Here is a 60,948-nt window from a genome sequence, read left to right as displayed (position 1 = left end):
GGGGTCTTGCACCACCCAAAAGCCACCAAATGATTCTAACATGAAAAAGGAGGAGGATAGATGTTAAAAAATGACTATAACATATGAAAATCGGTTAGAACCCACAAAATGAGCCTTTGGAACTCAAGCCCTCCCAAAATCTCATGAAAGCTCAAGAACACCATTTATGGAGATGGTGAGTTTCTTAAGAAACTCAAGAACTCTAAATTAAGAATCTTACCTCTAGATTTTTGGATTATAGAAGGAGATGAAGAAAGGTTGAAGCTTTTCTCTTGTTCTTGCTTAGGTGGAGATAAAGAGAATAAGAAATAAAGAGAATGAAGAAGAGAATATGAATAATGAAAGAAGAACATTTTTTTTCTCTTCCAAAAGCCCCACATCTATAAGAATAAATAATCCCCATAAATCAGCCATGCTTTTCCTAAATGGGTAAATCACACTCTAGATCCTCATGTATTCTTTCTAAGCTTAAAAATCTCCCTTTGATCTCTAATAAAACCAATTTCTTGCTTGATTAAACCCAATTTTAAACTGATGGACCTCTTTGCTATAATAAATCTATTAAATAAACTTTGAGTTGGCACAAAACTACTACACTAATATTTGGGGCGTTACACCGAGTCTCATCCAATGTATCAATGTTAGTAGACCGGAGGAATGTGAGTTACAAAGACTATGTGATGTCGGGTAACATCATGACGTCTACTTGTATGTTGTGGATTGATTGCATTGATGATATTACTTCTCTAGCTATACTTGCTGACATGTTTATTTGACGAATACATGTAGTATGATAGAGTTATTTATGTGATGTTGAACTAGTCAATTCAACGTTCGAAATGTGTTTTTATTCACTTTTTCTTAGGTAGAAATCGAGGAGCATATCGTCGAGACGGAGATTCCAGTCACTTTTTGATTATAGCACGTCTTGATTCATTCGTAGAGGATGTGTATCCTCATTAAATTCATGTTTATTTTAATCATAAATTTACTTTTGTAAAACTTATTATTAATACTCAGTTTATAATATTTTAATTTTCAAACTTAACTACTACATATTTATGTTGATTAGGATGATTGGATGGATGGCCCTTGTTCCCATATGTAATGGGGTAAGGGGGAGGTAAGATAGTAGGCTGCCCCCAACACTAGGTTGAGAGCAGCTTCCGTGAGAAACCTCCAAATTATGAAATGCCCTCCATAGGACTCGATCCCACGACCTCAAGGTTGATTAGGATGATTATAACTTATTATTTGAATAAATAATTTAAAAAATAATTAATCATTTTGATAATTTCGTGTGACAGTAAAATTTTTAATTCTGAATCAGTTTGAATTAGGATGTTATAATTTCATAAACGCATCTTCTAAAAAGAAATAAATTTTAAATTAATTGTGCTGTTGAAAAACTATGCGTAGGCGTAGCATATTTGGGATAACATGTCATCCCTAAAGAACTAATCCGAAAGCAGAGTTTTGACATGCCTTTCCACGTATGGCAAAGGCATTGCGAACAAGGAGCGCTCGAAGGCGTAACTAGTTAGATGTACTTTCATCCTCTACAATCGGAAATCAATGTTATTTGGCTGTCATTTAAGTTTAAAATATATATATATATATATATATCTCAACGGCTGAACCTTTAAAAGAATTATACGATGTAGTCATGTCAAAAATGAAGTCATGGTGCAATGGCTCGTGTGCTCGCTACTAATCAGAATGTAAGAAATGTCAATTCCTGGCAGCATTTTGGGATAAGAATAGTTCCTTATGGCACAATACAACCCTTTCTTATTTCCAGAACTACCTTTAAAATGGGGCAACTTTAAGTTTAGTCCTTCAACAAACACAGATTTGGCTCCCAACTTTATAAATTACAATTTAATCCTTAAAACTTTGAATTTCTTTCAACTGAACCTATATTTTCAAAATAAAACACTTCTAATATCATGTTAATTTATACGAGATTTCTAAGCCGAACTTCAAGGTTTTACAGCATCTAAGGCAAGTGCGTGGCCAAACTAGGTCAAAAAAGTTTAAGGACTAAATAAGTACCCAAGGATAAGTTCAAGAATGGAATGGGTTAAGAAAATAATAGATTGGTGATTAAATAATTATATATGAACTTCATAATTTTAGACATAGGCAATTGCTCCTCTTGCCCATGCTCAAATTACGAGCGTGACGTTACACAACGAAGCGTTGTGCATGTGATATTTTAGAAACCTGAAAAGATACTTATGTTTTGTATCTCTATATTTTTCTGCTTTGCTTGTAAAGATAAAATTCTTACCTTAATCGATTCAAGGATCTAATGATAATGGATGTTCAAATTTATTGATACAAACATAGCTTAGCTGAGCAAAATCAAATATAAATACACATTCCCCAGTCATTACACATCTTCGTTTGCGGTAAATATCGTAAGCAAAGCATCAACTTGATTATAAAGGCAACTTCCATGCTTCGGATTATTTCCAAGACATTATTTCACTGAAAAAAGAAAAGGAATTTTACGTCAATTTCACCAATTCTCTAGGAAGCCAACAAAAAACTGACAAAGCAACAAACAATACTCACCGAAGCAATTGAGTTAAGCTAAGAGCAAGAGCAGAATTGCCTTCTTCTCGTGCCTTCATGATCCTGAACATGAGCAGCAACCGGGTTTGAATGTCAGCAGACACTTGGGTTTTTTGCTTATCTTCTCTGCTTAGCTGCTGTTCTTCTTCCACTTCTTCAAATCTTTCTCGAACTTGCCTGTAACATTCCTTGATAACTTCGTGTTCTTTACTAATCTCTTCCATCTCAGTTCTCAACTTTTTAGACCTATTCCTCCTAGGTTTTTTTGCAATCCCTCTCTGTGAATATTTAGTAGTTAGAAACAAGGAAAGCACTAAGCAGCTCCTGAAAGAATGATTAATATACATACATACGTACATACCTTAAACTTGAGGAAACCACGTACGGTTTTTAGCACTGACCTCCGACGCAGTTGCAGTTTCCTACCTCGATTTGGGGTATTCGAACCAGCTGAACTCCTCTGAGAGGGTTGGAGCTCACAATCTCGATTTGGGGCATTCGAACCCACTGAATTCTTCTGAGAGGATTGGAGTTCACGACCTTGATTTGGGGCATTCGAACCCACTGAACTCCTCTGAGAGGGTTGGAGTTGGGCATTCGAACCCACTGAACTCATTTGATGATGCCTGCAAATGGAAACACAGGGGATAAATATGTGGAGTTATCATCACTCCAGGTGAGGGAAAAAATGATAGAATTGCCCTAGATTGTTACTTCACCGAGTTTTTCTCCCTCCCTCCTATTTCTTTCTCATTATCAAACCTATAAATTCGCATATTTACAAAGTACTTGGCAGTTTGGAGCCAGATCAACAGTCTGCTCATTATTAAGCTAAGATTCGTCGTACAAGTTTATGATTATAGAAATTCACGTTCAAATATATTTTTCTTTTTCCTAATACTATAAAAAAATTCAAATTCAAGCCGCTTTAGATCCTTTTTATTCATAATTAATTCAGAATATAAAGAAAAATATTAGATCAGACAGTATTTGAAGGCGTGAAGGTTAAATTGCATAATAGGTGGTTTGTCTTTTATTTTTAAGAAAAAATATAGACTGTCGGTACATCAAAATCTTGTTCCAAACTTGGAAGAAAAAAAACTTAAAAGAAGAAGCAGAAGAAGTACCTTAGATTTACCAGCGATGAGCTTGCTTCTGAGGTTTCGATCTTAAATTGCGAGAGGCGACATTGAGAAGAAAACCTAGGATTAATATATCATTACTTATTAAATTAAGAGTAAAGTATAGTAATGGTCATTGAAGTTTTCTAAAGCTTTCATTTAAATCCTTCAACTTTTAAAACTTGCAATACAGTCCCCTAACATTTAGTCTGTTTGCAATATGGTTCCCCAACATTTAGTCTGTTTGCAATATGGTCTCCGACCGTTTGACGCTGTTACACTGTCGTTAGTACGTTTGCAATATGGTCATTGAACTTTTCAGGCGCTTGCATTTAGATCCCTCAACTTTTAAAACTTGCAACATAATTTTAAATTTCATTCTAAACCCCAAATTCCTTTTCAATCTCGAGTTTCCTTTTTCGCTTCTCTCTTCTTATTTCTAGCGTAACTTTTTCAGTCGGGGATGCATGAGAAATTCTAATATAACTTTGAATTATATAGAGGTGTTGACTTGAATAAGGGTCCATTGAGAGAAGATTCGACCAAGGGACTATCGGGACCATCAACAATTCAAGGTGTAATGTTAGATACAGGTCATCTCAGGTGAAACATAGATGTTCGATGAAATGTTTGTGAAAAAAAATTGGGTTAGAAATGCAGAGTTGACAAATACTACTAAGATGAACTAAGTATCATTATTGAAAGTCACCAACAAAGCTTGAATTATTTTGTATAAATGGCATATAATAATTTATTCGTTTAATCCTTGTGCTTAAAGATTTTCCAACAGATGGTCAAATATAATGAAATCTCGAATAGCGCATTCACCTCTCGTTTGATTTTTGTTCTTCAATTTTCCGCCATGTGAAATTGTAAACCCAAGCAGTGCTCTGTCTTTCAGCTTTTTATTTACAAAGAAAAAATGAAGGAAGAATTGCTAGAACGCAACATCGATTGTGTTTATTTCTTAGTCTCTCCCCTCACTTGCAAGAAGGTATTTATTTTTTCTTTTGGGCTATCCGGAAGTAAGCTTTTCTTCTTTTGTACTTTCCCATTTTCAGCTCGCATTGTGTGTTTTTTGTTGAATTTTTTATGTTTTTGGAACTGCATGTCAATGATCTGGCTATTCAGTGTTAGTTTTGAACCAAAACCATATAATTTTCTTTCTTTATTCTTAATCAAAACTTTTAGTACTCCTTATGAAAGATATCCAGTCCATCAGAATAGAAGTTAAATAGGGTCCTAGGCTAATTTTTTTATCTTCTTGTTTGGTTTTTCTTTAAATCAGGGAATTGGTTATGGGTATCAACATAGTGAAATCACCATGCTCAATCCGAGAGACTACTGGTACTAGTTTACTAGGAATTGTATTGATCTGACATGTGGTTTTCGGCGTCCTGTGAGCTCGTATTCTTTTTAATAAGTTCATGTTGATTATGGGACTGATATAAATTATTTTTTTTACATGTTTTGGAAATTTTACAATTGAATTATATTGAATTATAGCTTTAGAAGACAATTATGCATGCACACAACTTGAAAGGTATCATGACATGGTAGTATATTTGGAGCAACTACTTGACCCTGTCATGATGCCTTTCGAGTTATGAAAGAGACTGAGAGGTGAATGCGCTGTTTGGGATTTCATTATATTTGATAATCTGTTGGAAAATCTTTAAGCACAATGATTAAACGAAGAAATTATTATATCTCATTTATACAAAATAATTCCAACTTTGTTAGTGACTTTCAACAATGATACTTAGTTCATCTTAGTAGTATTTTTCAACTTTGCATTTCTAACACCATTTGTTTCTCACAAGCATTTCATCGAACATCTATGCTTCACCTGAGATAACCTGTATCTAACATTACACCTTGAATCATTGATGGTTCTGATAGTCCATTTGTTGGGCCTTCTCTCAATGTGCCCTTATTCAAGTCAACACCTCCACATAATTCAAAGTTAGATTAGAATTTCTCATGCATCCCTGACTGAAACGTTATGCTGGAAATGAGAAGAAAGAAGCGAAAAAAGAAATTCGAGATCTAAAAAAATTTGGGGTTTATAATGAAATTTAGGATTGTGTTGCAAGTTTTAAAAGTTGGTGACCTAAATGGAAGCGCTTAAAAAGTTCAGTGATCATATTGCAAACGTACTAACGATAGTGTAACGGTGTCAAACGGTCGGGGACCATATTGCAAACAGACTAAATGTTGGGGGATCATATTACAAACGAACTAAATGTTGGGGGATTGTATTGCAAGTTTTAAAAGTTGAGGGACCTAAATGAAAGCTTTAGAAAAGTTCAATGACCATTATTATACTTTACCCTTAAATTAATGGGTAAATGACTAATATATCATTACTTATTGGGTAACGACTTATTTAGTCATTTATCTATTACTTTTTTTCTATTTACTCAGTAATCTTATGACATTTTATAATATAATTTCTTAAATAAATCTAATGTTTTTTTGGATAATACAATGGTGACACGTGTCATCATCATCCTATTTGGCATAATCGACCTTTTGGAGGAAGTCGACTCGACTAGTTACGACGATGAGTTTTTTGAAAAGATTTAGTGAAATGATGAGAGTCGTCACCAATCATTTTTAAGGTGAGATTGAAACACTTAAAAATAGGTAATTTAGAAAAACATTTTATTTTACTAAAAATACCAGTGTTTTAGTTTGTGAAATCAGAAAACGGATTTGTGAGTCAATTACGCGAGGGGATTATCACCCCACAACACCCAAAAATTGGTACATAGTTGATTACTTTATGTTTTAAAATTGAAAATTAAAAATTTTAAGTTTTAAGTTTTATTTAATTTAAAACTCATTATGTATGCATATTTTAAAAAGAGTATCTATTTATTAGGACCGATAATGAATACCTCGAGCATAAGCGAAAGTTTTGTCATTAATCCCAATAAATAAACATTGTCCTAATAATTTTAAAATCATGATAACATATTTTGAAAAGAACGCCGATTTACTTCGAGAATTACTAGTGATCACCTTGGGGCATAATGTTAAATATACATGATTAATTCCCTAATAAATGAATATTGTATTATTTTAAAATCAAAATATGCAATCAAACAACCAATTATTGAACCTAATTACACTAGGTGAATTAATTAAGACTTCTCTCTAATTAAAGTGTCAAATTATGAATTTCAAAGAAACTTAAGGGTTAAACCTAAAAATGAAGGTTCTAATATTAATCCTAATCAATTTTAGCAAATTTTTAAATCAAATAATCAAAACTAAACCTCGGGCAAAAGTGAGGACAAAATTGAAAATTCTCCTCAATTACAGTACTAACATGAAAATTAAACCTAAATGGAGGCTCTAATGTTAAAACCTAATCAATATTAGTCAATTATTAAATCAAATAACCAAAATATAACCTCGGGCAAAAGCGATGACCAAATCAAAAACTCTTACAAATTAAAGGACTAAAGTGAAATTAATGTAAAATGGAGGCTCTAATATTACAAATTAATCGAATTTTAGCTAATTATTGAATCGAATAACCAAAAATGGAACCTCGGGTAAAATCAAGGACTAAATCGAATATACACCAAAGTTAAAAAGTTTAGGAACCAATTTTAAGAAAAACCTAAATTTAAGGCCTAAACCTAAAACAACTAAGCAATTAAACCATAACTTAATCTAAAATTACTAAAATATAGATTAATGAAAGGAATGTATTGAAGTAAGTTAAAGCACACAACTGAAATTAAATATATCAAGTAAAAGGACTAAAATAAAAAGAAAATAGAAAGTATGGTAGAAATTAAATATTAGAAATTTAAAGGGCTGAAATGAAAAACCATGGAAATTAAATAGCATAAATTAAAAATATAGAAAATTAAAGGACAAAAATGTAATTAATAGAAGTTAAAATCGAACAAAATTAAAGGTTAGAGGGTTTTTTTTATATATTTTACCCAGACCGTAATAACGCGAGTCATACCTTGGGACGAGCCATCGTGAGATCGTAAAATTAGTTCAAAAATTTAAAAGGTCAGTGTACTAGCAACTAAATATTAAAATTTTACCTAGACCATATAACGCGGCACATACCCCAAGATGGGTCCTCGCGAAGTTGTATGACTAATTTGATACAAGAATTTAAAAGTTAGTAATTAGCAAACTAATAATTAACAATTAAAATTAAAATTTTGTCCATAGTATAATAATGCAGGTCACACTCTAGTACGGGTCACCGTAAGGTCAAATTGAATATTTAAGCAGCAATTAAACAAACAATGATAAAAATATAAAATTGCGTAATCAACACCTCCAATTCAAAATCAAATAAATAAATATATAGTGACCAAAAGGTAATATGCGCTTAAACTAAGGGGGCTTAAAGACAATTTCCTCTTTTTTAACTCTAGTAATTTTTTAAAAAGATGAAAATTAACTAGATTTGGACATGGAAGTTGAAATAAATAAAAAACATATGATAAGTAACTGGAATGTAAAAATATGGCTAAAGTTTAGGGATCTAAATGCTATTTTTCCTTTTTTCAATCCTATAAAACTTATTTTTTTACCAAAAATGGTCATTCTAGCAACAAAAAAAATAATTCCTTTTTTTTTATTTCTGTCAAATTCTCCCTTTCTTATTTTCAATTGAGAACCCACAACCTTACAATCATCACCGACCACCATACATTGGTGGCCACATCTTACTTGTAATGCCCTGAATCCCTATTTAGTAGTTTTGGGTTAATCCGAGTGTGCCTTAAAATAAAGACATTAGTCTTGTAAGGAATCTTAACCCAAATAAGTGTTGGATTGGGCTTGTTTGAGGCTAAACATGAGTAACAAGGGGTATTTTTAATCTAGAGTTAAAAGAAGAAAGACTAGGAAAGCAATCACTCCCATAAACTTTTGAAAGGCTAAATTTTCTTTAATTTTTGGTGAGGTCACGCTTGATGCCTCTTTTTCCTCTCCATCTTTTTGTCATTTTTTCTCTCAAACACCCCATCTTCTCTCTTCATTCTTCCTTCAAGTTGGGATTACAAAAGGTGGGGATAGTGAACTAGCAAGCTTAGTTTGAGATTCTAAAGTAAGAATCATAATTTTCTCGTCCTAAGCTTCAATTCAAGCTTTCAATGTTAAGGTTTGGCCATATATACCCAATACGTGTTTAATGAGGGATTTTAGGAAACCCAAGATATCTCAACTCATTTTTTAGAGATTCAAGCCTAAAAAAAATATTCTAAACTCTTTTCTAATCTTTCCAACAACATTAGTAACCCTTATATTGATTTCTTGTTTATTGAGAGAAGTTGGAAAAAACTTCAAGATCAAATGAAATGAGAATTTGACTCTTTGGTGAGTTTTGGGTGCTCTAACAGTTAAGGAAATCAATGTAATTCACTTCTAACTTAACCACACAGTAGTGTATATCACTAGGTGAGTTTGTTAGCTTGTATAAGTCATGAAGCATATTCATGGTAGATTTTAGTGTTTGGTGTCTCTCAACATGTTTATAGACTTATTACGAACCCTATTATCAGACATAATACTTTAACAACTTTTGGGAACCTCAGTAGGATTCATGAGAGTGTTGCAAAGGCATTTTTGTTCCCAAAATATAATGTTTATGGGCTCAAGTATTGGTACTAGAAGAATAATATCGATACTATTCTTCAACTAGCTAAAGCAAAGGATTTTGGCATAAAAGTATCGATACACATGCAATTGGTATTGATACACATAGGGTGGTATCAATACCCATTTCACTTAGTAGATTCCAGTAGTCATTTTTGGTATCAGTACTCTTGGGAGTATCGACACCGAGGGTAAAGTATCGATACTCCCTAATAGAGGTATTGATACTTAGGTAATTTTCAAAATATCAAAGCCAAATTTGATATCAATACTCAGGAAAGCATCGATACCACAAACCAAAAGTATCGATACTCAAACTAAAGTATCGATACCAGCCCTTTTCTATCAGTCTTTAATAAGTCAGTAGTATCGATGCCCAGAGGTCAGTACCGATATTGAGGGGCTTAGTATCGATATTCACAAACATTTTTGGGTAAGAAAACCAAGTGTTTTAAGAGATAGAATTGAGGGATCCAATAATACCATAATGCCATGAAATAAATCTACAAGTGCGAACAATAATAAACTCATAATAGTTAGAAACAATATAAGCTAGGATGACATAAAATATCCTTGTTGATGCTCAGGACACCCGAGTTACTTTAGCAGATAACGATCGTACAGTTTGGATATATCCTAGTCAGTGCCAAGGCACTTTAGTTGCCAACTGAGCGCAGATGCCCCAATACTCGATGGGGTAAGTTTGGTCGAGTGTACATTTTCGATGTAGTTATCGATCTCACCCTAGATACTCAATAGTATATAGGAAGGCTAAAGGGGTGTGTAAGCTCCGAAATGCAGAACCCTCAGCCACACCATGATGCGTACCTAAACATATCATATCAACATCCTATTTCTTTATACATATGCCACTAGCATATTCATTTAGTGAATGTATATAGTATAGTACAATTAGTAATGTAACATTGAACTCGTAATATTAGTGTTCAGAATGTGTTTCCGTGCACAGGTTCTTAGAAGATTGTCTATGGAACGTTATTATCATCAATTATTCTAGCTCAGCAGAGACTTTAGAGTACGCCTTGATTTATATTAAAGGGCATGTACTATTGTGGACCCTTTTATATTCAGTCGTAACTCTATTTGATTTAAACTTAATGTATTTATTTTGGGATGATTTGGAAGCTCCCTCGTATTTGTAAAACATATTTATTATGTTTTATTTGCATTGCTATGGATGACATTTTATATAATTGTTACAATGGTTTTAAAAAGAAAAAAATTTGGGTTAGCCAACTCGATGATCCCTTATGATGTCGTAATTCATTGATCTTTGGGTCAAACTGGATTAGGGTGTTACACTACTTCCGAAAATTATCGATGATGGTCAAAAAGACCAAATAAAGTAAAACTCTTCGTTTTCACCTCTTTATAAAAAAATATATATCCTAGAACCCTAAAAATTAACTCCTAAGCATCTAAAATCATTCACGACCCTTCACCTTTCGACTCTGGTGAGGAAAAATCACCTATTTGTACAACCTCGATTCCTTAAGCACCACTGAAGGCCCTCTAACTCATTAAAACCAAACTGCAAAATGCTTGAAGAAACCCCCTATGCACCTTAACAACAATCGTTTTGATTTTTTGACCCTCATACTCACAGATAACCCCTTTACTCCGATAAAAAACAATACCCCTAAGGTAAGTGAGTAAACATGTAACATCTATATCTCAAATATTCAAGTATCACATGAAATCACCAAAGTGACTAATCATTTTTTAAATAATACTTATTTTTAAAATTTTATACAAAGTATGCAATTATAACCATTTACAAAAGTGGGGCCCCAATTTTAAATTTTCTAAAAAAATAAACATTTAAATACTACAAGTTGACTCATTTTAAATCATGACCTCTATATGCCCACTAAGTCATTGTCATTGTATTATGTTACTCTGCTGAGACTCCTCTGATGACATCGTTGTCCCATCGTATTCCATGAAACTTGTTAACTACAAAAGGAAACATATTCGGAACACCGAGCTCACAAGCCTTGTGTTATACAATACCTCTACTATACATGCATTCATAAAATAAGAATGATAACAAGTACAGTCAAAGAAGCAATACTACTATGCCACCAATACTAACAAACCATCTATCCAAAGTAAATACACTATCATAATGGTATGTGTCTCATGTTTCCCTTAGTTTATATCTAAAGGTCTCACCATAAGTATACTTATAATGGTCTTTAACCAAAATATCATGGAACTACACATCATCCTATGTAACACACCATCACACAAACATAATAAGAGTACATAATCATCAAGTACTAATCATACAACAACAAAATGCATAAAACATAGAGTCATATCAAAAGCATTATAGTATAGTTTGTGGTACATAATATCATAGTAACACCATCAAATAATTGAAGAGCCTTAGCACTGGTATACTAAAGTGCATCAACATTGATACGAAAGTGCATTAACACTAATATACTAAAGTTCCTTAGCACTGCTAAGGATACAAACAACGACCAAAGTCTTGTGGAATCCTACCTTATAATTGTAACATCCTCAACACCGAGTTAGTGACTAAAGTGTAAAACTTCAGAATTTATTTGCTAAAATAGATAAATTGAATAGTTCAGAGATTTATATTGAAAAATTTTGTGTAGGACTAAATAGCAAAAAATGATGAATGGAAGGGAAAAATAGTTATTTGACTTAGAGATAAATTAAAAATATATTGTGGTAAGGATATATACACGTGAAATTAAAGAAGTAAAGGAAAAAGAAAGTTTCTAGAGAACTCTTATTCACTCTTCTTCTTCAGCCGTGAGCTACCATATCAAAGGTGAGTTTTATTATGAGTTGATTATTTGTTGAATTTAAGTTTAGTTTATGATCCTTAGATGATACTTAAGCTTAAGGAAAGCTTAAGTTATCTTAAAACTATAAGATAAAGGGATTAGAAAGGATTAAAGATAAGGAGTTTCTAAATGAAATCTTGGAAAAGAGTTGATAAGTAGAATTTGAAAATAAATTTGACTTGTTATCAGTTGAATTAAGAAGTATGAAGTGTTAGAATTGAAATTAGAACACGTTGGAAATTTGGTAAGATTCTTAAATTCAAGATATAGGAGGAGATTTTGAAGATAAAGATGTGTTAGATGAATAAAAATTGGTTTAAGTATGTGTACCTGAGTTAAAAGTATAAAAGGGAATAAGACCTGATGGATTTGAGCTGATATAGGTAAATTTTCAGGTTTAAAAAGTGAAATCTGGGCTATGAGTATCGGTACTGCTTCATCCAGTACCAATACTTCAAGAGTAAAAGAGTGATATTTGGTAAAGGGGTGTCGATACTGGTTGAACAGTATCGATACCGTAAGCCTGAATTTGACAAAGTCATTCATGGGGTATCGATATCTGGGAAGGTAGTATCGATACCAAGAATATCGATACCATAAGGTCAGTATCGGTACCATTTTTGTAATGAGAATTACAAAATCGAAATTGGGTATTGATACCAAGGCTTGGTATCAATACCACAGCTAGGGAAGTATCGGTACCATACCTTGGGTACCGATACTACTCCAAATAGAAAATGGAATTAAGCCTTTCTTTTAGTCTAAGAAATTAAGGATCAAATCATGATATTTGGAATACTGATATGTATATAAATGTATGATTGTGTAGATATCGAGCACAAGCAAGTTTCGAAACGCCGAGAAGTTATGATCGATCAAGAAAGAGAAATTAAGTCATTGAAGTCATTGGGATCAAGTGAGGCTAAGGTGAGTGCATACTATATGTGTAGTTCAATAGAAATAAGACTTGTGATAAGTCTATTTCCTATGTTAGTTTTCATGGTCCAATAGTTATGAACATGCATATATTATGATCATTATAAATACATGCATAAGTTATATATGTTTATATGATTTGATACATTCTATATGATTCATGTGAATATACTCAAATAACATATGTTATATGATATGAGATTGATGGCCGTATGTACATGCGATATGTGATAGAAGAGAAGACATATGTGATTATAAGAGAAATGACATGAGTACATGAATATGTGGTGAAGTAATGATTATATGAATATATAAAGCATAATGTTAATGCCCATGTTATGCGATATGAGAGCTATAGGTATAGTTGGCATGCCAAGAGTCAAGGGTTACATAGGTCATTCGGGACATATACATAGGTCATTCGGGATATATACATGAGGTCCTTCGGGACAAATTTCACATGCCACTCAATGGACCCTTATACGAGCTGTGGTGACAACATATATGCACAACCTAAATGTACTCGCATACCTTAAGTTCTCAGTAATGTACATGGGCCTATAAAAGATATAAAAAGTGTTTACATTACTATATGTTATTATGTTATTATTGTTTACAATGAATCATATGTGATAGGATGTAATAATGATATGATAGTTATGATTTTATTTGAATAATTACATTGCATGTTCATATTTATAGGAAATATATTATTATATTTTTATGCCTCACTAAGTCTATGACTTAGCGTGTAAGCGTTTTACACGTAGGTACTAAGAAGTAAAAGGATCAAACCTAGGATCTGTAGAGCAACATACCTCCACTCGAAGATCAGATCAGAAGTAAGTTACACAGTATGTATTTTGTTGTATCAAAGGTGTTGGCATGTAGACAAATTGTGATTTACATATGCTCTGATCGGTTTTTGCAATATTTGATTGTACTTATGTAAATGGTTAACTTTATATTAATGAAAGTTTAAATTTTCCATGATTTCTATAAATGTAAACGTTTTGAATAGTCAATGTGGCACCTCGGATTTGTATTAGGGTCGGGTACGAGTTAGGGGTGTTACAATAATGTTCTTATAGTTGTCACAAAATTAGTCAATGTTTCACTTGCAAGCTTTTATTAATAAGATTTTGGTGGTTCTTAACCCTTTCCCGAGTCCTTAACCATAAGCTAGTCTTCTTAGCTAATTCAGTTTGATGGTATCAATACTAATCTTTTAGTATCGATACTCACCCTTGGTACCGATACCAACACTACATTCTAGATCTGGGAAGACCTTATAGTATCGATACCCCTATAGGGAGTATCGATACTTCTTAATTTATGTATTGATACTGTCCTAGGTATCGATACCAAATTTAGGATCGGCGCTTGGAAAATTAATTCAGTATCGATCAATTCCCTTGCTTGGGTTACTGATACTTTTCTTTTGTGTGTTACTGATACTTCCAGAGTACTGATACCAATTTTTGTTACTGGAATTTATAACATAATGATGGTACCAATACCTCACCCTTTGGTAATGATACCTTACCGTTGGGTAACGATACTCGATGAAAAGAGTATCGATACTACACAAAAAAATACCTTGATATTAGTCATTTAGTATTCTTGTTGAGTCATCATGAAAAAGCTTTCCTTATAGAGCTAAATGTCTCATATCATTTTTAACCAATAAGCAATTCAAACTCTTACTCATATAAGTTAATTCTTTCACTCATGCTCATAAGGAAAATTTGGTAATTTCAACCCTCTAAGGATTTTTTAGTAACCTTACACACTAAAGCTCCGATCTTAATCGACATTAAACTCTTCACTCTTGAGTCTATTTGACATCTTGAAGTTACTCAACCACTTTGGGTATAAACCTTCAATGTTGATCTTCTTGAGTCCAACTTGTCTCCTCGACAAGTAGATTATCTCCCGATTCACGTTGGTTCTGATCTGTCCATAGAGGAATCTCTAAAATTCTATGTAAATCATCGAAAGACATTGTTGTTTCAAGAACCTTCTAATGTGACAAGATAATTCAAAGATCAATCCTTTGATGAGATGTCATGTTTATGCAAAAAAATAAAAACACAACAAAGCACACACAAGATAAAAGAAAATCCAATTTGTATAAATAATAATTGAATGAACGTGAGCTAGTAAAAATTAAAAATAATTTAATACAACTCATAGGTGAGATTGTAAATAAATTTATGAATGAAACATGCAAAGGACATTAAAGTCCTAGCTGCATGTGTTCTAGTTCTTTTAGGGCTTCCACATGGCTCTAGAGGGGTGAACTTAGTAAATTCTCTATATGATGTTTGGTTCTAAAAAAGGCTCCCAAATTGTCCTTATAACCTTCTAAGGTATATAGAGACTTTGATCCTACTTGTGGATCAAATTCAATCTAGAGGATCATATCACTAAATGTCTGTCAAGGAAAACCATATCCTAACAAAAATAAAGAATGCTTTCTAGAAATACTTTTCCAGTCCTACATGAAGAAAAAAATATTCCTTAGTGGTGTGGCATTTTTTCCTACTTAGATGAATTAAGACAAATCTCTGGTATAGAGATATGATATGTAATAGTTCTAAATATATCCAACTAAGAGAAAACATTAACCAGAGAAAAAATTTATTTTTTTAATTTTAAAAGAGCATAATAAATTGTAAATTAAATAAATTTTGAAAATTTTAAATTTCAAATAAGTAATCGATTTGTGGCTCGACTCTATATTTTTTTAGAAAATAAAAGTCTCTAGGAAAGTCGTCAAACTGTCACAATTGACCCTTCGCGATAAAAAAAATCGACTAATTTCGACGATGAAGGTTTTTAAATTTTATTTTAAAATGATGGGAAAAGATGGGAGTCGCCACCTTTGTATTGTAATTTGGACTGATGAATGGGTTAATTGTAAGGGATTTGTTTGGGTCAATGTATTTAAGAAAATGGGTCTTGGGATTTTTGGGCACAACTCATTTAAGTATAAATTTAAAGCCTATTATTTATCACCCACTTTTCTCCATGATTTCGCTAATCCAATGCAAATGACCCATAAATTATTTTCACTCACATTACCAAGGCTACTTGAACTAATTCAATATCATCACACCAACAATTTGTTAGCCTTCGATCAACTTCGATCTTATTTTAGTTTTTCGTACAAAATTAGAGTATGACAAGCGACACTACGTTTATATGGATAAATTATATCATTAATCACTTAATTATATTATCACTTCTATTTTAGTATTAAAGTTTAAATTTTTTTATTTAACTACTCAACTTTCAAATTGCTCATATTTTAATCACTTTATTTTATTTTATTAATAATTTTGTGACATGGAATTTTTTTTTTTATTTTATCAAAATACAATTAAAAATCAAAAATAAATTTGAAAGTTAGAGTGATTAAATTAGGAGTAATTTAAAATTTAAGTAACTAAATTAAAAAAATTAAACTTTAATGACCAAATGGGAGTGAAAAAATAGTTAAGTGATAAATGATGTAATTTACCCTAAAAGGTGCCACGTGAAAATCATCCTTTACATTTTTAACGGCGAAGTATTAAAATGAAACAAAAAATAAACGTTAGGTATAATTTTAAAAAATTTAAAAATTTAAGTATTAAAATAGATTAAAACTGATAGTTTAAATACTAAATACGTAATTTACCCAAAAATTATGACAATTTTGTTGATAGGAGTTCTAAAACGTGTGATTGGGTTTGAGTCACAAATGTGGGGGTGTTTAGCGTTAGTTTTGTTTGGGTTTTTTTAACTTGGAATAGCGTTTGGTTTTCGGCTGCACCATTGAGAAAGAGAGGTCAGGGAATCGGTAATGGAGTCACCATTCAGGGCAGATATAGTGAAAGGAAAGGTTTGTTTGATAACAGGCGGAGGCCCCGGCATTGGTTTCTAGATTTCCACACAGTTGGGGAATCATGGAGCTTCACTCGCCATCATGGGTCGACGCAAACAAGTCCTTGATGCCGCCGTCTCTTCTCTTCACTCCCTTGGAATTGATGTATGTTATCTCCTCAAAATCACACGATTTCATTAGAATTGCAGATTTTAAGATTCAAACTCAGTTTAGATGTCATATCTTAAGGATTCATTATACTGAGCAATTAAATTGCGATTGCGGTCAAGTTTCCGTTACCTACGCGATTGTGGACATAACAAATCCTATTGCAATAACGATTGTGGACTGCACCGCTTCTATATAGCGGGTACTATTGCAGCAGTGAACCGCTATCTAGTTTCCTGAATTTATACTATTTAAATGCGCTAGTGCTCCTCTGAATTCAATATACGATATTGAGCTGCAAAGTGGGACGTAGTATTATCTGATCCCAATTAGAACTCCAGATCTTCATGTTAGTGTCCCATTTCTTGGGAATTGAGTTCATTTATCTTAATTTTTTGTGTATTTTTTTTGCTTATCCTTTAAGTTATCAATAGTGTTATACAGTTCTGCTTGATATGTGTCATTCCAATACATCTTTGTTTTATGCTTTATATTCGCCCCATCGATTCCTTTTCCATAGTTTAATCACAAATTATGTATATATAATCTTCAATACATAATGTGGAACTGTCTTATGCATGATATATAGGCATACATTCAATTAGTTTTAATTAATTAACTGTTTGATATGTTGGTTTTGCTTTTTCTACTGAATATTAGCCCACATTTCATTTTGCTTTCAATTGTTTCTAAAGGCTTACGGCTTCGAGGGGGACGTATGCAAGCAGGAAGATGCAAGAAGAGTGGTTGAATCAACAGTCAAACATTTTGGCCACCTTGACATACTTGTGAATGCTGCTGCTGGCAATTTTCTTGTGTCTGCTGAGGATTTATCCTCTAATGGCTTTAGAACAGGTATTTTCATTAAGGTTTGCAATGTCCATAGAGTGAGCACTTTTTCTTTACATGATCTGTAAACAACTAAGCTAAATGCAATTGGTCTTACCAACATCTGCAGTTATGGATACTGATTCTGTCGGCACATTTACGATGTGCCATGAAGCACTCAAGTATCTCAAAAAGGGAGGACATGGAAGGAATTCCTCTCGGGGTGGATCAATTTTGAATATTAGTGCTACTTTACACTATGCAGCTACTTGGTACCAAATTCATGTCTCTGCAGCCAAGGTTTGTCATATAAATTTCTTCCTCCAATGTCTCTGCAGCCAAGGTTTTACTCTTCGGTTAGGCTTATTTTCGGTGTTTCTTTGTGGTAGGCAGCCGTTGATAGCATTACTAAAAACTTGGCACTCGAGTGGGGAACTGATTATGATATTCGAGTCAATGGTATCGCCCCAGGCCCTATTGGTGATACTCCTGGCATGAGTAAACTGGTACCGGATGAGATTAAAAGTAAAACTCGAGTGCACATGCCTTTGTATAAAGAAGGGCAGAGATGGGATATTGCTATGGCAGCTCTCTACCTTGTTTCAGATGCTGGTGAGTTACCTTGATCCTTGTTTTAGCATATTGCCATCTACCATTACACCTACAAATTAGATACCCTAGTATTGAATGAGCCTAGTAATATGATAATATAATGTACAAAAGCATCGGTTTTCTTTCTTTATGTGTGTTTCAGATCCAAATTACTGTCCTAAACTTTTCAGATAATATATCCATCTTTTTCATCCTCTGGATTAATCACTTTTTTGTTTCAGTGTTAGCTTCAATAAACCTATGATCAACATCTCCGCATGCTTGCACCTGGTTGTACAGGCTTTACATTTACATATTCTGCTATACATATGAGCAACTTATTCTCCTAAACTTTGACACTTTCTGTAATTGGCATTATTTTCTCATCTTGGCATTGTTTTCTATCACTTTTCCTGAAAATTTTGAGCTCTTGATTCATTTGAATGTGAAACTTTTTTTGGTAGGTAAATATGTCAATGGCACTACCCTTGTAGTTGATGGAGGACTTTGGCTGAGCCAGCCTCGTCATCTGCCGAAAGAGGAAGTAAAGCGGATGTCTCGGGTGATTGAAAAGAGATCTAGAGATAAACCAGTCGGAGTTCCGTCCAGTAAGCTCTAAACCGACATGGATGGGGTATCTAAATGCTTCGAGATATAGCTAAATCCATGGTTTAATATCTGAACCTTTCAAATAAGGGCTACCAAGGTCATCAATAAGTAATGAATCTGCTTTACCAAGTCATTGAATGAAGTCTTCTAAAACTTAGGTTTCTCTGTTTTATTTAATTTTTTTATGAAAAAATATTGTTTGATGTTTACTTGGTGTAAAATAATTTAGTCAACACAATCTATTTTTCAAGTAAATATAAAATTAAGTTTACATTTTTTAAGGCTGAAGTACACCATTACCTCCTAAACCATATCTATCATTTGTACCGAGCAATCACTTAAAATAATGTGGGATATTTTGTCATCTAAACTTCAAATTATTAATCCGTTTACCCTAAATCATTAACATCATTAAAAAAAGTCAACGGCCAATTAGAACAAGACATGTCATTACTTCATTTTAATTTTATTTTTAAAAATTGAATAAATAAAAATAGATTAAATAAATAATATTTTAATTATTAAAATAATATCAAACCTTTCTCTCACCTCTACCTCTCCCTCGCATGTTACCTGTTGGAAAAGTCAGGCTAAATAATTCAACAAAGAGAGCTGCATTTTCAACTAAGGGAGGCCACCGAATTCTGTGCAATAAATGTGTTGAATTTTTTTGGGTAATTGTAACTTTAGTCATTGTAATTTTTAGGGTATTTACAAGATTAGTCCCTAAAGCTTCAACTATAAATACCTTAGCCCATTTAGCTTCAAAATCATCCTAAAATCAATTTCTTTCTCCCAATACTAAAGAGTTTAGAGAGTTCTCTTGTGAGTAGTGAGTGTTTTGTAAACACCTGTAAATTTTCTCTTTAGTAAAAGATCTGCAGCAGTCCGGAGACGTGGAAAAAAATTGGATGAACTCCGTTATCAATTTCGGGTATTATTTTTCTGCTTTTATTTTGCATTCTCACTAATCTGGTTATAGGGAAATTACTTGTACTCAGTTTATTTCCCAACAACTGGTAATCAGAGCTTTTGTTTGTGAATTTTGCCAATTTTTTTGTGAGGTTACTATTCATTACTATTCACATGAATAGTGAATTTGTGAATAGTGAATTCATGAATAGTGAAATTTTGTCGGCGATATGAATTTGTCGACGGAGGTGTTCTAATACACGGTGGTTCGCAAGAATTATTAGAAACGATCCAAACGAAGCCAGATTCGAGTGGGAGCGATGGTTGCAAACGAAGGGAAGGTGAAAATTAAAAAGTTCGATAGTGCGAACTTTGGCTTTTGGAAGATGCAGATTGAAGATTTTCTATACCAGAAAAATCTATATCAACATCTCTCAGGAAAACAACCAGATGGCATGAAGAATAAAGACTGGGCCCTTCTCGACAGACAAGCCCTCGGAGTTATCCGACTGACGTTATCCTGCAATGTTGCTTTCAACATAGCAAAGGAAAAGACCACGGCGGGTCTTATGGCGGCTCTCTCCAGTATGTATGAGAAGCCACCAGCCTCAAACAAAGTTCATTTGATGAGGTGATTATTCAATTTGCGGATGACGAAAGGGGCATCAGTGGCTCAACACCTAAATGAACTCAACACAATCATAACCCATTTAAGTTCAGTGGAAATTGAATTCAATGATGAAGTTCGAGATTTAATTCTCTTATCATCTCTATCAGACAGTTGGAATGCTACTGTTACAGCAGTCAGCAGCTCGTCGGGAAACAGCAAATTAAAATTCGACGATGTTCGGGATCTGGTATTGAGTGAAGAAATTCAATGGAGAGAATCGGATGAAGCATCAACCTCCTCAGCCTTGCACACGGAGTCTAGATGGAGAACTTTAGAAAGAAATTTAAATCGTGGCAGATCCAAATCTAGAAGGGAAAAATCAAGAACGAGGAAGAAAGATTTTACCTGTTATAACTGCGGCAAGAAAGGTCACTTTAAAAGAGATTATCGAGCACCGAAGAAAAATACTGGCGCACAGGAATCTGCCAACGTGACAGAGGAGACAGGTGATGCCATGATTCTAAGCGACAACAGTCCGATTGAATCATGGATCTTGGATTCAGGGGCATCTTTCCACTCCACCCCATGCCAAGAAATCATGGAGAACTATGTCAGTGGTGATTTTGAGAGGGTTCATCTTGTTGATGATGAAACCTTAAAGATCGTCGGAAAAGGAGACATCCGACTAAAGTTGCCAAACCAGACCACCTGGAAGCTGACAGGAGTGAGACATATTATGGCCTCAAAAGAAATTTGATTTCTGTAGGACAGTTTGATGGAGAATGATATAGCACAACCTTTTAGGTTGGGAATGGAAGATTACCAAAAAAACACTCGTCATTGCTCGTGGTAAGAAGACTGGTACTCTCTATATAACCTCAAATTTAGAGAATATCATTGCTGCAGCAGATACTGATGGAAAATCAAACCTATGGCACCAAAGACTTGGCCATATGAGCGAGAAAGGGATGAAGACACTTTTTTCAAAAGGGAACTGTCGGATCTAAAGAATGTAGATGTCAGACTATGCGAGGATTGCATCTTTGGCAAACAAAAGAAAGTCAGTTTTGCAAAGATTGATAAGACACCCAAGGCAGAAAAGTTAGAGTTGGTTCATACTGATGTATGGGGACCATCTTCAGTTCCATCTCTTGCAGGCTCACTATATTATGTCACCTTCATCGATGATTCTACAAGGAAGGTGTGGGTTTATTTTCTAAAGAAGAAATCATAAGTCTTTGATACCTTCAGAAAATGGAAGGCCATGGTGGAAAATGAGACTGGTTTGAAAGTCAAGTGGTTGAGGTATGATAATGGAAGAGAGTACATAAATAGAAGATTCAGAGATTTCTGCGCAAACAATGGGATAAAGATGGAGACAACAGTTCCCACGACACCACAGCAGAATGGCGTAGCAGAGCGCATGAACAGAACTCTAAATGAACGTGCCAGAAGCATGAGGATACATGCCGGACTGCCCAAATTTCTATGGGCTGAAGTTATCAACACTGCAGCTTACCTGATAAACTATGGGCCCTCAATTCCTTTGGATGGCAGAATACCAGAGGAAGTTTGGAGCAAGAAAGAAATAAACCTTTCACACTTAAGATGTTTGGTTGTATTTCTTATGTACATATAAATTCTGCTGAAAGATGTAAACTTGATGCTAAGTCCAACAAATGCATCTTTGTTGGTTATGGTGGTGATGAGTTCGGTTACCAGTTTTGGGACTATGAAAATCGGAAGATCATCAGAAGTAGAGATGTCATTTTCAATGAGAATGTGATGTACAAAGACAAGCCAACCATGGAATCAAGTAGCTCAAACACTGAAGCTGAAACAAAAGAATTTGTTGAGTTTGAGGAGATTTCTGGAAATGATGTTCAGATCACTCCTGAAGCAGTTCAAGAAGAACGAGTCACACCAGAATTGAGATGTTCCTCCAGAATTCCTAAACCAACCCAACAATATTCTCATTCTTTGCACTACTTGTTGCTGACTGACAATGGTGAACCAGAGTGCTATGATGAAGCAATGCAAGTGGAGGATTCAGTCAAGTGGGAGTCTTCCATGAAAGATGAGATGGACTCGCTTATGTCAAATCAGACGTGGGAATTAGCTGAATTACCACCAGGCAAAAAAGCACTCCACGACAAGTGTATTTACAGGATCAAGGAAGAGCACGATGAGAGCAAACACTACAAATCGAGATTGGTTGTCAAAGGTTTTTCAGCAAAAATAATATATTAACTACAATGTAATTTTCTCTCCAGTCGTGAAACTGCCTACAATCAGACTGGTGTTGAAAATTGTAGCTGCAGAAAATCTACATCTTGAGCCGTTAGATGTAAAGATAGCTTTCCTTCATGGTGATTTGGAGGAAGAAATCTATATGAGGCAGCCAGAAGGCTTCATTGAGGCAGGCAAGAAAAATCTGGTATGCATGTTGAAGAAGAGCTTGTATGGTTTAAAACAAGCTCCTAGACAGTGGTACAAGAAGTTCGATAGTTTCATGACTAGCAGTGGTTTTACTAGATGCCAAGCAGATCATTGTTGCTACATCAAAAGGTTCGACAAAAGCTTCATTATTTTATTATTGTACGTTGATGACATGCTCGTTGCAGGCTCAGACATGCAAGAGATTATAAACTTGAAGCAAAAATTGTCGAAGTAGTTTGCAATGAAAGATTTGGGCACTGCAAAGCAGATTCTTAGGATGAGGATCAAGAGAGACACAAAGTCAGGGACTTTGATGTTATCACAGGCTGAGTACATCAACAAAGTACTCTCCAGGTTCAACATGCAAGATGCTAAACCAGTAAGTACACCTTTAGGTGTTCATTTTAGACTCACCAAAGAACAGTCACCAAAGACGGAGGAAGAACGTGCACACATGGTGAAAGTGTCGTATGCCTCAGCAATTGGAAGTCTAATGTATGCCATGGTTTGTACCAGACCAAATATTACTCATGCAATGGGAACTGTTAGCAGGTACATGAATAATCCAGGCAAGATACACTGGGAAGCTGTCAAATGGATCCTCGGATATCTACGAGGTACTACAAACAAAGCACTTTATTTCAAAGGTAGAGATACGATACTGACAGGCTATGTAGATACTGACTTAGCCGAAAATATTGACATCACAGGGTATGTCTATACTCTAGGAGGAACCGCATTGAGTTGGGTTTCTCAACTACAGAAGATAGTTGCTCTCTCCACAACTGAAGCAGAATATGTCGCTGTTACAGAAGCCAGCAAGGAGATGGTTTGGCTCCAAAGTTTCTTAGAAGAGTTAGGCAACAAACAAGAAAACAATGTATTGTATTGTGACAGTCAAAGTACTATCCATCTAGCGAAGAATCCGTATTTTCATTCCAGGACGAAGCACATACAATTGCGATATCATTTTATACGGTCTCTTCTGGTAGATGGGATTTTGAAACTTGAAAAGATTAGTGGAGCTCAAAATCCGGCGGACATGTTGACAAAGACGGTGACCACGGACAAACTGAAGTTGTGTTCAGCTTCAGTTGGCATACTATGTTAACAAGACCAGAAATACTGCTGCATTGATCGAGGTGTGAAGACATATTAAAATCAGTCTTCAAGTGAGAGATTGTTGGAAAAGTCAAACAAAGGGGGCTAAAGAATTCAACAAAGGGAGTTGGGAGCTGCATTTTCAACTAAGGGAGGCCACCAAATTCGGTGGAATTATGCATCGAATTCGGTGCAATAAATGTGTTAAATTTTTTTGGGGTAATTATAACTTTAGTCATTGTAATTTTTAGGGTATTTACAAGATTAGTCCCTAAAGCTTCAACTATAAATACCCTAGCCCATTTAGCTTCAAAATCATCCTAAAATCAATTTCTTTCTCCCAATACTAAAGAGTTTAGAGAGTTCTCTTGTGAGTAGTGAGTGTTTTGTAAATACCTGTAAATTTTCTCTCTTTAGTAAAAGATTTGCAGCAGTCCGGAGACGTAGGCAAAAATTGGCTGAACTCCGTTATCAATTTCGGGTATTATTTTTATGCTTTTATTTCGCATTCTCACTAATCTGGTTATAGGGAAATTACTTTTACTCGGTTTATTTCCCAACATTACCCTCGCAGCTTACTCTCCTCCAGCTATGCTTTTCTCTCCTCCCACCCCCTACTCCGCCTCTTCCCCTATCAACTCAACCACCATCCCTCCTCCACCGGACAATATTTCATCCATCTCCATCCTCAAGATCACCAACTTCCATTGCAAGTTGTAAAGAATTTAAGCATGGGAGTTGATCGGAGAGACATTCATGTTATTGAAGCTTTCGTTTCGATCATTGAAAAACATAAAGAGGTCAGTCAATATTTTTCGTCTGGTAACGCCGTTATTAGCAACAGACAGACTACGACTGAAGCAATGAGAAGCAAACCGAAATCAATGACGGTGGAGAGAAGCAAACCCGAAGATAGAAAAAGAATATCAATACAGTTGGCAGGAAACAAACCGAAAATAGAAAAGAAAAAAAAAGGACAAGAGAATCAATGACGGTGGAATCACTATTCCACTCCAAACGGCGATAGAGATAACATAGACGTCGAAAAAGAAATCAATTCCTTCTCAAAAGTCAAATCCTCCGATTCTGGGTTGGAGAGCACCATAAGAGGTTGAAAAAGGGCCTTACCAGGAGAGGGGAACAATGTTCCAACTCTGGTGAATGGATCTATTTTTTTGGAGAAGGTAGTGTCCAAGCCGTCGACGGCCAGCAACTGACCATGAAGAGCTACAGATGTGGGTGGGGGTTTTTTCTGTTGGGAGAACCAAAACTCAGGGCCGGCTCTGGGCAGGGGCAAGAGGGGCACCCGCCCAGGGCCCATAATTTTGATTTATATTAATTTATTATATTTTAATAAATTAAATTAAAAGCAGGGCCCGTATATATTAATATATTATTTTTATATTAATGCAAAGGCCCCATAAATATTAATGTTCAATTTTAAACGATTTCTCATCATAATCACGAGGGCCCGGTTACCATAAATATTAATATATTATTTCTAATGCAAGATGACTCATAAATATTAGTATAAATTAATGCAAGTTGAATTTAAAATTTTTTGGATGTTCCCATTTTATAAACGTTAATACAAGAGCCAAGGGCCCATAACGGTTACATAAATATTAATATATTATTTCTACATTAATGCCAGATGACTCATAAATATTAGTGTAAATTAATGCAAGTTGAATTTAAATTTTTTTGGATGTTCAACGTTAATGCAAGAGCCAAGAGGGCTAACGGTTAATTTTTTTATTTCCTATAAATGATAGGAGAACATTGAATTAAAATCAATTTATTTCTTATTGTTCTTAATTTTCAATTTCTCATATTTCTCACAATTCACAAACACAATTACTTATCATCAATTGTGGTCATTGAAGATATTTTTAAAATCCTAAGTAAGTTCATGTTTCCAAATTCTTTTTATTTTTATTTTTATTTTTATTTTTATATATTTCTAAATTATAGATAAACTTATTCTCTTTTTTTGTTTCATAAATTTTAGATATGAAATGTCAAACGTGGATATGCATATACTTCATCTTCCTTCTAAGTTCAATCATTACGGTGTTGCGAATTTGGCGTATAAATACTTCGATCGAGGATCTTCCCATTTACAGGTGTTATTGTTCTTTTCTACATTAGTTGCATTGTTATATAATGTTTCCTAAAAAACATTTGTATGGTAGTGAAAAAAAAAAAAAAAGAAAACAAATAGATGATTTAATAGAATCACAAAAGGGAGCTCTTGATAAATTCTTTAAAAATAGAGTAGGAGAGTCTTCTAATGAAAATTTAAATGATATTGCTGAGAATTTAAATAATCTTGATAGTTCTTCAAATGAGTCTAATTTAAATGTCCATAATCATGCACAAAATGAGTCTAATGTTGAAGATGTTGGGATTGATCAACACTTAGTCCCTATTGTAGACATTTATGATCCTAGAAATTGGGGTAATCTTGATAACAAATCTAGAGATATTTTAGTTGAAAACGGGCCTATAAGAGAATTGAATTTGAAATTTCCCTTAGCCAATAATTTTAGGCATTTTTCATATGCTTATTTTTCTAAAAAGTTGAGTAATGGAGAGATTAGCGATAGAAAATGGTTGGTATATTCTAAATATGTGGACAAAGTTTAATGTTTTTGTTGTAAATTGTTTACAAAACAAAACAATAAGAGTTATTTAGCAAATGATGGATTAAATGATTAGATCCATCTTAGTGAGAGACTCGAACAACATGAAAATAGTATTGAGCATATGACTAACATGAATATTTGGAGTGAATTAAGAGTGAGATTAAAAACTAATCAAACACTTGATAAAGATTTACAACAAGGAATTTCAAAAGAGAACGAACGTTGGAGGCAAGTTTTAATAAGAATAGTTTGTGTTGTAAAATGTCTTGCTAAAAATAATTTAGCTTTTCGAGGATCTAGTGAGAAAATTTACGATGAGAATAATGGAAATTTTTTTGGATTAATTGAAATGATTGCTGAATTTGATTTGCTCATGCAAGACCATATTAGGCGTATTCAAATTGAAAATATTCATTATCATTATCTTGGTCATATCATTCAAAATGAACTAATCTCTCTCTTGGCTCATAGTATTAGAACTTCTATTCTAAATATCATCCAGAAGGCAAAGTATTTCTCTGTTATTCTTGACTGTACCCCTGATGTAAGTCATCAAGAACAAATGACTCTAATAGTGCGATGCGTAAATATGTCAAACAACAAAGTAAAAATAGAAGAGTACGTTTTAGAGTTCTTGAAAGTGGATGATACATATGGATTGGGGCTTTTCAATGAATTAGTAAATACATTGCAATCTCTAGAGTTGAACGTTGATGATGTGAGGGGCCAAGGATATGCCAATGGTTCTAATATGAAAGGAAAACACCAAGGTGTTCAAAAGAGATTACTTGAAATAAATCCTAGAGCTTTATATATGCCATGCGCTTGTCATAATCTTAATCTTTCTCTTTCTGATATGGCACATTCTTGTGTTAAAGCTATTTCTTTTTTTTTTGGGATTGGGCAATGTATATATTCATTGTTCGCAAGTTCTACCAAAAGGTGGAAAATTTTATGTGATAATGTTCCAGAAACTGTGAAATCTTTATCTGATACTCGATGGAAAAGTCGAATTAAAAGTGACGAAGCTATTAAATGTCATACTCCTAAAATAAGGTTAGCTTTGTTACAATTATATAAATATTGTGGTAATGATGCAAAAGCAAAAAGTGAAGCAGAAAGTTTAGCTAGTGCCCTTCAAAGTTTTGAATTCTTACTTGGAATGGTTATCTGGTATGATATTTTATTTGCTATCAACACGGTAAGTAAGAAATTACAATCTAAATCAATGTGCATTGATACTACCATAAAGGAGTTGGAAGGTGTAATGTCATATTTTGAAAACTATAGAAATAAGGGGTTCGAAGCTAGTATAGATATTGCTAAAAGTCTTGCATTATATATGAACATAGAGCCAATTTTTCCGACTAAGTGTCGTAATTTTAGAAAAAGACAATTTGATGAGAATGACCATGATGAAGAAATGCAATCAACAGATGAGTGTTTTAAAGTTAATTATTTTTTTGTTGTTGTTGATATGACGCTCACTTCTTTGAAAGATAGATTTGAACAGTTAAAGATTTTTGAAAATTATTTTGGATTTTTAATTGATTATACAAGGTTGAAGTCATTGGATGACAATAAATTAAAAGAATGTTGCAATAATTTTAAGATTATTTTTTCTCATAATAATTTGTCGGATGTTGATGCAGATGATTTTTTTTCTGAAATGAAAGTGTTGCAATTGACTTTGTCAAATGTATTCATGTCAGCGCTTGAAGTTCTTGAGTTTGTTAAAGCTAGAGATTGTTATCCTAATGTTTCAATTGCTTATCGAATCTTATTAACACTGCCGGTAAAGGTAGCATCCGCGGAAAGAAGTTTTTCAAAACTGAAATTATTGAAGAATTACTTGAGGTCAACAATGTCACAAGAAAGATTGAATGGACTCGTTATGCTATATATTGAGAAAAATATGTTGGAAAGCATTGATGTTGACACTATCATCAATGATTTTGCATCAAGAAATGCTCGAAGGCAATGTTTTTTTATAAGTATTTATATGTTTAAATATGTTTTTGACATTTTTGATATTGTAATGAATTAATGTTTATTTAATTTAATAAAAATTAATTAAAATTTTATATTGCATATTTATTAATATTCTTTTAAATTAGGACCCATTTTTTTTAATTTTGCTCCGGGCCAAAAAAAAGTCAGAGCCGGCCCTGCCAAAACTAATACCCAATTGACTTAATAACCATCAATGGTTGTAACCAACTATAGTTTTAAACCATCTTTGCAACTTCCAAATGAAGGCTGATGATCTTGAGGGTAGAGATGGTGGATGAATTTTGTCCAGTGGAGGAGGGACGGTGGTTGAGTTGGTGCGAAGAGTGGCGGTGTAGGTGAGTGGAAGGAGAGAAAAGTAAAGAAAATAAATACTTTTTATTTGATAAATATTTGATATTTTTAATATTATAATTTAAGGTGTCTGGTTCTTTAAAAAATTTAATTAATTCCTAAAAATGTGACATGTGTGAATATTATTTTGAAAATTATATCGTTTTTTTAAATTATTAGTTTTTTTATTATAACCTTAAATTTCTCAACAAAAAAAACCCCTCAAACTCATAATATTCCTAACTTTAAACCCGTCGACCATGGTTGCCGCCATCGTTGAATGGATGGAGAAGGGGCCCATTGCCGTCGCCCTCCCTAAAATCTACCTCCGGTTGGATATGGCAACATCAAATACTAAATAATTGCTTGAAATTTGAGTTAGGGATTTAAGGATTATAAATATTAATTACAATATCGAGAATTTAAAAATAGGTTAATTACAATATCGAGAATTTAAAAACATAATATATGATCACTTTTGGTTTTATTTAATTAAGATATAATGATTTTTGTTTTTATTTAATTAAGACGTGGTCACTACAAGTTAACTGTCGTTAACGGTTAACAGATTATGTGACGTGATATTTTGGTATGATCACAAATTTGCTCCTTTTTATTTATATATTCTCTCAATTAGTCCTACTTTTAATAAATTAAAATAAAATTAATCATCAAATCGAATGATACCACGTGTCATTGGTTCCATGTGTCTATGTGTCACCATTCGTTTGGAGAATTTAGATATTTTTAAAAGTTTATATAATAATAAAATATATACCTAATCCCTCTAACTGAGTGGTAACACATGACATCATTCGATTAGAGGATTAAATTTATTAAAAGTAAGACTAAATTGAGAGAATATATAAATAAAAGGGTCCAAATGTGTGATTATACTAAAATATTTAACGATAGTTAACTCATGATGATCACATCTTAATTAAATAAAAATAAATATGACAATAATATTATGCTTTTAAAATCAGTGATGACAAGTGGATAAAACACAAACGTAAGTAATAAATCATGTAGTTAACCCATTTTTAAATTCTCGATATTGTAATTACTAATAACATTAAATATTTATATATTATTTTTTATAAAATTGTAAGATAATGTTTTTATATACTTAAGGTTTAGGTTCAAACTCGAATTCATTCTTGAACTGAACTAAGTTTGAGACTGTTTCGAGTTCAAGTTTTTTTTTTTAGCTCGAGTCAAGCTTCAAATTTTTATTTCAAGTCATACTTTAAAACTTAAACTCGCAAGTTTTCGAATCATGTCGAATTTTACTTTTTGATTTCTAATCAAATTTAACTATTTTAAGCTCATAAACTTTCGATTTGAGTCAAACTCAACTTTAAACTTTTCAAATAAAATCGAATTCAATAATACTCGAGCTCAACTCGTATAAGTGACATCCTAATTACACGGAGAAAAATAATACTACAACGGTCAAACTGAATATTAGACTAAGTAGAGGGAGAAAAGATCAACTATTGAACCTAAAATAAATTTATTCTATACACAAAACCAACGAAAGTAACGAAAATGGAATAACGCGCGACTACTAACGGGCCGGCTCCAAAATCGTGAGCGATCGCGCGGTGAACATAGGGCGGCAGAGGCACGGCCACCGCCAAAGAGTAAAATTTAAAAAGTCGTTGCCGACCAGAATAAAAGATGAGTTTGAGCTGTACTTGTGTCCAAAGGAAGAGAAATCTGATTTGCATATATAGACGTACGCCTGACAGCGTTGGCTGCATGCATCTTTTCCATTGAAATTTCATTTCAGTTGATGTAGGAAAGCTCAGCATCCTCCATTTTTTGTGAACGGCACATGGTAAAACCTACTCATTCCTCGTACATACGGATAGATCCAGAAATGTTAGAGACGTGGTCTCACGTTTTATAAATTTTAATTTTTTTATATGATTTAAATATTTTCTATTTACTATTCACATCTTATAATATTTTATCATTTTAGATGAATTATACATTTATTATCTAAAGTATTATTATATTTTTTAATTGAATTACTGATGTGATATATTATTATTATTATTTAAAAAAAACTAAAGTACTAAAACAGAACAAAAATAATAATTTAGGTACTTATAATTTTACATCTATAAAATTTATAATATAAGTTCTTAATTTAATATCTCTTAACAATAAATCATGCCTTCCTTCTTACTTTTACTTGATTTACCATTGTATGCGAGGTGGACCAATGTAGCTCTTTAAGTAACCTCTGTGTATTGTACATAAAGTTCAATTCCTCATGCATGATAATAATGTTTGCTTAATTACTTGGGAACCCAAGAGAACGACTTCGGCAAGGTATACGAGGATAAAATCTAAAAGGCTGAAAGTAGATTTGAAAGAGATGAATAAAGAGCAGCAAAACAGTAGAGAAGATGCAAATCTTCGAGCAATCCGGCAAGAATGCGAACAGCTCCGGAACGAAACCAACCAAATCGTCCGACAAACTGCTTTACTCGAACTCGTTTGGCTCTGATGTTCAACATCCTAAAGGCACGACAACAATCTGATTTCGCCAAGGCTGCCCAACTTACTCGGTTACTTCGGTAAATCCATTTCTCTTTCTTAAACTATCATTTTTGTTTCGTTTTAGTACTTGAACTTTATTTTCTTTAAAAATCATATCTAACGTTTAGCTTAAATTTTATTTTATAACATGTTAAAAAAACTTAACGATGATACTAATGTGTTATCATAAAATAATGTCACATCATTATTAAAAAAATAAAAAATATCACGTCAATAATTCTATTAAGTTTTTAAAGGTGAGGTACGAAAATGAAACCTAAAAGCATTATGTATAGTTTTGAAAATAAATAAAGTTTAAATATCAAAGTATAATGAAAATAATAGTTTAAATATTAAACATGTAATTTAGCCTTCTATTAATTGGTAGATTTTATCCTGTTACAATTGCTTTTTCCTCCCTTTTTTGCAGTGAAACACTAGGTGGAGATAATAGCCTAAACGAAGCAACATTGAAGCAGTAGTTCAAGCATCAAATTCGAATAATCTTTTTTCAAGTAGATGATGCATATAATTTATAATTTATAATTTATAATAATAATTATTATTCAAATTAAGCAATGCAAGCTTAATAAGGTGGACAATTTCTAAATGCTATTTTGTTGATTATAATATTTTCTTTTCTTAAACATGTATTTGTTAGAAATAAGTTAATTGTTAGTTTATTTTAGATTATTAGTTAGTTAGACCTTAATTTATTGGATCATTTTTATATTAGCCAGTAGTGTGGGTTACCCATTGAATGTAATGGGTTAGGAGGGTCGCCCCTATGTGGACTTCCACGAAACTCGATCTAAATTAATCTGTTAATAAATTATATAATAGTAGTTATTTAAAAAACACTTTTTATTTACTTGTTTTTCGGGTTAACTACACAGATGATAACTTATGTTTGTGTCTTGTTCATTTTTTGTTACTGATTTAAAAAAACATAAGATATAATCACTTTCGTTTTTATTTAATTAAGATATGTTCACTTTTGTTTTTATTTAATTAAGATAAGGTTATCACAGTTTAACAGTTGTTAACAATTAACATAATATGTGACGTCATAGTTGGTATAATAACACATTTGGTCTTTGTTATTTACATATTCTCTCAACTTAGTCATACTTTTAAATAAATTTTAATATAAAATATCTATTTAAATGAAAATAATATAAAATATTTTAAAATTAATTTAATAATAAAATATATTTAATAAGTTAATATAAAAATATTTTTTAAGTTAATATATATAAAATATTATGAATTTGAGTATTTATATACTAAGATACAAAACATATACATCATGTTGTCTACTTTAGACCAAGCAATGGTTTTGGTTTAATGGTTGGATACATGTTTAGTTTCTTAAGTGACCAATGTATGATTAAATTAAAAGAATATATAAATAACATGAATTAAATGTGTTATTATATCAAAATATTTAATTGTTGTTAATGGCAGTTAACTCATGACTAAATCTTAATTAAATAAAAATGAAAATAATCATATGTTGTATTTTTTTAAGTCAATAATTAAAAGTGGACAAAACATAAACATCAATGATTATCCGTGTAATTAATCCTTATTTTTAATAGCAGTATTTTTTTAAAATATTTTTATTCTCAATATCTTTTATACATAAAATCCTAAACTTAAAGCACAATCACGACTTTCACTTCATCATCATTTCATCACCGTTTAATAATAGTAGTATTATTTAATATATATTCTTTAGGAATCCTAACAAAAACTGACAAAATAACGAAACTGACCCAAGCAATTTAGTAGAAATTCTACGATGTGATATTCTTAATATATAATTAAAAATATATGTTATTGATTTTATTATTATTTAAATAATAAAATTGGTAAAAAGATACTTAAAATATTATTATTTTTATCTAAAATATTAATTTTTTAACATTTTCGGTAAAGTGCCCAACAATAACAAATCGATAAAAAAAATAACAAAACTGATAGTGTTTTACCGGTTTTGTTGTAAAACGCCCAATAATAACAATACCGGTGGAAATAATAATATTTCCGGTAATTTTTACCGATTTTATTATTTAAATAATAACAAAACTGATAACATCTTTTTTTAAGACGTATGTTAAGATTATCACACGTGATCATTTCCCGTAAAAATAAGTTTTTTTATGATTAGAAAATATTAAAGGGTAGGGGAGTTGAGAGAATAAAACAATGAAAGCTTTTGAGCTTTCTCGATCCAAGTGGGAGAGTTTAAGTTTAAGAGTTTTGGGCTGTGTCCCACTCCAAATTCCTTTTTTTTTTAATTTTTAAATATATTTTAAAATATAATTTTAAAGGATATATTAATTTACTAACCTTTCACTTTTTAAAATTTATAATTTAATTCTTAAATTAGAATGTAAATTTTTATTTTTATTTAATTTAGTCCTAATTTCAGTAATCTAAATTTCTGCAATTCAAATTTTACACTTTTATTTTAATTTAGTCATTTTTTGTTCTTTAAATTTATTTAATTTCATTAAATATTTTGACCTTGATTTTTATTTTAATTTAGTATTCTATTTGGTTAAACTATATTATATATATGTTATTTTCGCTAAGAAAATATTTTAAAAATAATTAAAAATGGCTCATTATAATTATAATCATAATTATTATGTTTTAGGATAAGTTGTGCGAAACATAAAAAAAAATTACGATCGCGACACCCACAGTGACCGCAATGGCATCCGTTATGTCCGCAACCGCGATAAACACGACTCGACCGAAAACACGGTCGCGAACGGCTATTTTAAATCCCTGGTGGAAACCGAGAAAAATTACCTTCTTCTCTTCTTATCGTGCCTTAAAGATCCTCAACTTGAGAGCTGACCAGATTCTAGTGTGTGCAGCAGGTTATCAAATAGCGTTCCGAAAACGCGATAGCGACCGTTATATTGCGATCGCGCCACCGTTCAAAATCATTTTTCATGGTTTTTGTGGTGGGTCACTGATTCACACCAATTTCAGTAAATTACATCCGCAATATAACGAGAAACAGACGATTGCGCCGATAACGGGACGCAACGACCGTTATTCACCTGTGATTCCAAGACAAAAACAAAAATAAACATTCCCTCTGCAATCAAGCATTCAACCAACCATATACAAAAAAAAAATACAATTAAGGAAATATATTCCCTGCAACTTGTGAGCCCACAAGTATAGTGAAAACTGAAAACTGAAAAGAAAGAAAATAATTGATTTACAACCAGGACAAGGATAAAACTATTTAATGAATGGTAGAATCAAATACCCATTACCCACACATATTACCAAAAAACAATCGGGAAGGGGAAGAACCCGAAAAACAAAGCTCAGTCAGTAGGAAGTCTTCTGTCCATCGAGCTTCTTTGCCGGTGAAGGAGTAGATCAAGCTTCTCGCTTCCATTTAAGAAGGTAAAACTGTAAAAGTTTTTTTCCCGCTTAGCTTAAGAAGATTGAAGATGCAATCTTCACTCGGGGATTTGTGGTTTCAAATATGCAATCTTCCATTCAGTGAAGGTTGAAGAAGAGTTAAATGGGTGGGGGTGAAATGAAGAAGATTGAATTGGGGATTGGGGATAGGAAGAAAGAAACGGAGAACTAAAGTGAACCAGTGAAGAAGATAAGTTGAGAGAAATGGGAACAAGGGACGGTCAATTACTTATATTAAAAAAAAGAAAATAAAATTATTTCATGCACCAGTGAAGAAAATTTGTTTTACAAGCTAGATTCTAAAGAATCTAAACTTCTAATATTGTCATATATTTTATTTAAGATTTATGAGTTAGCATTTTAGAATTTAATTCTTAATTTAGATAGTAAAGTTTAATTTTAATTTAATTTAGTCCTAATTTTAGTAATCAAATTTTCAAATATTTAAATTTTTACACTTTTATTTTAATTCTATTTGATTTAATCATTTTATATTCTTTAAATTTATTTAGATTCCATTCAACCTTCATTTTTTGTATTTAATTACATTTTTATTAACATGTTAAATTATTATAATTAAATAATAATTGAAGTTTAAAATTAAATTAGATTTTTGTTTAACTTTACGTATATATTAATTTCAGTTTTTATTGAAATTGAAGCATGCCACCACGTATTGAAAAGTTCCCGACTGAAGGATTAGAAGGTGCACCAAGTAGAGATATAGGTTGGCACTTTGGAGATCCAGTTCCAAATACGAAAGGAAATGATGTATGTAAACTTTGTGGCAAAGTTGTGAAAGGAGGAATAACACGGTTTAAAGAGCACATTGCTCATAAAACCGATGAAGTCGCACCATGTCCTAATGTCACTGGTTTGTGAATATGTGATAGTGATACTTTATAATTTCTTTAGAAAAAATATACTTTATAATTATTTTTAAATGTTAATAATAAAGATTATACATTATTAATAGTGTGAATTATATTTATTTGATTACAGGTATCATTAGAGAAAGCATGATAAAATTACTTAAAGAATCCAAGCAAAAGAAAATGGACAAAAAAAGGAGAACAAATGAATTCTTATCACAATTAAGGGAAAAAGAGGATGAATTCGTAGATGATTTTTCTGCTATGAGACAATCCACTCAAGAAAGTATCCAATCATAACACGAATGGCATACAAGAGAAGAATTCAGACGAAGTACGGGTGGTTGGGATGATATTTATGAAGAAAGACGATATTCTTCTCTTGGATCACGTGAAAGATATCGTGAAGAAAGATCTGAATTTAGTTTAAGGGGAACTATACCTGAATTGGTTAAGAGAAAAACCTCAAGACAACCAAAGGTTAGAGAGTCTATTTTAAAGACATTGCGTAAAAATATGGGTGAAGATGTCTAGAAATTTATAATATACAATCGCTTTCCTTTTCGATTAGCAAGCTCACCTTGGTTGTATAACTTAGTTCAAGTATCAATGGAAGTTGGACAAGGAGTAAAGCTCCCAACAACTTATGAGATTTCATATATGTACTTGACATCGGAGTACGAACAAGTTCGTGAATGGGTAAATGAACTGAAGACATATTGGAAACAACTGGGTGCAACTCTGATGTGTGATGGTTGGAGCAATAGTTTAAATCAAATGCACATCATCAACTTCCTTGTTTATTGTAGTAAAGGAAATGTATTTTGGAAATCAGTGGATGTCTCGAGCGTTCGTAGTAGAGATGTTGAATTCTACTACAATTTTTTAGACAAAGTTGTTGAAGAAATTGGGGAAGAATACATTATCCAAATAGTGGCCGACAATGAGGCAGCAATGAAAGCCGCTGGGAAAAGATTAATGTTGAAAAGAAACCATCTTTATTGGACCTCATGTGCAGCTCACTGCTTAGATTTATGTCTTTAGGATATTGGAAAAAATTCTAGTGTAGCAAAAGTGTTAGAGGAAGCGAAGAAAGTGACATGCTTAATATATAATCACATTTGGACCGTTGATTTGATGAACAAGTATACTCACGCTAAGCAAATTCTTCGCCCTGCTTTTACTCGATTCGCTACTCATTTCATACAGATTGAGGAGATAACAAGGCAAAAACAATGTTTGAGATAGATGTTTAAGTAAAAGGTCATTATTTTATAATTAGTTAATACAATTACTGAAACTCAAATATAACAATATTTAATTATTTTATTAGTTCCAATTTTTAAATAAGTTAAATTATGTTATTGATTTTTTTTCTTATTAAATTATAGGAATTCAGAGAATCAAAATAGGGATAACAAAAATCAGGGCCTCCTTATGAAGCAAAAAAATTGTTCTGGGAAAAGATTTTTGGAAAAAAGTCATTGATATCATAAAAGTTTACGAACCCCTAGTCAAAGTGCTAAGTCTTGTGGACGGTGATGAAAAACCAACAATTGGTTTTATTTATGAGGCCGTTGATGGAGCTAAACAAGCAACTAAGGAAAATTGTCAATATTTCATCGAGTATGAAATAATTATCTACAAGGATTATTCTGTTCAGATTCTTTTATATTGATAAGGGAGAGTTCTGACGAGAATGAATATTCAGCTACCTAAAGATATTGAAGAATTGCTGAAAGCTTCATTTTTATATTTTTGTGACTCGAGTGAATTTCGAGGGAGAAATTCTTTAAATGGGACGAGTGTTGTCACACCCTAAATTTATAAGGTAAAATTTATTTAATTTAATTAAGGGACCAAAATGGGCAATTTTGAAAGATTCTGGGTCAATCTCGTAAGTTTGGGAAGTTCAGGGGCTTAACCCATAATTTTTCTATTTTTTTGGTCAGTGGAAAATAAAAAATGGAGTTGGTGGCTAAAAGGTTTCAAACACCTGTCCCCTAGGGTGATGAATGTCCACGCCTTAGCCATTAAGCTAGGGCACTATTTAGTTTTTATTTTAATAGAAAAAAATATATATTTGGTTCAGGTTTGAAAATACCCATAACCAACCCTTGTGAAATCATAAACCCCAAACCAAGCAATCCCTATTTCCCTTTTGGCCAGCCACCTAAGGTCGGTGATCGAGTACACCGCCATCACCATAGAACTCAGCAACAATCGGTGATCCAACCTAGACCCTTAGATCACCCGTTTAGGCCATCGATTTATCATGGAGAGAGAAAGTGATACATGCACCAGAGTCCATAATACATGCTTCTTTGGACTAATGTTTCTACTCGAACCTATTAGAAGAACAAAGTCTCGAAGATTCAAAGCATATCTATTCGGTAAGTATAATGTGAATGAATCATTAAACGATTCTAATGTTGCTCCCTCTAATGTTTCAGATTCGAGGTCGAATCTTTTTGAAGAAAGGGAGGATGATACATGCATCACAAGGCTCACATCAAAGGAAGAAGTAATAACTCTTCCAAATGATCCACTCGTCCAAGCATTGGAAAAGAAGATCAGAACAGAAGTAGACTTAGGACGACTTTTTGAATTGGATCCTGATCTTATTTAGTCAATATGTCTTCTGGAGATATGACCGTCTGTCTCTTATCTTTCCAACGGTTCTTGAATCGCATCAATCTGATATCGGGAACTCAAGATATGGCTATTTTACTGAATACGGTGCATGCAGAAAATCCTATACGGGATTTTGTAAATATTACGAATTTTCAATATTTTTATTGATTATTTGTAATATAACTTAATATAGGATGATGCATTATCTTTTAGGATTAGATTTATTATTTTATTAGGAATTAATGTTGGGTTAAAAATATTATCTTTAGTTATTATTATTTTATTAGGAATTAGAGTTAAGATATGTTTAGTTTATTATTATTTTATTCATTAGTTATTTAGGACCTTTAGAACTCAGCCCCTATATAAAGGAGGCTTCATTAAACTTTGTAATTCAAGATTTCTTTGATTAATAACACAACGAGAGTTCATTTTTGCAAGTGTTGATTGCCTTGTACCTTCGAAGCTTCTTCTCCTTGAGTTCTTTCAAGTTCTTATGAGGGAGATTAATCTTCACACTCCAATTTGCCTTTTCATCGCGACTAGGAGGGTTGGTTAGAGCCATATTATCATGTTTGACTTTTCATTACGACTAGGAGGGCTCGATAGGACATTATCCATCGATTTTCCATATATCCATCCACGCCATCAATCATCTTTACCGTTCACCTTCATAAGGGAGATCTTTTGATTTCTTGGTTATCTTATTTTATTTACAATTCCTTTATCTTTTCTCTATCTTGTTTTAATCTTGTTTCTTACCTTGTTTCCATCACTTAAAATAAACTCTAAGAACCCTACTTGCTACCGCCACCTTCCCCTATTCGTTCCCCATTGTTCTTCATTGAGTCTAGAGCTTTCTAGGTTTGATTCTTCAACAAGAGCAACATTCATCAATCCGCCACCGCATCCCCTATCAGAAAGAGAAAGAGAGAGAGAGATCGTTCAGCTGCCCTTCTATTCTCTTCCTGCTCCGGTCGGTGGTGCTGGTGAGTGTCACCCCCATCAGGTGTGCCAGGCCACCGTGAACCAGCCCCTGCCAACTACTATCATCCAGTTGCTGTCGTTCATCGGGGATATACGTTCGAAAGTTCCATTGAATACCACCTATTCACCTCGGTCCCCCCTATTTTTTTCATTCAAGGTGTTTGTTCGCCTCACCGGCTGCACTACTAAACTCCCCACCTTTTTACACTCACAACCCGTCCGAGACCCTCGCCCATTGCCGTCCTGTCGTCGATCACTGATTTGGGTTAGATTCGAATGATTTTTCGTGTTGATTTAAATTGTTTTGTTTGAATATTGGGTTATTTGTTAATTAATTTTGTTGTTTTGTTGCTCGTGGGATGCTCGACCGATCGACCTGACCCTATCACTACCGTCACACACTACCGCGTATGCTTGGGGCTCGTCATTGCTCCAAGAAACCTTCTAGAATGGTCCAGGTGGACCGAACCAGCTCAAACTGACCCGAGTCGACCAGAATTGTCTGACAGGTTGACCTTAACCTGAACTATTGACTTTGACCTGACCGTTGACCTACCCATTAACTTTGACTTTGACTGTTGACTTTGACCAAATAGTCAAGATTTTTGAAAAACAATAATCATATTTTATGTTTTTTTTACGTCTTGAGTATGTTTTTTATGTTCGTTTCACCTAATTCAAACCTGATAAACTGTTTTTATTGATTAACCTCATGATTCAATTCTTTTTTCTTAATAAAGCTCTGTTTCTAATGTAATTTCTATTGATATGTATCTGAGACATTATTAGACGTGGAATTAAAGTTCGAGGGGTGATCAAATGGAGTTTAATTGGTTAACCGATATGGCTTGAAAATTGAGATAATACATTACTACCTTATGTATGCTTTAGGGAACATGTTGGCATTGGTTAATCCATAAATGAATATGTTTGGTTACATGTGTGTAATTAAATGTTGTAACGCCCTTGAGGTTTATAGAGTACAACCTAATTAGGTCGATCATCCCTAATACTGTTACAATATGAGAATCATTTTAAATACCGCTTAAATACTTGTTCGTATCCTCATGATCCATCCAAAGATGATTTTGAAGGTGATCAATTCGATCCTATAGTGCAGTCAGTTTTAAGAAATGAATAGTCATGAAGTTTTCTCTACCTACATACTTGATAAGTATTGCCTTTGTTGGGATATGTATCGTGCGATTGAAATCGAAAACCTGTTAAGATGCTTGAATTCTGGAATTCTATAAAATCGGAGCATGCCCTTATTAAACTGATTTATCAAATTTCTCAAGAATCAAGCATGATTGATGGAATCACTTTAGGAATGTTTGAATCCTAAATAAATTTTGATGCAATAATTCATGAATACTTTGTTGATATATTTGAATACTATGATCTTTATAAATCACTTCCTGAATGACTGATGAATCCATTAGCTATCAAACCTCATTTTTATAGGGATCTCGTTATGAAATTAAATCAGTTTGCAAAAATTACGTGCTTCCCCACCTGATACATACCAAGTAGCCCCGAAAAATAACTAGATCCTCTAGTGTGTTCTCTATCTGCTATATGATTATTTTATATGTCCTGAAATGTGATTTATTGAAGTTACTATTTTACTAAATCTTTTAATTGTTCGATATTTTGATTTACTGATGTGTTGATTTACTGTTTATGAACTATGACTACCTGATATGTGCTCTCTGGTTACATGTTTTCACTGGAAAATATAATTTTTCCTGATTTATGGATTATGGAATCTATTGTTTACTGCATGAACCAATTATTGAGATATTATTTGGGTAGGATTATGGAGTATGGAGGTTCAACTTTGATCAAGTTGGTAATTGCTTACGGACCTAAGGTATTCCTTGGGTAGGCTCTAAGGCCCCAAGGTACTCCCTTAATGTGGGGACTATATTTGGTGTACGGATGGAGGGCATTCATGTGATTTAAATAACTACATTGTCATTTTTACAACATTCTACTGGATCATAATTTTGATAATAAAGTTAGTGCTCAATCTGATTTCTACTGGATACTGTATGGGTAGGAGTATGAAGTATGAAGGTTCAGCTCTGATCAAGCTGGTAAATCCTTACGGACCTAAGGAGACCCTTGGGTAGGCCTATAGACCCTAAGGTCATCCCTTAGGGTAGCTCCTTTGTTGTATACTTAGGGTAAGTCCTTATGGATATAGTTATGGGGGAACTGCATATCAGTGTTCGGTTGGAGGTATTACTGTGGTTTTAAAATATGTTTTAAACTACTAATGTTTTTAAATGATCTGTATACATTTCTCTGTTTTGTTGGAACACACTAGACTCCCTAATTCAATCTTCTGAATATATCTGAATATTTTCTTCAGACCGTAAATTTCTGTCTGAATATGCCTATTGCATTCATCTGGTAGTCTTGTATTAATAAGATTCCTAAAGCTCACTCTTTACTCATCATTTAAGGTTAAAGAGTTTGATATTTTGCTTTTACCGGCATCAGTAAAAGAGTTCTATCGGTGTTGCTTACGGAGTATGATGCAAGTAATTAAGGGGCATGAATGTTGTATTATGTTTCTATATTCGAGTATGAAACTTGTTTTATTACTGGATATTGTTGAATTTTATTTGGAATATATAAATAATTTTTTAAACTTGTATTTTATCTATAAATTATTGTATAGTTTTAAATGGATTAACAAAAAATTTAAATTTTTTAGGGTTTTTACTGTGGGTCACTCCGATGGCCCTAATGTGACACCTCGGATCAGATCGGGTCACCCACATCAGTCTGAGGGTGTTACAGATCGATCCTGCTTCTCTATACTATTTTATTTAATTATTTGAGAATGAAGAATTGTTTTTATTTGATAAATTCGACGCTTTTCAGTTATATCGTTTGTTGGTACATCCTTTATAACATTCATTCATTCTTAGGTATTCACTACTTGTTCAATTGAAGATACTTGGACACATTGCACCTACTATGGTTACTCTGGTTGTAACCCGCTCCTACGAGTGTTTCTAGGCTTCTTTGGCCATTTATGTCCCCCACAGACTAAGTTCTACCATTACATACCATCCTTAGCTCTTACAAGTCTTAAATAGGTCAAATTTAACCATCTCAAGTGAGTAGTATCAATACCCTAAGGTCAAGTATTGATACCCCAATGAGTATCAATACCAAAAATGGCTTCTGTTGTTGAAAATGTGGCACAATATCTATACGCTATACCTTGAGTATCGATACTATAGAGGTAGTATCAATACTCTCCTCAGCAGTATTGTTACTCCCAACTGGAAATCCCTAATTTTCATCCTAAATCATCCAATATCGATATTGTTAACCTAATATTGATATCCAAACCTAGAAATATCTTGTTTAGGCTCGAGAAACACCCAAAAATCATCCCAAATGTCTTAGATTGGTTCCTAATCATGTGCTAAAGTTTTTGAAGGTCACTTAGTGTCTAAAAGTGGCATAAAAACACCTTCTTTACATCTAAAACGTTATTTAATCATGAAATCAAGTTTAAACTCTAAAATGCTCAACTACACAAATCTTAACAATTCTTCATATTTATAAAAGCCGGAACACTCTAAAGGACTAGAAATACACTACCTTGTTGTTTGAATCCCGAAATGAAGCTCATTTAGCTAGCAAACACCCTCCACCAAGACTTGGATGATAAAAACCCCACTTTTCTTGCAAAGAAGGAACCCAAAGCTTTGAATCATTAAAACGATATTGTTGGAGGGATTAGAAATGAAATTGAAGCTCAAAAGAAGTAGAAAATGGCTTAAAAGACTTACCCTTAGCTATGGCCCTTGGAGAGGAAGACAAGGAAGAAGAGAAGTAAGAATGAAGATAGTGAATAGAAGAAGATGAAAGGACATATAAAATCTCTAATCTTTTTAAAAATGGGTTAATTACACCTTTGGTCATTCTCATCTTTTTACTATTCAAAAATCTCTTTTTTATGGCTAATTGAGCTCAATTCCAACCCAATCAAGCTCATCGACTTTAATTATGAAATTCACGGAGTCCACATGCTTCTCGGGTAAACTCGAAACTACTTACTCGAAATTTAGGGTGTTACAGTTGTATAATTAAGTCTTCTTGTAATCCTATATCTACCCATCACTTGTAAGTGTTAATTAATTAAATATATAAATCATTTACACTCTATTTTAAGAATTAGATAGAAAATTTCAAAGAAAATAGAAATCGAAAAAACATTAAAATGCTTTCGAATACACTTGTGTAAAATAATAAACTTGAGTTTGATGTTTATAATGAAAAATAAGGAAAACAAATAAGATAAAGCGATTATCATAAGAATTTCAATCATTACAAAAAAATATATTTAATTTAAAAATAAATCTTATTTAAAAAGGTATGATAATTTTTTTTCCATTTTCATCCATTTGCCATACTAACAATACAAAGTAAAGTTTGCTCAATACAAATATAATTTAGCTGAGCAAAAACAAATACAAATAAACGGCTAACAACTTTTATATATATATGTTTGAAGTTAATATATCCTAAGAAAACAAAGCATTAGGTCTTCTTTGTTCACTTGATTAATCAACAAAGGCAACTTCCATTCTTCAGATTATTCCCGAACCATTATTTCACTGAAAAAAGTTAAAAGGAAATTTTATGCTAAATTCACCATTCTTTAAGAAATCCAACAAAAAATGATAAACAAGGAGGGACACGTGATTTTATATCAGAAGAAATGAACTTATAAAAATTTAGAAGGGACGAGTTTATAAATTATCACCTTCTTCTCGTGCCTTGAGGATGTTGAACATGAGCGCCAAGCGGATTTGAGTGTTAACGCTCTGTTGAATGACTTGCTTAGTTTCTTGTCTCAGTTGTTCACATTGTTCATTTATTTCTTTAATTTTTGATCCAACTTGCCTTTGTCCTTCCTTGATAACTTGTTGCTCTATGCTTATCTCTTCCATCTCAATTTTCAACCTTCTGAATCTTGCTGTCATCGTTTTCTTCGCAATCTTTCTCTGCAACATTTTCATCAGTAAGAAACAAGCAAATTAAGAAAGAACATACTTAGTGTACGAACATATTACCTTAAGCTTGAGGCAATAATGTTTCTTTGTAAGGGAAGCCATGAAGGTATGATCGTAATGTGATTCACTTATTACTACCCAGTTTTCTTGCACTGTCCGAATGCTTTTGGGCAAACCAACATGTGTCGTACTTATACTGTCTCCCAGTGCAAGAGGTTTCTGGTTAACTGATTTCTAAGCAATTACGTTTTTGTTGCGAGCTTTGACAAGAAAGAGAATTTATGTTTCTTAGTCATTCTTTCTAACTTTCTGAACAAGGTTTTTTGACCAAGCAATGATCCCCAGAACAGATGGCTTAGTTTCCATTCATCTATCGAAAATTTCTTCACCGTATTCTGGAAGTTGAAGAAGAAACAAAGGTCAGCATCTTAAAGCTTCGATACACATTCCTTTATGTTTTATTATGCATTGACTTTGTCTATTTTGATTGCTTTTATGGAATTAAGAAGAAGAAGTTTTGGTTTACGTATTGAGATTATCGACTTCAACTTCACGGTTGACACTTTCAAAGTAGTACGTACTTTTTACATTGAGAAATTCTGAACTTATTTTCCGTCTTCAAACGTGGCATTTATCTATATCGATTAAACTCATTTTTAATAAAAAAATACTATCATTTTACAGTTAATGCTATTGATTTATGTGGTAAAAAAAATTATTATTCTTTAAAATTATGTATTCGAGCACCAAAAATATTAAAGGTATACATACCTCATGTCAAATAGTTGAGAGTCCATATTAATAAAAAATCTATTCATTTTACTGAAAATATTTTTTTTAAAATAAATTACATTTATGTAAAATGTTTTTCACTTTTTATTTAAATTTTTGGTGAATAATTTTCAAACCTATTTACGGTAAAAATCATGCTTCATGAATTGTCTTTATCTTTTAACTTTTAATTTTATTAAGTTGATTTTATCTTTAGAAAACTATATTTTATAATTTATTTTAATATAAAATATAATATTTATTTCTATAATAATATCAAAAGATAATATAAATAATTTACGTTAATTGTGTTATAAATACATTATTTTAGATTTAAAGTCTTCATGATACTTATTCATTACCATTTCTTTGAACAAATATTCATTAAAATTTTTTAAAATTATAGTTTAATTTATAATTAATATTATAGGTGGGTTTAATTGATATAATTTTAAAAATTTATTAAAAGTATATTGTCAAAGTGTATAATTAATAATGTATCACATTAAAACAACAATATTATATCACGTTGATAAAATATTATTATTAAAGTATATAATTTTTCTTTTCGAAAAGCTCTAATGAAGTTTTTCATTGATTAAACAAATGCATAACATCTTGATTTCTAGGTTGATACACTGCCTGCAAGGTTCTTATCATCCTATGATTATCTCCCTTGGTCCAGGAGATAAGATATACAAGTCTAGCTGATTCCATATTTGCATATCAACTCGTGTTAAAGAAATAATCCGATTCTACAAAAGATCCATTAAAATCCTTTGCTCTAGCAGAAGAAATAATGTCAAACGGTAACTCATATCCACTGTACAACCAAAAAATGACAGAAAAAGTAAATTAATCGATACAAGTAAGCTTGCAAGAAATGGGATAATCCATTTTCTATCACTAAACACCCTTCCAGAATGCAAATTGGCATTTTTTTCTCACTTCTAAATGGATTTTTTATCAACACAAACTTTCTATAAAGCTTTTTTTATTGTGGTTAAAGAATCCAATAAAGTTGAATTAGGAAATAGTAAAACAAGATACAGGGAGGACTGGAAAGAATACCAAACCGCCTTGCTAAAAGTATGGGGAATATCTAATCTAAAACCAAACCCAGAAAATAATTGATGAAGAAGCAAAAATATATATATAATTCCACTTAGAGAATCTTAAGTTTTTGTATACTTGAAATACACGAGAAGAAAGGTAGAAAAACACTTACTTTAAAACAAAAATGACCCACAAAGAAGCATAACTCTGAAATTATAAAGGTTTAGCTACATAAATTACCATTTTATTATGGGCTTGGTCTCGAAATGATCATATTTTTAGATTTACGTAAATATAACCATTGAATTGTTTAAATGGTTTTATTATAGCCTCTGTAATTAACATTTAGGGGAAGTGTTCACGTGGAGGAGTTAATAAAATTGATATAACTTGAGCGCGAGTCCTTGTAAAGTTACGTATTCGTGGTGTAGGAATCCTATTTTGTTTTCTTTCATTTTGGTCACTACTTGTATATGATTTGTTTCATTGAATTTTCATTTAATGCAATTTGATCTTGATTATGTTTTTAATGTGTCTTAATTTGAACATTAATTTCAAAATCTTTTATTCTAGTCATGTATTAAATTTATAAATTAATCCCCTAGATTTTAGAATTAATCAATTTGATCACCAAGATTAACTTTAATTCTTAATTTTTAATTAGGTTATAATTTCAATTTAATTTAATAAAATTATTTCTCCAATCAAATTGTGACACATGTCACAATCTGATTAGAGGGTTTTTTAATTTTTAATTTAATTAATTTAATAAATTTTCAATCCAATTGGTGACACTCATGTTTGTTATTTAGATAATACATATGTTATATAACTTGTTCAAGTTTAGGCAGAAAAAAATTAAAATAACTTAATTCGATTTGAACTCAAAATGAATTAGTAACCAAGCAAGTCTTAACCAATAAGCTAATTTAATATTTAAGAATCAATTATAATATATATATATATAATCAATGATAAAAAAATAAAAACCGATAAGTGAGAACTTACATATGAGAATATGATAACATTTAAATCACTAAAATAAATCTAAAAGTTTATTTATAATTGATATCATATTTTAATATTTTTACATTAAATTTGTTGTTTTCATATTTATTTTTTAATGATTATATATATGAAATCATTAAAAAATAATTTAATATTCAAATTATAATTGTAATAAAAAATATTTAAGATTCAAATTATAAATTTATCTTTTGGCTTTAAATTGTGCTCGTGAGATTGAGTATATTAAATAAAATTTTATTTTAATTTTAAATATAATTTCATGTATATAATGATTAATAAATAAATATAAAATAAATAAATTAATTTAAAAATATTAAAATTATAAATAATATATTAGATTTTTTAGCAATTTAAGTGTTATCATATTCTCTATTCGCCTCGATTTAAGCCCTCAATTGTCTATTTTTATTTCTAAATATAGGGGATTTAATCTATAACTAGAATAAAAAGTTTTAAAGTTTTTACTCAAATTAAGGCATTAGAAAAATTAAAAGCAAAATCACGATCTAATTGCGTTAAATAAAAATTCAAGGAAACAAATCATATATAAGTAGTGACCAAAATGGAAGAAAACAAAGTAGAGTTCTAATCTCACGAATACATAACTTTACAAGGACTCGTTCCCTAATTATAATAATTTTTTAACTGCCACGTAAACACTTCCGTTGAATATTAATAGAAGGTAGCTATATTGAAACCATTTAAATAGTTAGGTAGTAATATTGAAACCATTTAAATATTTCATTGATCATATTGACGTAAATTTGAAAATTGTAGAAATTTAAAAATGGTGGTCATTTTGAGACTAAACCCCATAGTTAGGTGGTCATTTATGTAGTTTACCCAATTATAAAAGGGTAACAAAAATTTTGGTCAGATGAGAAGGTGAACACTGGCCTGAGTGATTGTCACCGTTTAGAAGGTGACGATGGCATTTAATCGGAAGATTTTGGGTGTCGGGTGTCAAGAGCTTTGAAGTTGAACAATGACTTATCATTTTCTAGGCCGTAAGTTGTTTTATGAGACATCTTAGATAAATATAAAGTAATATTTATTTAAATATTTTTAATTAGTTAATAATATATGATTATACTTTTGATATTTGTGGTGTTCGAACTCAAAATTTGATAACAACGAGTCTTTTAATTATATTTTCCTTAAACATTTTCTTTGTTCGTAAAATATTTTCCTTAAATCAAACACATAAAAATTAAAAAAAATACTTTTCGTAAATTATTTTCTTATAAACATACAGCTGCAATTCAACACTCATAGTTATCATATTTGGGCGTTATGGTTCGCTCATAATAGAAGATTACATGAAGGATTTCAGATGAGAATGGAAAAGGTCGTTACTTAATCCGAACCTAATGTCAACATTTTATCACTGTCAATGTCAAGATTAGTGGTTTGACTGTATCATCTACGGTCTGCTGGACACCCCCAGAGCCTTCATAGGTTAAATTCAAGGCGATAACACCCAAAAATCACCTTTTGCAACTTTAATTATATATCAGACAACCTTTCATCTTTATTTACCGATCTAACACACTTTGCAGGAAGATGCGTCCCATGCACCGCGTCTTACGCTAATCTGGTGCCACGTGAGGTAATGCGTGTCCCATAAACTGCACCTTATGCTGACATGGCGACACGCTGCCTAAGGCGCGGTGCATGGGGAGTGCCTTTGCTTTAATTCTGACACGCGTCAGAAAGGCTCGGTGCATGAGTCGCGCCTTTGCTTTAATTTCCCAACCACCCGCCCGTTCACACCTCATTCCCTCCCTATAAATACCTCCATTCTTAATCACTTTCATCACACCAAATCCTCTCAACTTCTCTCAAATACATTTATATTCTCTCATAGCTCTTTAAGGTATATTTTATTATATTTAATATTTTGTTAGTATTTTATTTAACTATTTCAATTTTTAATATTTTATTTAATTAATTTTTTTGCAGTTAGAAAATGGAAGGCGGTCTACTTCGTTTGGATGAAAATCATATATCTCGACATTTTGCTGATACGGTAACGTTTTTATATTTTAATTTAGTTTAAATTATTAGTAATAATTTATTTATTTAATGCATGATTATTAGTTTATAAATTAATTTTTGTAATTATTAATATTTTAGGAGAACAACCGTATATTAGATCCTTTTATTAGGAATCTTAAGTTAGCGATACCTACACGTGTCTGGCCGTATTTAGTCGAGGTTGGATTCAGTCACATAGCTAGATATGAAGGCCATTGTAAGATAGAACCAAACCTGATTTCTGCATTAGTGGAGCGGTGGAGGCCAGAAACCCACACATTCAATCTTCCGTGCGGAGAGTACACGATTACGCTTGAGGATATTTCTAGGCACTTGAGGCTTTTGGTGGATGGAGATGTGATTTCAGGGATGGCGCATGGTAACTGGACTACTTTGCGCCAGGATTATCTAGGAGGTGTCCCGCAAAATTTTATTGGTGGTCGAATACTATCAAATTGGTTAGATGCAAATTTTCGGGATTTGAGTGAGGACGCCTCAGAGGATCAAGTTAAAATGTATACACAGGCATGCATACTATAGCTGATAGGAAGGTTGCTGATGTCGGAAAAATCGCGCAACCAAGTTCATTATATGTGGTTGCGATATCTTGGCGACTTTCATTTGGCCAGATCACTGAGTTGGAACTCGACAGTTTTGGCGTTCCTGTATAAGGAGATGTGTCGAGCGACTGACTACAGGAAAAATGCTATTAGCGGATGTCTCCTTCTGTTTCAGTCTTGGGCATGGTATCGCTTAGCCTTTTTATATCCTGTTGTGAAGAACCCGTTCGTATTTTCGCTACTATTGAGGTAATTACAAAACTGATTTCGTATATTAATCATTTTATCCAGTGTATAATAAATTTTGTCCTTGAATAGGTGGTCTATTGACAGAAAAAATCATTGGGATCTACCTGATGAATTAGAAATAATCAGGCTGCTAATCGATCAGAATGCTGGTACAGAGGTATGCATTTTAATTTTTGAAAATCGATTTTGTATTATAGTTATATAATTAGATTATTATTTTGATAAGAATTATATGTATTTGTTTTAGTTTGAATGGGTTCCATATTCTAATAATGATATAAGGATGTGCATCCCACCTGAGTTGTGGGGCCTATCAGATGTTTGGATGGCGGTGGTTCCTCTGATATGTTATGCAATCGTCGAGTGCACCCCACTGATCGCGTGCTCCGGCAATTTGGTTTTGTACAACCAATTCCGGAAGTACCTCGTAATATGGAAGAGTTGTATAGCATAGATCGACGTGGCAAGGCGGATACAGATGGCTGGGGAAGCATCATGAGTGGGTCATTATATGGGAGGATCGACATCGGTGTCTTCCCCATAGGGAATCCATTTATGTTGATGACTTGATGATTGCAGATGATTATTATGAGTGGTTCAACAACAATGGGAAATCGTTTCTGCTTTCCGAGGATGCACGATGACAGAGCATTCATCGACGTCGACAGAGATATGCACCGTCACAACCCCATCGTCCCCCGACTCGTGGACGGAGAGAAGGTGCTTCTAGTTTGTCCTCAGCTGCACCACCAGGACCTTCACACCAACCACCGTCTGCAGCGACTTACATGTCGTAGCCATATATGATGCCGCCACCGCCTTTCCTTTACCAGACGCCGCTATTTGTGAGTACTATAAATAAGTGCGGATATATGTGCAAGTATACACAATCGAACAAGTAATACAGTGATGAGTGAGTATCGTCTCCACAGGGATTGGAGGAAATTGATAAGTTCAATCAAAGCGCTTTACTATGTCACCTAAGTAAAATTAGTGATGTTATTTTCAAATGAAAATGATGTGGCAAAATGAATGGATGTTGTGGAAATTGTCTGATGGTGATATGGTAGTAAATTGAGTTGTTATGGCAAATTGAATTGTGCTGATTGCAATCAAATGAAAATGTAAAGGCAAAATAAATTGTAAATACTGGATTTTCTTATAAGGACTTTAGACTATTTACACGACAAGCTACTATGGGAATGAATGATAGGAGTTACTTAGGAAATTTAAGTCTACTTCTCAGAATGGTCTTACTTCTATGCCTTCTCTGCCTGACAGAGTTTACTAAGGGTGCCCTATGCTATCTCTAGTAAGGGACTCGACAGATTGAAAATGCCTTGGCAAAACCGGTTGGTGTAAACCCCTGCAGTGATCCTATTGGTCCAGATAATAGGATATGTCTCGACAATACCTTTTTACGGCAGCATTAACATCTAACCTATCACTCATACACAACTCCTTTTAGTCGAATGAAATCCTAGCCTTATGTCTTAAGTGGATTAGGCCTAGTTACTATCTAGAATCCCTTGCTTATGTTGTTCCTCCCTAGTTTCTCTCGAACACTAAGGATGTGCTACCTAGACATTCTCTCGAACACTAAGTAATCTCCTAAGGAACGGCTACTCTCGTAGCTCCTACAACCTTAAGGCACTAAGCTTCATAAACAAAACAAAATATAACATAGAAAAATAACCATTCATTAAAGCAAAACTTAAATATCCAAAATAAACTCCCACTAAATAGGATTAGTTCATGGTGGGGTTCGAAATAAGCAAGCACAAAGAAAGTTAATCTGTTTCTTATAACCCAAAACATAAAATATGAAAAAAAAAAAGAGCAAAGGGAAGGAGGAAAAACCTTCAACGTGCACTACCGGAGCTTCCCTCGGCCACCACGAACTGTCCTAGCAATATAGTTTCTCTCGGACGCCTAGTTCGCCACTCCCTCTAGCTTATCAATGGAGGAATGCCACGGTAAAAACGATTGACGGAAAAAGAAGATATATTTTTCTCTGAATTTTTAGGCTCTTGGCGGCTGTGTAAAAGTCTCTAAGCGTCCTAAAAAAAGTCTGGCTTCATCTCCTATTTATAGGCGAGAATGAACTTAGGGTTTTGTGTTAAAATTACACAAGTACCCTAAAGTTCATTCCTTTTATGTGAAAGGCGGTGCATAGGTGGTAATGGGCCCATCCTTTATGGTTGATTGCATAAATCATGCATAGTCAATGACAGCTGGCACTTACTAAAAATATTTTCTTTGACTTTTTCTGCCCAGAAATGTCGTCCGAGTTGTCGCGGCAATCACATTTTACTCAGTAGTCTCATCATGTCATGGCAATTCCCTTTTGTTTATCCTTTCTACCAAATCATGCACATCATCAAACAAAACACCTTCCCCATAAAACAGCACTGATTACAAAATAAAATGCCTCGGCAAACAGAATTCCACCACATGCAACTATATGCTACTAAATGCATCTATATGTTCCTATATGAGCTCTTAGACAGTCAATAACTTAAGTGAAAAGGTCTCAAATATGACCTTTTTACGGAGTTATCATCAGTCATACACCTCCAGGGTCCTTATTCTATGGAGGTGCTACATCGTCATCAGTTCCTCATCAACAAAATGTATTTGCTCCTGATGATGACGAAGACGATGACGACGATGATGATGGTGATGACAGTGAGGAGTCACAACCAGTTATACGAAGAAATCCTCCTCGAGACAGACAACCACCGCCCTGCGGAACATATTTGCACCGCAGACATCGATATATTTTGATATTTTATTATATTTGTATTTAGTTGTTTATTGGACTTTTTTATTGTAATTTTTTATTTATCATTTAATACTTAATTTATTTTGTTAATTTTGTTGGAGTTTTTGAAAATTTATTTTGTTAATTTTGTTTATTACCATTTAATAGCAGTTATTGTAATTTTTTTATTATTTACCATTTAATACTTATTGTAAGTTTTTTGTATTTAAAATTATATTCAAATACCAAATTGCTATTAGTTTGATAAAATTTAATAATTGTGTTTGATAACTTTCTTAAGTTTGTCACTTATAACTTTAAGTAAATGTAAATTAAACAACAAGAATTAAACTACAAGAATTATTATTTTATAAACAACAAGTACATCAGCTCCTCATCAATGGTTACTTGATGACAACAGAAGTTGACATGTTATTCTAGTGTGTCTTGAGTTTCTACAATGCCAACATTTTTTATCGTGTCTAGATTTTTCTCGAATATCCATATCACAATGAAGTCGAGTGAATTTTAGACGACCATAGTCCCTCAATAAAGTCGGGTCTGGTACAATCAGAACCTAATTTTGAACCTCATTAGGGTCTTTGTCATTACTTATAGGGGAACTCAAATTCGTATACAATAAACACTTCTGATAGTAGGTATACGGGATCCACAAAACGGTTATAGTCTTTACGGGTATGTGAGCAAGTTGCTATCACATGAGAGCATGGATACTTCAGAGCTTGAAAAAACCTGCAGTCGCACCATCTATCTCGTAGATTTACTCTTAATGACACAACTTCAATCCCTTGAAGAGGTCGCGATAACTCTGTCACACAAAACAATTTATGCATTCTAGATAAGCTTGTTACAGACATTCCATTTGATGCAACAATTTTTTTATATCTGCAACTAATCTAGGGTGATAGACATGATCACCTTACATCCAGATTTGAGCTTATCCCCCGAGCTTCGCAAAAAGCGCCCCCAAATTAAAAATGTAGTTTTTACCAAAGCCGCTACACGTAAGTGACGTGCACCCTTTAAGATCGAATTGATTGCCTCAGCCAAGTTGGTCGTCATGTGTCCATATCGATATCCACCATCATATGCGTTTGTCCACATTTCTTTATCGATGAGGCTGATGTAATCGTATCCTTCCTCGTTCTTCTCCCACAAATATTGAAGCATGAATTCAAATGATTGAGATAGTAGTCCGTAACCTGATCATAAAATGTAGAACTTACTAACTTTGTTTCTTTAAAAAATGAAAATGATCAAAAGAAAAAGGGTGGTTTCGCTTACCCATGCGCACAAGTAATTGGCGCTCATCATTCTTCTTGAACTTTCCATGGTAGTTCGCAGCAATGTGTCGGATACAATACCTATGTTGGACAAAGGGTGGCTGCCACAATAGACCCAAAGACTCCATTGTTGCTTTGATCCCAGCTCCGCGATCTGAAATGACACAGATTTTTTCCCTCGTGATAACATGTGAACGTAAGTTTCAGAGGAAAAAAGCCCAGAATTTGTATCTTCTCCTTCAACAAGAGCAAAAGCAACTGGAAGAATATTGTGATTACCATCTTGGACAACTGCCAATAGTAAAATTTGCTTGTATTTTCTAGACAAGAAAGTCCCGTCAATCTGGATTACAGGCTTGCAGTATTTAACAGCATTAATGCACTGTGGGTAAGTCCAAAAAACCCGGTAGAATTGGCATCGATCGCGAAAAACTCGATCATTATGGTATGCATGGGAGGTTTCGAAGTCCACAATTGTCCTAAGATTCAACCTCCGCACCAGCCTAAACCAACTTGGAAGTTATTGTAAGATGCATCCCATTTGCCGTGAAGTTTTTTAATGGCATACTGCTTTGCCTTCCATGCTTTTCTGTATGAGACAGAATACCCATAGTGCGATTGTATAGCTGAAATCAACATATCAATAGCTATATGTGAGCTTGCTTTTACCATGGTCATGATGGCTTCGCATATCACTTCAGAGTCCAAGTTGAGATGATCTTGGTTGATCCCTCTAGCACAACATGTGTGAGGACCGTTGTATACCTTTAGTTCCCATCTATTGTTTTTCATCTTCCTTTTCGATACGCGAACCATCCAATTGCATCCATTTTCGCGTCGGGTACAGTGTCATACATATTTTTCTGTCGTGGAGCGGTCGACTCTGGATTGAACAGAATTACGGATATTGTAATTTTTTATAGCCATCATCGCTTCTTCTTTGCTTGAAAACTCCATGCCTAAAGATAACTCACCATTATTTATTGATGAGTAAAATCCATAGTCACCGAGATTAGGCATATCCGCAAATTCTGGCCCGTACATTGTACCATAATCAGCTTCATACATGTGTGCTGGAGGGTCGGTTTGTGGCACATTTGAGGGAACTTCATCTACATCATCATCATCGGAGTTGAATTACGGTGATTATGGGTGAATGAATAGTCCAGTCTCAGCACCATCCGCACTGGCTCACGAAACGGTTATTCTGGTGGAGATGATGGTTCCTCCATGCTCTCCACATTTAGGTCGAAGAACCTACTACTTGCATGTCTTCCCCTTGAACTAGAAGGCATATCGACATTGAGATCGAAAAAGCTCGCAGTCGAATGCCATCCCCTGGAGCTTGAAGCCATCGTGTCAAATGGAAACTACACAGATTGTTGCGTCGAGGGCATCTCCATATTAAGGTCAAAGAAATTTGCAGATGAATGCATTCCCCTTGAACTGGACACGATGTTGCCATACGGATTGTTCGTGGACCTACCTCGGTACAGATCGTAAGGAGTTGTTGATGAATGTCTCCCCATTGAAGTTGATGAGACGACATCATGATGCGGATTTCCCATTATTGCATTAAAATCATTACACATTACTGTAGTCGGGCTGTCAACTTGATAAACTTGTTCAGCCAGCTCATAGTGGGAGCTTAATGATAGACCCCGAACAACACGCACTTCAACAAATTTTGCATACATCTCCGTATCGACGTCTGAATAATTACTTTGAGAATCAATCATCATTTCAACATCATCATTGTTCGATAGTTCGAACGTTGTATAAGTTAATGGTAACAAGATGTTGGAAATCTGTACTGTAGCGACGACATTCTTCTAGTACTTCCAACATGAACCTTCCTTGAAATCTTCGTTATCAACTCCTCAAGAGTTATGTTTCTCTTGAAGGATATTTTAACATAATGATTTGATACGAAAACAACGCCGTTTCATCTTCTCGAATTTCTCCATCATAATAAACAATAGCTGAAATTCGCGTCATTCTTAGAGTTTGAAAGTGCGACAATATTATATCTGCAAAAAAAAACCTAAAACAATCCTAATTAAATAAATAATATATGAATTAAAATATAATACAATAAAATTTCTACACATAAACGTAAATAATTTTACACATAAACGTAAATAATTTAAATAATATAAGTTTATATTATTACCGTATCGGCAAAAATATTTCGACGTATGCTCCCGCTTTCCAATTTTACAATCACAAAAATTAATTGAAAACAATTAATACAATATTTTTTTCAAATAATCATATATAATTATAAAAAAAATTATAAAAAAATTACCTTATAACGAAAGATCGAACGAACTTATGAATCAAATATAAAAAAATTATCGGGTGTTTTTTATTGGTTGAGAGGATTATTGTAGTAATTTCTCGGTTGAGAGGAAGTTGTGAGAGAGTTTACGGGGAAGTGTATTTATAACGGAGAGGAGCTGCTTTAAACCCGAGAAGTGCGGACAATTATGCAAGGCGCGACCCATGCATCACGCCATTCTGGTGCATGTCATAATTGCAGGAAGGCGCTGCCCATGCACCGCGCTATACCCCTACGTGGCATAAGGCGCGCCCCATGCACCGCGCCTTAGTCAATGTGTCACCATGTCAGCATAAGGCGCGGTTCATGGTCCGCTCCTTACCCCACGTTGCGCTAGATCAATGTAAGGCGCGGTTCATGATGTCTTCCTGTAAATGGTGTTAGATCGATAAATAAATATGAAATTGTGTCTGACAGGTAATTAAAGTTCCAAAAGGTGATTTTTCGGTGTTATCGCCTAAAGTCAATTTTAATGCGTGCTACCTACAAAATAACGACGTGGATGGTCAAAGGTTGTCATTAGAGATAGAGAATAATTCATTTTGGGAGCATTTATGAGAAATGCTACATATCACCTCGGAGTACATGGGGTGGAATTAGCGACGGACTTGGGATTCCAAAGCTTCATTGTTGAAGGGGATTCCCGATCGGTGTAGGATAGAATGAAATCCCCAATTCCTGACATGTCTGTGATAAGCGCTCTTGTGTGGGAAGCAAAGAGACAGGCTTCAGCTGTTCATGCATGTCGTTTTATGACTGTTCCGAGGAACGATAATAAGGTGGCTCACCTTTTAGCGGCTAATCGGAGCTTGGATGGAACTGATCGGTATTGGATCGATGAAGCCCCAGCTGACGTTGAATCTCAAGCGGCGGAAGATAGGAGATGGATCTATCCGCCATAATCTCTCATGAATCCTCGGTTGGGCGTATTGTATGCTCTGTAAATCATTTGATCTCTCGGTGCTAACGTTTTTTAATGGTTATTTTTTCACACTAAAGATGCACTGGAGGAGGGCTTTTTCCTGTCTGTTCTGAAGTACATTGTTTTGCTTTTTTAAGCTATTTTCTTACTTTTTATGCAATAAAAGCTAGCACCTTTATATTCATATATATATATATATATATATAATGCTTAGTTAATAATAATATAGTTTTTAATTTTTAAAATATATAAAATTATTCACCTCATAAAAAATCTTAAATTTGATCAAAATTAAAGAAGTGATTGAGTACAAACTTACTCAAATAACATTAGGTATTCAAATGGTCAGTTCAGTTAATAATCGATCAAATTATTGTTAATTAAATTAACCATATTTTTAAAACTGTTAATCATTAATATAACTGATTTATTTATCAAAATATATAATTAAATCGAAATACAATTTATTCAGTTTATGAATTAATAAGAAATTATCAATTTTTTAATTTTGATTTAAAATATGGTAAATTATACGATCACTAAACTTTTGGTTTTGCATCGATTTTAGCACTGAACTTTAAAATGTTTCATTTTCAGCATTAAAATTTAGTTTGCATTTTAATTAAGGCACTAGGTTGTTAAATAGTTAACAACGTGATGATATGGTTGTTTCTTTCCAATCTTTTATAGAAAATTGACAACTCACTCGATTGTCATTGTCAGCCAATCAATGTCTCTCATTGATCGCCATTTACGACAATATCAATATCAAAATATTCATATTTCGCTCTTTCTTCTCAAATTGGGTTTTCACAAAACTCACTCAAAATGATAAAAAATACATCTAAAAGCTTGATGTTATAATACTCTTATCTCCTCTTACGAATGTTTAATGAGGCTAGTGTTTAACTAAATTGCAAAAAGAATAAATTTATTGTTAATAGTAGGAATTGAAGTTACACATGTATTTTATAGTAGGTTAAATACAAAAATAAGTGTCCAAAATATATCTCGAAAAACGTTTTGGTGCCTAAAGAATTTTTAGCTAAAATATATGCTTAATGTTTCAAACGTTACATTTTTAGGTGTCCAAACGTTAACCACCGTTAAATATCTCCGTTAAGTGACATATGTCACGTTTTGATTATTTTTGAAATCTATTTCTAAAAAATTAAAAATAAAAATATTGTTTATTTAAAAAAAATCCCCCGCGTGCTCCCTTCCCCTCTCCCTCCCCCTTCCCCTTCCCCTTCCCCTTCCCCTTCCCCCTTTCCCCTTTCCCCTTTCAACCTTCTACTATCGATCGACCGTGACTGTCACGACCGCCTTCAGCAATATCAGCGTCGACCTCCGATCAAACCCTCATTGGCCTTTCGTCGTAAGTTTTCACCGTTTGCCATGGAGAAGCATTCAAATGTTCGTCGGATTTTAAACCACCGTCTTCGTTTTTCATCGATTCCGACCGATCCCGACGTCCATAAGTCACATCGTCACCACCATTTGAACCACCATGCAATTCCGCTCAAAACCCAATCATTCGACAATGATGATAATGGTCGAAGATGGTCGATGACCGTGGAGGGAGGGAGAGAAATGGACGGGGTTGGGGGTTGATTTTTTTTATATTTTAAAAACAATATTTTTATTATTAAAAAATGATAGACACCTAAAAATATAACCGAGAAAATATTTGGCACTTATTTTGAACGAAAAATTATTTAGGCACCAAAACGTTTTTCGAGACATAATTTATGTACTTATTTTTGTACTAAGCCTTTTTAGTATTAGTGGAACATGCAGTTTAAATTTGGTCAAAATGATCTTAAAACGAATGAGTAACAAAAAAGCAAGGAAATCTTGTAAATTTAAGGGATTAAATTGAAAAAAAATAAATTTAATTTTCAAAAAAGAAATTGAAGCTACATAATTATTAAACAATGATTTAGGAATGTGTGGCTTAAATTTGGTCAAATAATGGACTTACAATGAAGGAGACATTAAAGAAATAAGGAAATCAATGATTAAATTGTAAAATAATTAAATTAAATTTTTAATTTTCTCAATTTTTTAAATAAGTGAAATTTGAGTTGATTTGAATAATTTGACTCAAATAATTCAAAAACAATTTAAAAATATTTTTTATTTTTGTTAAATTTAATCAAGTTTTGTTCACTCCTACTTGAATTAAATTGGGAGAGATAAAAAAAAAAGTATTTGAATTCATCATCCTTTCCTTTGATTGGATATCTATTTTTATTTAAGCAAGGGACATTTACTTCATTTGAAGGGAAAGCTAAAGGAACAAAAGTAAACAAACTTTTAATGATATAAAAATTGGGTTAAACTTTGATCTATCATTTCTTTCATTTATTATTATTTAATAAAAAATCAATCATTTCTATTATTATTTATGTACATGATTTATATAATTTATATGTAAATCTTATACATATGTATAACAATGAGTAAGGTATTAAAAATGATGAAAAAAAGTACAATAGACTAGATCTCAACTATTAAAATATAATTTTTAACAAAAAGAAATTAGTTTGAACCATATGAATAGTCGGATAATTATCTATCATTTTATTAAAAATATAATAATAAAAAATCATCATAATTAATCATTAACTTTCCTTTCCGCTATCTATCCAAACCAAAATTAATAAAATTACTTTATTTTTCTTTTTCTTCATTAATTTTAACTACTATCAAAATAAAATAATACATAATCATTTCCTTTAATTAGCCATTGTTTCTTTTTCTATTTTTAATCTACGCATAATGCAAACGTTTTTTTTTGTCAGGTGTCCGGCAACAGTACCTGGAGGCTGGCGGTTTCTAGGTTAGAGATTTTTGGTCAGCTGCTTTAGATACTGATTTAACATTGGAATTGGATCTGAATTACATCAAATTATAGGTTTGATGTGTTCCAGAACAATTTCTCTTTGCCTTTTTCAACCCAAAACAATCGGATGCTAGGGTTAGTTCCATGTCCAGACTGAAAGACACGACTATCGTCCTTACCCCAAAGTTAAAGAATGCCACCAAATCAACAAAATTTCGACCTGTTTCTATATGTAATGTCTTTTACGAGGTCATTACTACGGTCTTTTGCAAAT

The 60,948-nt window shown here is 33.0% G+C and overlaps 2 protein-coding genes across 3 annotated transcripts; one reads left to right on the top strand and one right to left on the bottom strand.

The window, feature by feature from the left end:
• Positions 1-2,303: 2,303 nt before the first annotated feature.
• On the bottom strand, positions 2,304-3,762 carry LOC120143814. Its single transcript, XM_039158045.1, has 4 exons — positions 3,708-3,762; positions 2,942-3,206; positions 2,581-2,858; positions 2,304-2,493 (listed from the first exon to the last, which is right to left on the bottom strand). The coding sequence occupies exons 2-4, from the start codon at positions 3,194-3,196 to the stop codon at positions 2,472-2,474; spliced, it is 555 nt and encodes a 184-aa protein (XP_039013976.1). The 5' UTR covers positions 3,197-3,206; positions 3,708-3,762; the 3' UTR covers positions 2,304-2,471.
• On the top strand, positions 3,099-19,218 carry LOC120143813 (peroxisomal 2,4-dienoyl-CoA reductase-like). 2 transcript variants are annotated; one of them, XM_039158042.1, is made up of 7 exons: positions 3,099-3,111; positions 15,654-15,655; positions 16,967-17,162; positions 17,861-18,020; positions 18,124-18,293; positions 18,383-18,605; positions 19,049-19,218. In XM_039158042.1, exons 3-7 carry the CDS (start codon positions 17,100-17,102, stop codon positions 19,201-19,203), a joined length of 771 nt encoding a protein of 256 aa, XP_039013973.1. In that variant the 5' UTR covers positions 3,099-3,111; positions 15,654-15,655; positions 16,967-17,099; the 3' UTR covers positions 19,204-19,218. The 2 variants fall into 2 exon arrangements, with proteins under 2 accessions (XP_039013973.1, XP_039013975.1); XM_039158044.1 differs by lacking the exon at positions 19,049-19,218 and adding an exon at positions 18,827-18,968.
• The last annotated feature ends 41,730 nt before the right edge of the window (positions 19,219-60,948 follow it).

The sequence above is a fragment of the Hibiscus syriacus genome, unplaced genomic scaffold (assembly GCF_006381635.1).
Source record: "Hibiscus syriacus cultivar Baekdansim isolate YM2019G1 unplaced genomic scaffold, ASM638163v2 tig00110864_pilon, whole genome shotgun sequence".
NCBI classification, from domain to species: domain Eukaryota; kingdom Viridiplantae; phylum Streptophyta; class Magnoliopsida; order Malvales; family Malvaceae; genus Hibiscus; species Hibiscus syriacus.
This window is presented reverse-complemented; position numbering and strand designations above follow the sequence as displayed.

Excerpts from the sequence above, each read along its gene's own strand:
- LOC120143814 (XM_039158045.1), bottom strand. The coding sequence starts at position 3,196 with ATGAGTTCAGTGGGTTCGAATGCCCAACTCCAACCCTCTCAGAGGAGT. Across the intron at positions 2,859-2,941 it reads GTGGTTTCCTCAAGTTTAAG|AGAGGGATTGCAAAAAAACC; the intron begins GTATGTACGTAT and ends AAATATTCACAG. Across the intron at positions 2,494-2,580 it reads AGCTTAACTCAATTGCTTCG|TGAAATAATGTCTTGGAAAT; the intron begins GTGAGTATTGTT and ends TTCTTTTTTCAG.
- LOC120143813 (XM_039158042.1), top strand. The coding sequence starts at position 17,100 with ATGGGTCGACGCAAACAAGTCCTTGATGCCGCCGTCTCTTCTCTTCAC. Across the intron at positions 17,163-17,860 it reads TTCACTCCCTTGGAATTGAT|GCTTACGGCTTCGAGGGGGA; the intron begins GTATGTTATCTC and ends TTGTTTCTAAAG. Across the intron at positions 18,021-18,123 it reads CTCTAATGGCTTTAGAACAG|TTATGGATACTGATTCTGTC; the intron begins GTATTTTCATTA and ends CAACATCTGCAG.